Source organism: Adiantum capillus-veneris, chromosome 1 (assembly GCF_014529385.1).
Source record: "Adiantum capillus-veneris isolate H3 chromosome 1, ASM1452938v2, whole genome shotgun sequence".
NCBI classification, from domain to species: Eukaryota; Viridiplantae; Streptophyta; class Polypodiopsida; order Polypodiales; family Pteridaceae; genus Adiantum; species Adiantum capillus-veneris.
In genome coordinates, this window is record NC_140931.1 from 21812878 (window position 1) to 21884966 (window position 72089).

At 41.7% G+C, this 72089-nt stretch overlaps 2 pseudogenes; one reads left to right on the forward strand and one right to left on the reverse strand.

Annotated features, from left to right (window-relative positions):
* The first annotated feature begins 6742 nt into the window (after positions 1–6742).
* LOC147464403 (uncharacterized) lies at positions 6743–32924 on the forward strand (annotated as a pseudogene).
* Positions 32925–36757: 3833 nt separating this feature from the next.
* Positions 36758–37280, reverse strand: LOC147464404 (uncharacterized; annotated as a pseudogene).
* Positions 37281–72089: the final 34809 nt, after the last annotated feature.

Genomic DNA, 72089 nt, shown 5'->3' on the forward strand with positions numbered 1-72089 from the left:
ACGTGAGCCAAGCATATACGTTGAAGCCGTGCAATTGCACGCTTACATCGCGTACATAGACATGGTAATCGCTCGCTCAACCATCGAGTTCGTTCCGCACCAACCGGCGGACCTACGTCATCCCAATCGTCCTGCACACACGACCACACACTAAATAAGAAAAAATTAAATAAGAAAAAGAAAAATCAAGAATGTTGGTACTGACATGACTGACACTCATTAAAGATAGAGGGGAGTGGGTACAAGAGGTCATGCAGTCGGCGTAACCTCAATGTCTCATCAGAGATATTTTCGCGGTAATAATGGCGGTAATACCGGCGGTAACTGGCGCGGTAATATTTCAAGCAAATGTTTTTATATAAAGGGGGCACTTGCGTACCCCCACGAAATTGAATGCCAAAAATTCAAAATCGACCTCCTCTTCTGCGCGGGCCTGTTTCCCTCTCCATCTCCAAGCTCTCTCTCCTTCTGCCTCTTCATCTCCAACCTCTATTACTCTCTTCATCTCCATCCCCACCATATCCAAGCGACCGAGGTCACGAATGTAAGTGCTCAACCTCTCTCTCTTTCTTCTCGTTCTTCTACACACACACACAAACACATACACACACACACACACAATGCATACACACACATGCACACACACACACACACACACACACACACACACACAATTTTGTGCACAATCACACACTAATGCTTGCATTAGTGTGTGCATGCATTATACACACACTAATGCCCGCATTAGTGCGTGCATGCGTTACAAGCACACACTAATGCTTGCATTAGGGTGTGCTTGTGTATGCATTAGTGTGTTTAGCATTAGGGTGTGCTTGTGCATGAATTAGTGTGTAAACACACTAATGCATGCACAAGCACACACTAATGCAAGCATTAGTGTGTGCATGCATTAGTTAGTTTTTACACACTATTTTGTGCACAAATTACACACTAATGCCGCACTAGTTAGTTTTTACACATTATTTTGTGGACAAATGACACACTAACGCTGCACTACTTAGTTTTTACACACTAATGCCCGTATTAGTGTGTGCATGCATTATACACACACGCATTAGTTAGTTTCTACACACTAATGCCCGTATTAGTGTGCGCATGCATTATACACACACGCATTAGTTAGTTTCTACACACTAATGTTCGTATTAGTGTGTGCATGCATTATACACACACGCATTAGTTAGTTTCTACACACTAATTTTTGTCCAAGCACACACTAATGCAAGCATTAGTGTGTGCATGCATTATACACACACTAATGCTTGCATTAGTGTGTGATTGTGCACAAATTAGTGTGTTTTCACACACTATTTTGTGCACTAATTAGTGTGTTTGCACACACTATTTTGTGCACAATCACACACTAATGCAAGCATTAGTGTGTGTGTGCATTAGTGTGTTTCCACACACAAATTTGTGCCCAAGCACACACTAATGCAAGCGTTAGTGTGTGCATACCTCTCTAGCACACACTAATGCTTGCATTAGTGTGTGCTTGTGCACTAATTAGTGTGTTTGAGCACGCTATTTTAGGCACAATGCATGCATTATACACACACACACACACACACTAATGCTTGCATTAGTGTGTGCATGCATTAGTGTATCTCCAAGAACACACTAATGCAAGTGTTAGTGTGTGCATACCTCTCTAGCACACACTAATGCTGGCATTAGTGTGTGCTTGTGCACTAATTAGTGTGTTTTCACACACTATTTTAGGCACAATGCATGCATTATACACACACACACACACGTACTAATGCTTGCATTAGTGTGTTTCCACACACTAATTTGTGCCCAAGCACACACTAATGCAAGCGTTAGTGTGTGCATACCTCTCTAGCACACACTAATGCAAGCATTAGTGTGTGCTTGTGCACTAATTAGTGTGTTTTCACACACTATTTTAGGCACAATGCATGCATTATACACACACACACACTAATGCTTGCATTAGTGTGTGCATACCTCTCTAGCACACACCAATGCTCACAATAGTGTGTGCTTGTGCACAAATTAGTGTGTCTACACACTAATGCATGCACAAGCACACACTATTGTGAGCATTGGTGTGTGAAAAAATTGCACACATTAATGCTTGCATTAGTGTGTGCTTGTGCACTAATTAGTGTGTGAAAACACACCAATGCATCCATGCATTGGTGTGTTTTCACACACTAATTAGTGCACAAGCACACACTAATGCAAGCATTAGTGTGTGCATGCGTTACAAGCACACATTAACGCTTGCATTAGTGTGTGCTTGGGCATGCATTAGTATACCAAAGCATATCTCCATTAGCATTAACATACCAAAACATACCTCCATGTCGGTGTGCGATGAAGTTGATTGAGCACCAATGGTCACCGAGAAGCCCAACGGTAGATTAAGGTCCAACACACACACACTAGATTAATTTCTTTTCCACACACTAACGCACACACACAATAGATTAATTAGAATCACACACACACACACTCTAAATGGATGCAAAAAAAATAAGCACATAAACCATTTCTTAAATAGGAGATAAAAGGAATCTTATGCAGGGAGGAATCCTAATCCTATGCAAGGAAGAATCTCACTTTGACTAGAATACAATGTTAATTAGGGTCCCTTTTTTTTTGTGAAATTGTAGGATATGGCATCCTCTTCCACGCCCGGCTATCGATCCATAGAGGACTTTCTCGCCAAGGGCCTCTCTTACGAGGACGCTTGTGATGCTTACTGCTCGCAGTCTTCCTCCCACCAGTCACAATCCACCTTCGGCTTTTGATGGTTCCGAGATGCAGTACACGACCCCGACCTCGAGAGGGCATACCGCGCCCAGGCAGAGTGGCTATCCTCGCAGCAGAGTCTTCGAGGGCGGTACACACCAGCACAGTTGGCTGCCTATGGGCTCTCACCGCTTGCGACACCGGGCGCCGGCACTCCGATCGTGCAGAGTGTGCCTCCCAGTGGGCCTCCCTCAACCTTACCCTCGACTTTCCTGTCACCCGTAGCTCCCTCCACCTTGCATTCGCAATGATCCACGCCCGCACCGTTGAGTTATCCGTCGCCTACACCAGCCAGCGGTTCGGGCTCGGGCCAGTGCTCTTCCCGTAGTGGTGGCTCACGCTCTCGTCGAGGTAGTGGCTCGTGCTGCTTTGGTGGTGGAGGGGGCAGTGCTACAGATTCACCTCCTCTTACACCCCGACCTCCTCGCTCACCCCTTGGAGCTCCACATGAGGATGAGGACCGCGATGCGCCCGCCCCGGACACTCGTGGTTACTACTATTATATACATCGTGGGGGGGAGGTGGATCTAGGTTCCTCTTTGGGGAGGACATTTCGAGGGCACCTTAACCAGCTGATCCACTCGACATACCAAGATTGCTTTAAATCTTTCAAAGATCAGGACCCAGCCGACGTGACGTACATTCACACGATATTGCTCATGCGGTTCCCTAATCCACAAGTGGAAGAGTTCTCCAGGCAGTGGCTCGAGGAATACATCAAGAATTTCTTGAAAAATAAGAAGTCCAGTGTGCGAAGGGCGGCAAAGTGAACATTTGAATCTGAGGGTCACAACTATCACCCTGGAAATGTTCACGATGAGGAGTGGGAGAAACCCCAGGGCGAGCTGGAGGATGAGAGAGCGACAGGTGCTAGGGCGCACACTCGGCAGGTGGAGGCGAGGGCACAGCAAACGCCCACGCATTACGGCTCGGGCGGAAAAGTAGCATGGAAAGATAAATTTGTGAGTGTGCGTATTTTCATTTGAATTGATTTAATTTGTGGTAATAAGGTTAGGTTTGTGATATTTTTTAATTGATATACAACAAAATATTACTATGACCCGTCCAAGCCGAGAGATCCAGAGATACAGAGAGAGCCACTCCGAATATGAGACATGATGCTGGCTGTATGAAAATGACAAAATCAATCGTGAAGAATTTGGAAATGCATGTCGTACACTACAGCCTGTAAGTGTGAACTTTTTAAAAAAATTCATTGCATGCAGCTTTATGTATCCATTTGTATTAATTAAAGGTTTTGTTGTTTTTTTCTTTTCCAGAGTCAAGGAGTCCCTCGAGAGGTCCCAGGATCCGAGTAGCTCAATCCTCCAAGTGTTTTTGGGCCCGCGCGCGCGCCTTCTTTTCGCCACAGTTGTATAGCCCCCATGTATCGCCTATTTGGGCAATTTTGTAATATCCAATATAATTAAACACTTGATTTTGGCCCAAAGTCTTCTTTTGGCCACAGTTGTATAGCCGCCACGCATCGCCTATTTGGGCAATTTTGTAATGAACAGTTTCTCCAATATAATTAAACATTTTGTTTTGGTCCAAAGTTTTGGTGCAATGAAATTGTTGTTTTTGAACAGTTTCTCCAATATAATTAAACATTTGATTTTGGTCCAAAGTTTTGGTGCAATAAAATTGTTGTTTTTTTATTTATTAAATGTATAAGAAAAAAAAGGCAAATGACCATTTGGATGGGTCCTACCAACCAAGGACCATCCAAATGGTCATTTGCTTTTTTTTAAAAATACTCCCGGTTGCGGTAATCATCACGGTAATACTGGCGGTAAGAAGTGCGGAAATACACGCGGAAATTTAGCCGGGCCAATTACCGCGAGATTTGCTGAAGGACCATTATCGCGAGTATTGACTCCCGAGATTTTTTGCCTTAAACTTTTCCTTTGTTTTTCTGCGTCTATCTGAGCGGTAATGTGCTCCAAATGTCATAGTGTTCAAGATCACGATCAATGATTGCAGCAATGGACAAAAAATTCTTCTTGATTTGAGGCACGTACAACACATTAGAGAGCTCTTTAGTTTAACCTATATAGCTGCTAAAAAAGAAATTGTCGTAGACCCTTCGGCTGGACATTTGGCATTATTCACCACTATCTAGAATCCAAGAACCGTCAACAAGCGGAGTTTGTACTGATGAGCATACCTCTTCTGTGTGACGGCCCATAGCTCAAGTTTTATTTCAGCATTGTTGGCGGATTCTCTTTCCTTCCAAGAAGCTTTCATGGTGCCGTTCTTCTCGTCTGCTTTCTTCTTTCTGCAGTCTTTAACAGCATGACCCTTCTTGTCACAGTAAAAATAACTACCTGAAAATTTCCTCTTCTTGGGCTTCTTCTTAGAAGCATTTGACGTAGTCCCCTTGCCTTTTGCATTGGCTGTGAAGGTAGCATCACCTCCACCATCCCTGGTTCTAAGTCGCAGCTCCTCTTCAAGCAACATTGCACTCATTTCTTCAAACATAAGAGGGGTTGGACGAACCTGAGTGTTGAGTGCCGTAACGAGACCATCATATCTCGTCGGAAGTATGTGAATGCAGCGCTGAGCTAAATCTTCTGGAGAAATAGCCACACCAACGGAAGCTAATTGATCTTGATAAATGCCTCCACATTCTCTCCATCAGCAAGTTTCTTAGCAGCAAGCAGATTTTCTAGATTTTGAATTCTGGTGTGATTGTGCACCTCATATTGGTGAGCCAATATGTTCCAAGCTTCATGTGCTTTAGTGGTATGCTAAATCAAAGTGAGGACAAAATCACTTACACACATGACAATGGCGCATAATGCATCTGCATTCCTTCTTTTCCAAGCACATAGAAGAGTAGCATCCGAGGGAATTACAACGCTTGGATTTTCCGCATCATTTGTTGTAGTGGGCTCCGGGTCTGCACCATTTGGTCCCAAGACTGCAAAATTTTTTAATTTCCACAATGTGTAGTTGGTGCCATCTAGCTTTCCTTTGGTGAATGCTAGTGGACAAATGCGAAGCGGAGTAGCACCGGCTACAACACTTGAAGACGCCGACATAATTGATTTTACAAAGTAATACAAGTACTTCTCGTACTTTTTTAGCTACGAGCACCTAGTGCTCTGATACCATATAAGAAATGCGGAATACAATAAGGATCTAGTAGCAGGGAGAGTAGAGAGAGATACGATGCAAAGTAGATTAGTGGCAAATCAAAAACTTTCGATTAGCACACTATTACAAGGTGATGGAGTCATCACCCATGCACTCTCAAGGTAGAGCTTAGATGGCGATTTAGACAACTAGAGCAAGTAGGAATACCTCCTTATATAGATGTAAGGGAGCCTCTAAATGCCCATGTGCAGTTGCCCTTAGATAGCCAAGTCCAAGTAGGACTCTCCCATGTGCCCATATATAGCCGCTTTTGGGTAGACAAGTCCTCCTAGAAATCGGCCACCGGCCAAGGAAATCCGGCCACCAGCCGAAGACCACTGGCCGCCGACCACCGGGTGGCCATTTTTCGATTGTCTTCCAGCCGTCGTCCGGCTAAGATATTTCAGCGAAAGGGAATATTCTGGCGAAGGGAAAAAAAAAAGTCTGGGAGGCCCCCAAAGTTGCCCCTGAATTTGCTCTGTACCATCCATGATCCCAAATAGAGATCTCATCAGCGTCGTGCAAAGCTGGAATCCACCAAATATATGTGCACCATGGGCTTCTCCTCATATGGGGGCCTTACAAAATGTGCAGCATATATTGTGGTGGAAAAACTGAGAGAGGTGGGCATTGCAAGTATACCGTGCTCATCACTGAAATGTATTTTTGATTACTGTAGGTGTTGAGAAGGAGAAATAAACAAAGGTCCAAGTATTGCATGAGGCCACTTCCAAGAAAATGCAAGTTGTTCGGGTTTACACCTGATCATGGCCATTGGGGTGCGATGTAATTGTTGCTCTTTATGTAGTGTATTGAGAAGGGTAATAAGATAGCCATACCTTCGCACGGGGATGGGTCACAAATGCTGCATGAGGATCTCGCCATTGTGGAGTTGGTGACAAAGAGAGGGATGCAGGTATTTTCACCTTCTCCAACTGGGGCTCACCTGGGTTTACATGTTGGGCCCATGTTTGCACATGGGGCTTGCCAAGGTTTTCATGCCGTGCCGGGATTGTCCAGGTTTATCTGTCAAGTCCGTGGTGCTAAAAGATAGCATTTCATGGCTTCTCTTTTTATAATGTGGGTTGAGATCCCAAGGTTTTGTTTGGGGGTAGAGGTTAAACCCGAAGCTTGATGAAGGCCCGGATGGAAAAGCTAGACAAGATCAAGCCAATAGTGCAGATGGAAAGAGGTTGCTTGTGAAGCCCAAAGAGAAGGTCGAAACGAAGGGTTCCGATGCGAAGAGGCCCCTTGTGAAGCCCAAGGAGAAGGTCACAATGAAGAGATCTAAAGCAAAGAAGTCTCTGGTGAATCCGAAGGAGAAAGGTATAGATGTGGTTCAAAAGCCCTCAACTGTCCATTGGAAGGGTCGTGAGGTAGAGAAACAACCCAAGGTGGCTAGTAAAGGGGAAGGGAAAGCTTCAATAGAGCAGGAGACACCCAAGCCAAATGCTACAATTGCCACCACAAAAGAAGCCAAAGGAAATAAGAGAAAGCTTCTTGAAATATAAGGGGCCAGTTCAGGATCTACACTCAAGCAAACAAAGGCCAGAACCTCTCAAGCATTGAACGTCGGTCCTGTGATTTGTCCCTCCCTGACCTGGGTCTACATTTAGTCTCGAGCATGCCCATGTTTATATTTGGGTTAACAAGTCTTGCCTACCATTTCTAAAGCTATGCAGGTATGCTCTTTTATACAAGTACAGAGAGCCGACTCATTGAAATCATCCCGACCATGTGCAGAGCTTTATGTTGATGGGAAGCTCATCCGGATGTGCTGAGTAGATCCGGCTTGCCCAAGTAGAAACATGCGGATTGACAAGCGGCAACATATGGTGGACCACCTTCGTAAGGAACATGGGCTGAGGGTAGAGATTCCATATAGAGTGGGAGGGAGGGTGACTCATGCTTCTTTAAACCCCATTCCAAAGTCTACACAAAGAGATAGGTTATGTGCGACAGAGCGATTTGAAGGCGTGGACCACAAGAACGAGTTGAGTCGCAAGCCTATTCAAGCAAGGGCCCTCATTAGGTGCTTGGAAGCCTAGGATTGTATCAACAAGAAGAAAGTACGATGCACCAAAGATTACTTTCTCCTTGACTTTGTGGCGGCTCGTACGCGAAAGGTTGATGTTGTGCAAGAGATGAAGAAAGATGCTATAATGAAGAAGATACGGCAAGGCTACAAAAACCATGTGAGTCTCTCTCTCTCTCTCTCTCTCTCTCTCTCTCTCTCTCTCTCTCTCTCTCTCTCTCTCTCTCTCTCTCTCTCTCTCTCTCTCTCTCTCTCTCTCTCTATCTATCTATCTATCTATCTATCTATCTATCTATCTAATGCCAGAAGATACTCTTGCCCTAAATTTTTTGGGTTTACACTATACTAAACAATGCCTTGGAGCACACTTGCACATGGTATACAAGCTCTCTCTCTCTCTCTCTCTCTCTCTCTCTCTCTCTCTCTCTCTCTCTCTCTCTCTCTCTCTCTCTCTCTCTCTCTCTCTCTCTCTCATAACATGTCTTGAGTTCAACACTCCTCACATGGTTGGGATAGTGTCCTATGACATTAAAACCCTCTTTTTCTTCTTCTTCTTCTTCTTCTTCTTCTTCTTCTCTTTCTCTCTCTCTCTCTCTCTCTCTCTCTCTCTCTCTCTCTAAGATTGATAGGCAATATTCTATTAATTTCAAGCTTAAATACTTCATAGTTATGTTTGACAAGAGTGACAAGATGTGTATTGCCCACCTTTGTTTTATTTGTGCCCCCTTCTTCAAGACGGCATATAGCTAGCTTTTATATGAAAACTCGACAATGTTTGTAGCAATGCCATCCTTCCCGATGTCCCAATGCTACCAAACATAGCTACTAGCTCTCCGCCTGACATCTTCCTTTTCTTGCCCATCTATGAACACTCGAGATGATATTTTTTCTAAGAACCTGGAAATGTACACATGGGTGGTAAATGAGAGGTAAATTGACCATATTTGAATGCTTTGGCTGAGTTTTGCCACCATTTTAGTAGCTCCAAACAAATTCAATCGAATCAAGCGCCTCCAAGCAACCTTGACTGGGTCATGGAAGAGAACGCGACCTCAAAGCTCGCCTTTGCAAGCTCGAGGCACGATTTGACTCCATGGTCAATCTCACCACCAACAAAGTGAAAGAAGTCGAAGCGAAGACCATCGAAACCCACTCGGCAACAATTGCAAAGGTGAAGACATGTGTGGTAGTAGAGCTTTGAGAACAACGACTCCAAGAAGAAAATGCCCTCAAGGTGCACATTGGTGGACTACGTCAAGCATGGGATACGACCGAGAAAGACTTCTCGGAGCGCATCAATTTTCTCAACGGAACTCTCCAACCGATCCAACTTGAGTACAACGTAATAGAGTGTATCACTTTGGGAGGCCCTAACAAGTGCATACCAAGTGGACATGCCATCCTTGAATTCGAAATTCGAGAGGGTCAGCTCAAGCTTCTTCAACAATCACGTCTTCTCGAAGATACCAAGCTTTGGATTGCAGAAGAACTCACTCCGTTACAAAAACACAAAAGTGAAGAGCTCAAGAAGGTACGTGAAGCACGCAAAGAAGGAAAATGGGCAATCTATCAAGGCGGTAAATCCATCATCCAGGAGTTTTGAAATCCCAAACCGGCCCTCCCCACAGTTGACTCCCCCTAGGTTTCTATTTTCTTCTCTCATCACCTTAACGGACCCTCAGTCCCTAACTGATATGTATCGTCATCTTTCGCTTAATGTGCAACCGTTGCAATGTCTGTTTTTGGTCCCATAGGTCATATCTGACCTCCGTGGACAATAATTCAATCTATCTATCTATCTCCACCACTAATGCATGGGTTTACCATTGCCCTTAACTGCCTGGGTTTACACTAGGCTGTCTATGCCTTGGTTTACACTTGCATATGGTATACAAACTCTCTCTCTCTCTCTCTCTCTCTCTCTCTCTCTCTCTCTCTCTCTCTCTCTCTCTCTCTCTCTCTCTCTCTCTCTCTCTCTCTCTCTCTCTCTCTCTCTCTCTCTCTCGCAGCACATGTAGAAATGCCTTCACGGAAGGGAAAGTTCCATCAGAAACATTGGTTCATGTAAACTTGAAGAAACTTTACAAGTCTCAATTTTAGAAAATTGGGAGTTGTTCGACAAAAAAAAAAACCTAATTCTTAGAGAGAAGCATAGAGTAAAACTTGGGCTGATTTACATAGACTTGTCCTCCTTGTCGTGAAGGTAGTGGCAATAGTGCTTGGTACGTTTGGCACAAGTCCACACTCTTGGTCCACCAACAATACATTGCCCCTTTGATGCTTCTTCCTAAGCATGCCCATTTTTGTCGAGGGTTAAGGCCTTCCAATAGCAATGAATATGATGAATCCAATGAAGTATAAACCTAGGCCTAGGCACGCTAGACATAAACCTAGGTATGATCAAACCATTTCACATTTCAATACAAAAGATATAAACCCAGGGACACAAAGCCTCATTAGGATAAACTATCTCTCTCTCTCTCTCTCTCTCTCTCTCTCTCTCTCTCTCTCTCTCTCTCTCTCTCTCTCTCTCTCGGCATATGTACAATTGTCCACACAAAAGGGAAAGATAAGAAAAAAACACAAGTTTTTGGAAACACGGGTAACATTGAATCTTTTGGTTTCAAAAATTTACAATGTTTGTTTAAAACTTTATAAAAAAAATTTAAAATCCCAATATTTAGATAAAAGCACAGAGTCAGACTCGAGAAAGTTAAGAGTTTTTCACCTTAATGCCCACACTCTTGGAATTAGGGTTGCAAGGAAACACACACATCTTGGAGAAGACAAAGGAAGCTCAAGGCACACAATAGAGAGTGTATTACTAAGTGTGCAATGGAAAGATGGATAGCCCTAGAGTGATGGGCGTATATACAATGCACAGGGGGGAAAACCTCTTAAAGAGGGAAAAAATTCCACGGCGGTCCTAGTGTGTTCACACACATCACTACCACATGTATATGGTAACAAATACCCCCTGGAGAGATGCGGTGAACGAGAGCTAGTGAGGCAGTCTGGGCCAGGCAACAAGAGAGGCGACCTCTAAACACCCCTCAAGGCTCCCGTGCTGCTCAATTAGGGCTGGGGCAACCACAAGCACAACACAACAACACACCCACAACCAAATCCAAACAAGATAGGGGCACCACCTAGTTATGGTATGCGAACTAAGACGCAAGAGAGATTTTGTCACAACCGAGAAGATGCGCCACAAAACACACATAAGCAACCTCACACCAAGACGCACACAAAATGGACCAGAGAGAGAAAGAGAAAAGGGAAAACAGAGAGGAATGGATCTTGTGTAATACCTTATTTGTGACTTGCAAATGGAGATGGCTCCTTATGATGCTATCGTAGAGCTTGTACAAAACTAACTCAATGCTTAGTGAAATGCTAAACACTGCCAACACACACACATTGTCTTAGGGTGTGGGAGACCTCTCACCACAATACCCTCTTACAATCGACACAAAATTGGCAATGAAAACACACTAAAACGCTTTCTAAAACAAGATCAAACGATAGAAACTTAAAATACACAAGCCACCTTGAATTCACCAAACCGTATTGCACAAATGGAAGGACGAAGATTTGAATGTCGAATCACGCCTTTGATGCACCAAACCTCAATTTATTGATGATGGAGGGGCATATACAATAGTGGTTTTGAGATTTTTTGAACTCGCGCTCTCTCACTTGCAATGTGTAGCTTGAAAGCTTCTCTCACACCAAAAGTGAAGCTCACAAAGTGGTTGCTACGCCTAAGTCTCTCCTCACGCATAGAGTGTTGGGGTGCTATGTGAGATATTGAAGATTGTTTTACAAGAAGGAGAGGGGCCTATTTATAGGTTGGAAACCCCTCATTAAGATTATTAGAAATCCTAATTTACAAGCAAACAAATCTGGATAATGATTTTTTAATGAATATCAAAACATTGCGGGCCTTCTTTGTCTGCTTGAGTCATGGATGTGGGCTCAAAAGAGAGCATTATTGATGGTACATAAGGTGAAAGTAGAGTTTTAAGAAATGAGAGAGAGAGAGAGAGAGAGAGAGAGAGAGAGAGAGTTACTATGCACATGTCTTGAGGTGAGGTGTCTTTTATGGTTAGGTCAATGGCTATTTTGTGTTAGTATGTTAGTGGTTGGTGTTAGTAATCACTAGAAAGTTAATGTTATATTTACAATGGGTAGAATGAGGTGGATGGTTGAAGTAAGATGGTTTAATGAAGTGAGGAAATCCTTGTGATGGTGAAGCTTGAAGAAGGACTTACTTGTGTAGGTTCTCAAAATGATTATCAATCCTCTTCGTCTTCTTCTCTCCTTTATGCCACCATTGTCAAGGTTGATTATCGCGCTGAAAATGTCAATTCGGTTGATGAAATTTCTCAATTTGCAGAGGTTAAACATGTTTTACACGCTGAATTTATGTATATAGAGAGGGGTAAGATGGAATTGTATTTTGGAAGTAATAGAGAGAGGCATAGAGATGGTGTATGTACATGTAGAGCTCATATGAGAGTTGTGGAAGTAAGAGGGGAGGTTAATGGTGAAGAAGGTGAGAGAAACCATGGAAGGTGCAGGTTTGAGTGAGGGATTGAGAGGAATGAATGTGTGTGTGTGTGTGGAAGTGGGAAAGGAGGTGAGCGAAGACTATGGGTTACTTTGTGAGAAAAGTCGGCAGACTGGGGTCCACTCAGCATATGGGCTACATTTTGTCTGTTGATTACATCTTCAAATTCCGAGCGGAGATAGGCGCCAGAAATATCCCAAAACAACCCGTTTTTTATGTTGCAAAAGTCTTTTAGTGGCCCCCTCCTTTGTTGAATTTGCACAATTCATCCAAGAGTGAGCCCCTCTTTTGTCATATCACGATAGAAAGCATCCAAGTTACCTTTACACATGCATGGAGGAGGATTATTGATGAAATAAGAAATATATACATGGTGGGACTAGTGTATGGACCATTCATGGATTTTAGCTCAATGAGCACATGGTGTTAGAATTATGAGTATATAATAAGAAAAAATATGGAAGAATTATTGATATGAAAAAAGATATTGGAATCATATGATATGGTCCCTCTTTTGTAGTATTTTGGGTGAAAGAAGAAAAGGTATGTAAATAAAAATAATAAAATAAACGTGACTAAGAAAGTAGAAATCAATTTTTTGTTTTTCCAAGGGTGAGGGTGAAAATGTGGGGGTGATTTGTATAAAAGAAAATTATGAGGTTAGAGTATGTACACATTGACAAAAAATATACGTACGGTGCAAGAGGATGAAAGAAGGAGTACATATGCTTAATAAAACACACACATACATAAAAATATTTAAATAAAATATCAAAATAATTCTAAAAATCACTATTTTTAGGCCATATACAAGGAAATATTTACACAAAAAAGGCCATAATATACATTTTTTTATTTTTTTTTATTTTTTTGGCTTAACTAGCCCAATGACTAGCTAATTGAGGGTTTTAAGGAGACATAGGAAAGTCCCCTAACTCACACACACCTATGTACAGTGAAAAGGTGAAGATAACCACAGTTTTTGAGTGATTTGATAGGGTGAGGTAACTCACTATGACAATTTCAAATAGCCAAAAAACGGCTATCATTAGCCCTCCCCCAGGATGATGGTATATTCATGTACCATCATAGAGCATCTTTTCCAAAGAGTGTGCTTCAGAGTCCTTGACGAGATCTTCATTGTTTGGCCCCTTAGCATTTTGGCTGGAGTTACACTCATGCTTCGTGGAACAATTCTTACATGAGATAGCCGCCTTTGACAGTGGGTAGTAGGGTGTGCTATGATGATGTAGAATGTGAAGCTCTTCACTAACTTCTGTGAGTAAACCCTTCTTGAACCCTAGACCATTATCAGACACAATCTCCAGAGGTGTGTCAAATCTACAAAAAATATTAGTGTGGACAAACTTGCTCACTGTTTTCCCATTTACCCTTGCCACACTTTGAGCCTCTATCCTAGTCATGTAATCTACAGCCACTAGGATGTAGAGTTTACCATTTTTTGTTCTAGGAAGAGGACCCATATCATCAATGCCCCACTTTTCAAAGGGTCCATTTGCAAGCACTATTTGCCTCGGACCATGCACCAACCTTCTATTTCTATTTACCTAACAATTGTGACAACTTTTACACCAATGTTGGACATCTACATGCAAGCTTGGCCAAACATACCCCGCAAGTAAAATCTTCCTCACAGTTAACTCTTGGGCAAAATGACCACCACATATCTCTTCATTAAAACCTTTTAGAATGGCTGAAATTTCCTTGATAGTTGGTACTCTTCAGCACACTTGATCCCTCCCTCTTTGGTAGAGGGATCCTTCTAGGAAGAGATAAAAACTTGCCTTCTTCATGAGTCTCCTCTTCTGAGCTTTTGTGAAGTCTTGTGGAAACTCGCCCTCCAAAATGTAACCAATAATGGGAGCCAATGACTCCAATCCCTAGTATCTTGGTTGCTTGACAGCTTCTGCCACCATGACGACCTGCACTTCTTTCTCAACACATGTAACTGCTTGTTGTGCAAGTAGATCGGCATCTTCATTTTGTTTCCTAGGAATATGATATAGTTATACTTCTTCAAATTGATTAAACAACCTACGGATGACATGAACCTTTGTCCTTAGGCTTTCATTCTTGCATGCCCAAATGCCTAAAATCTGCTTCACAATGAGAAGTGTATCCCCCTTTACCATGAGACGTTGTATACCTTGGCCAATGCATACCTTTAAACCATGAGGTAGTGTCTCATATTCTGCTTCATTGTTGCTAGTTGAACCTCGTAGATTGACCTTTTCTTTCATGACCACCTGGAGGGGAAAGTGGTCTCTTTTTGTTGCCTCATTCAGTGGACGGTAATCCACACACACTCTCCACTTGCAGTTTTTCTTGGGAGTGACAACAATGGGAGAGACCCACTCTGAATTCTCCACTGGATAAATGAAACCTGCTACTAGAAGCTTTCTTACCTCCTTGAGTAAAGCCTGCTCCTTGATGACTCCTAACCTTCCTAGCTTTTGAGTCTTAGGTGTGGCCTCTGGCTTCAACTCAATCTTGTGTTGAATAGCATCTACTCCACACACATCAGTGTAGTCTTTAGCAAAAATCCTAGGAAATTTCATTAACACACATTTGAACTCCTCTCTTTCGTCCTTTGTAAGTGTTGTAGACAACATACCTTCTAACATTCCTTCATCTTCCACATTTTGGTTCTCTTGAGTACCTACCTCTTCCAAACCTTGACAAGAGGTCTCTTGGCTGGTTGGATTAAACCTTACCCCCATGACTTCAATGGAAGACTCCTCCTTAATAATGCTACCGCTACTTTCTTCTTCTGAAGTGTTATCGGTCCATTCTTCTTCAATCTCACTTTGAGATGATTCTTCATGGAGTTCCTCTTGGCGTTTCTCCTTCATGTCAAACACAACCTTCTTATGATTGTCATTCCTGAAAATTAATCTTCCACTCTCTCAATCCTGCAAAGCTCGCATTTTCATTATCCATGGTCTTCCTAGGATAAATGGGTAACCATTTCCTTTGGTAGACATAACATAGAAATCCACTGCCTTCTTAATGCCAAAGGCCTCCACAAAAACATTTTTGCAAATGCCTACGCAACTACCCTTGCTATTGTTTTCCATTTTCACTTTAATTTCAGGTGTTTCATGGATGTGCATGCCTAGTCTTTGCGTGAGTCCCTCTGTCATGATGCAAATTTGTGCACCCCCATCCACTAAACCTTTCCTGACCAACCTTCCTTTGATGTAACAATCTAGCATAGGTGTAATATCCTTTTTCATTTCAGCATGTGCAATTTTTACAACAGGCACACTCTCTTTTATCTTTCTCCTAGTGCTAACCACTTTCGTTAAATCTCTCCTAACTTGTGAGCATAATGCAAGAAACTGAGGCCATGAGATATCAGGACCCTTACCTCTCATGTCTTCCAACAAGTTGTATGGATCCATACCATGTACAAGAGGGAAGTCTTGGATATTGATACGACGTCGATTCCTCTTAGCTTCCTTGGTCTCCTTTGCCTTCTTGCCTCGTCCATGGTCACTCTCTGATGTGACTCCTTCTTTCTCTATACCTTTTCCTTGGCCACGCTTAATTCCATTTGCTTCCATGCCAACCTCATGTGAATTTGTCACCTCTACCACATGCACATTTAGATCTGGCAAAGGTGGAACTCCTTCTACCCCTTGTGGAGGTGGTCTTGGTCCATTTGGCCTTTGTAGAAGCCTTGGTTGTTGACCAGTTCCTTCACTTGCATTCATCAATGGGTAATTCAAGTTAGGTCTCCCTGGCTTCCACGGGGCCAAGGACAATTATACATCCCATGTCCAGACTCTCCGCAATTCTAACATTGCAAGACTCTCCTAGGTCGTGGCTCTCTCTCTCTTATGGTTTCTTTGCTTGTCCCTTTGGACCTACATCTTGTGCAAGGTGAATTGACAGGCTGCTTAAAGATTCATTTAACTTCTCAATCATTTCAGTCGTTACCTCAGGAAGCTCCCTAGATGTTGATGCTTGTGACTTACCTTTGGGTCTAGGCCTTCTATTGGAACCTCTCCCCTTAAGCACTTGAGTTTCCTATACTTCTCAGTAGCCCTAGTTTTTGCTGCATCAAAGGTAGCAAGGGTACCCGCCTCAACTCTTACCTTAAGGTCAGGAAAGAGTATGACTATGAACCTCTCCTTCTTTAGAAATTTTGCACCATCACCAGGACTAGAAACATTTCGTATCCATAGAGCCCAAAGACGTAGAAACCCTTGCTTGTATAAGTAGTACTTTTTGCTTATGAGAAACAATATCTTGCCATAATTTTTTAGTGTTTTGGGGATCAAAGAAGTATTTCTTGAAACGATTCAAAAATTCCGTGTAATTCCCCTTAACTTTCTCAGGCAAAGAGTCAAACCAAGTGCTAGCATCTTTCCTAAGGACCACTTTAAACATTTCTAACGTTCTTGATGAGTTACTATCCTCTTGATACGGCAAGACATCTTGAAATTTGCTAAAAATAATTCTGCAGCCTCTCTAGGCTCTCCAAAGAAAAGAGGACATCCAGACATTTGGCATTGGCTTTCCATTGAATTGATTTCAAAGTGAGCACGTTTTTTTTTCTTTAAAAATGTACACAATAATGTTTTCTAAATGGCAAGCTGTTCTACAACAAAATAAAAATATGCATATCAAATGATCTATAATAATCAACAAGAGGCAGGATGACAGGGTTTGGTGATGCAAGAATTTCTCCTACTCTTTGGGCACCAAACATGCACATCATCCGTTGTTGAAAATGGATCTTTCTACTAATTGCAACATTTATTCTAATGTGTGGAGTCAAATGGAAGGAGAAAACCTCTATTTTTGGGCCATTATCCATTGTCTATGCATGGCCTAATGCTTAAAACAAAACAAATGTTGGGGTATAAAGCCCAATGTGGTCGCCTAGGTAAGTGGGCGGGCCGCCAGGTATGTACACATATTCTTTTGTAAAAACCTAATAAGAACTCACTATGCTATACACATTACAGTAGAGCGAGTTCACCATATCCTCGTGCTCTTCTTCTCGCACTCTCTCTCGCGTCGCACTTCCGCTCGTACTCCTTCAACTGGTATCAGAGCTCAGATCGAGGCTCGAGGCAGCACTGCAAGAGGCTAGAGTCACCAACTCAGATTGGAGGGAAATTTGCTACGCGAAGACACGGCCCCAAATCCTGTGGGAGAACCCGCAGGCCTCTGTGTTGTCAGAATTTCATTCTGAGGTCATCTCGGCCACTGTTCGGCTTCGACAAAGGTCTACGCAGGCCATTTTCGACTACGTGGTCTCGGCGGGTGCAGATCTGACTCTGCAAATTTGGGGTTTTCGGCCTACGACTGTAGGTGCTGAGGACATCAACACTCCCAGAGTGTTGATTTGTGGCTGTCTACACATCGAAGGACGGCTCACAGTTCTTGGAGGCGTGTCACATACGACACGAGCGCATCTACACACAGACTATAGGCGACATCAACTAGTTCATCAGGTAGCTTGTGTTTGCTGCTTGATATTCCTGATTTCATCCTGACATTGCAGATACTTCCACATGGGATGTATTTTCAGAGATGATGTATGTTTGTTGAGGGTTTGTTGGCTGTGAGTCACGCAGCAAACAACCGCTGCAGCGGTTACAACATATAGTGGGAAATTTGTGGATGTATGACTTTGTGGGAAGTCTATGTACTGTCAGATTTACTGCAGCCTTTGTTGAGGGTCGAGTGAGGTTTTATTGAGCTGGGGGATTCTCGAATGTTGAGATCCTTTCGGTGATACAGGTCTTGGAGCGATCCCTCGAGCACCCTTAGATAGGCAGCTAGGATGTATTGACTGTGAGTTAGACAGTTGGGATTGCATCTTTGCTTTACTGCCGTTGAGGGATTGTTGCAGTCTATGCTTACAGGAGAGTCAGAGACAGTACAGGTGCAGGACAGGTTTACCCAGAGCTTACAGTGTCAGAGAGACAATGTTTTTTGAGCTGTTTTTTGGTCTGTTTTTTAGTACACCATAGCCATTTTACAAAGGAGACTCTGCCAAAATTTATGCAGAATCTGAAGCTTTCTTGGTTCATTTGACAGGTTGACATTGGTTCAAAGGTCAGTTTACAGGGGAAACTCTGCCGAATTTTTCCCAGGAAAGTAAACCACTGTGAAGCGTAGCTATGGCTGGATCACAGGACGCTGCTCTTTACAATATCAAGAAGCTGGATGGAACCAATTTCCCATTGTGGAAGCAGCAGATTTGGCACGTGTTGGTACAAAAGAAGCAGATAAAACCTATAAAGCTCAAGGGGATAAAACCAGAAGATATGGATGAAGATGAATGGAGCGAAATGGATGAGTTGGCACTTTCTATGATTATGCTGACTTTGGCAGAAAGCGTTTACTTCAATGTAACAGACGAGATGTCGGCTTATGAAGCATGGACAAAGCTGAGTGATCTTTATGAGAAGCAGAGTGCAGCTTCACAGGTATACTGGCTTAAGAAGCTTGTTGACTTGAAGATGAAAGAAGGGACACCTATGTCCAATCATCTGAATGAATTCAACACCATCTACAGTCAGTTGTCAGCTCAAGGTGTCAAGTTTGATGAACCTGTTAGAGCTATGTTCCTGTTGATCACATTGCCGGAATGTTGGGACACTTTTCGCACAGCTTTGAGTAATTCTGCACCTCCAGATGTTTTGAACATAGCAGGTGTAGAAGGAAGTCTGCTTACTGAAGAAACCAATAGAAAGAAAATGGACAAAGGCAAAGGAACAGCCTTAGTTTTCATGGGAAGGAATAAAGAAAAGTACAAAGGTGGAAAGAGGAATCAGTCTCGTAGCAAGTCCCGCAGTGCTAAAGGCAAGAGTGACATAGAATGCTACCATTGTGGCAAGAAGGGTCACATGAAAAGAGACTACAGAGAATGGAAAGCAGAAAAAGGCAAAGAGAAAGCTGAAGACCATGGTGAGAAGAACAAGTCCTCAGTGAAGATTCAAGAAATAAATGTGACAAACACTGTTGCAGAGGATGACAGTCTAGTGTCAGGAGACATCTACTTCTTGAAGAATACAATGGACTCAGCTCTTCTTACAGCATCTGATGCAAATGCACTGAGTGACTGGATTATAGACTCAGGGGCATCACTTCATGTGTCTCTAAACAAGGAGTGGTTTATCTCTTATGTGACCACTAAAGATCATGTTCGGCTAGGCAATGGGCAGACATGTGAGATCTTAGGTGTTGGAGATGTTCAATTGAAGTTTCAGAATGGCTCTTCTTTCACGCTGAAGAATGTGAGACATGTTCCCACAATTACAAAGAGCTTGATTAGCACAGGTTTACTTGATGATGCTGGCTACGTCACCACTTTTGGAGAGAACATGTGGAAGATATCCAAGGGTTCTATGACAGTAGCACATGGAGTAAAGTCTGGAGGACTTTACATGATTTATGTATCAAATGTCTCTAAAAATGTAATCAATGTAACCGAGCAGCCGAACGTTTCTTTGTGGCATAGCCGGTTAGGACATATGTCCAAGAAGGGAATGGAAATCTTGTCTCGTTCTGGTTATTTGCCTGGCTTTTCATTTAATGATTTTGAATTCTGTGAACATTTTCTGTATGGTAAGCAAACACAGCAGCCACATAAGCATAGAAGCAGTAGAAGAGATACACAGTTGGCACTTGTTCATAGTGATTTGTGTGGACCTATGCCTAACCTATCTCTAGGGGGAGCTTCTTACTTTATGACATTTATAGATGATTACTCGAGGAAAGTATGGGTTTACTTTCTCAAGCACAAGGATGAAGCGTTTAGTGTTTTCAAAACGTTTGTGACACTTGTGGAGAATCACAGTGGCAAGAAGCCTAAATGCTTACGCACTGACAATGGTGGAGAGTATGTTTCAAAGGCCTTTCAGGACTTTTGTGAGTCAAAAGGTATAAAACGTGAACTTACTTCTCCTTAGAATCCTCCTCAAAATGGTGTTGCTGAGAGGATGAATAGGACCATACAAGAGAAGGTCAGAAGTATGTTGTCTAATGCATAGCTGCCAAATGGGTTTTGGGCTGAAGCTGTATCAACAGCTGTTCATCTTGTAAATAGATCTCCTAGCAAGGTTTTGCAGAAGGATTCAGTGCTAGAGATGGTATGGTCAGGCAAAATGCCCTCATACAAGCATCTCAGAGTCTTTGGTTGTAAGGCATATACTCACGTTCCAAAGGAATTTAGGAACAAACTTGAGCCAAAGAGTAGAAAGTGCATCTTTCTAGGCTATGGTAATTCTAGTGAGATGGGGTACAGACTTTGGGATCCCGAATCCAGAAAGGTTGTCCGCAGCAATGATGTTCACTTTAATGAAGCCAAATATCATTCTAAACCAGAGAGGGTTGAGGAGATTAGAAGAGTTGTCTTCCAAGAAGATGAACCTGCACGTGCAAGACAAAATGTCAGGGCTCAAGAGGAGCAAGGACAGGATAGAGTGGAACCACAGGTTGAGGCTGAGCCTGAGCCACCTATTGTGCGTAGATCTGGACGTGTCACGCGACCTCCTGATAGGTTTGTTCCATCTATGAACTATGTCATGTTGACTGATTGCAATGAGCCTTCATGTTACAAGGAAGCAGTGCAAATGAAGGACTCCGGGAATTGGCAATTGGCCATGCAGTCAGAGATGACAGCTCTGCATAAAAACAGGACATGGAAGCTAGTTAAATTACCATAGGGAAAAACCGCTCTACCTTGTAAATGGGTTTACAGGTATAAGATCACCGCTCATGATAGTCAGCCAAAGTACAAAGCAAGGCTTGTTGCCAAGGGCTTTAAGCAAGAACAAGGCATTGACTTTGATGAAGTCTTCTCTCTGGTGGTCAAGATGACTACATTGAGATGCTTTCTTGCATTGGTTGCCATATTAGATTTTGTGTTGCACCAAATGGATGTCAAGACAGTGTTCTTGCATGGTGATTTAGATGTGGAAATTTACATGCAGTAGCCAGAAGGGTTTGTTGAGAAAGGCAAGGAAGATTGGGTATGCCAGTTGTTAAAGAGTCTTTATGGCTTAAAACAATCACCGAGAGCATGGTACCATAAATTCCACAAGTTTATGCTTTCTCAAGGCTACAAACGTAGTGAGTTCGATCACTGTCTATATACAAAGAAGGCTAAGGATGGTAGTTGGCTGATCCTTATTTTGTATGTGGATGACATGTTCATTGCTGGCAAGCACTTGGAAGAAATTTCAGCTTTGAAGGCAAAGATGGCAAAATCGTTTGATATGAAAGACATGGGTGAGGCAAGTCATATACTTGGTATGCGCATTGAGAGAGACAGATCAAAGAAGTTGATTTGGTTATCTCAAAAAGAGTATATTGACAAGGTTTTGCAACGTTTCAATATGGAGAAGGGAAAGGCATTGAGTGTTGCATTGCCACCATATGTGAAACTTAGCAAACAAGATTGTCGGGTGTCTGAGGAAGAACAGACTGAAATGGATAAGATTCCATATGCGTCTGTAGTGGGTAGTTTGATGTATGCAATGATTGTTACTCTCCCAGACATTGCATTTGTAGTGGGAGTAGTAAGTCGATACATGTCAAACCCAGGCAAGAAACATTGGGAGGCAGTGAAAGGAATATTGAGATACCTAAAAGCTACAAAGAGTATGCGTATACGCTATGGGAGTTAGGAGCTAAGTGTAAAGGGTTTTACAGACTCAGATTATGCAGGTGACTTAGACAACCGAAGGTCTACGTCAGGGTATGTCTTTACATTGGCTGGTGGAGCAGTATCATGGCGTTCTAGATTACAAGATTGTGTTACTCAGTCTACTACAGAGGGTGAATATGTTGCAGCATCAGAGGCATGCAAAGAATCAATCTGGCTTAATCGACTAGTAACAGATTTGGGAATCAAAGAAGAGATGCCTATGTTATATTGTGATAGTCAAAGTGCTATACAATTGGCTCGCAATCCAGTTTATCACTCAAAGACAAAGCATGTGGATGTGAAGTATCATTTCATCAGGGAAATGCTCGAGGATAAGCAACTTCAGCTTGTCAAAGTTCACACCATAGAAAATCCTGCTGATCTACTTACAAAAGGACTTCCCTCAGAGAGCTTTGCGCATTTTTGCAAGCAGTTAGGTGTAGGGTAGTACATCACTTCTCTACATCTCTTGTATATTAGCTTGTATAGTAGCTTCTCTCACACTTAAAGTACCACATTGGACTTTAAGTGGGAGGTTGTTGGGGTATAAATCCCAATGTGGTCGCCCAGGTAAGTGGGCGGGCCACCAGGTATGTACACATATTCTTTTGTAAAAACCTAATAAGAACTCACTATGCTCTACACATTACAGTAGAGCGAGTTCACCATATCGTCGTGCTCTTCTTCTCGCACTCTCTCTCGCGTCGCACTTTCGCTCGTACTTCTTCAACAAAAATATAGACATCCAAATTAAGGTTGTACCTAATGAGAAGCAAAATAAAAGGATTTACTGAAGCGTTTATCTCGGCCAACCTAAGAGGACCTAAAATTCTACAAATTACACGTTGAAATTGCAAATTAGTACTAAAAAATTATGTGTGCCTTTTGCCTTGCAATGGGAATGAAAGGATCATACAAATTCTTGTGATTCATGCAAACTACTCGACTATGCTAAAGGTTGAACCTACACAAAAAGATACACAAGCCCTCCTCTTTGGGGGCACCAAAATTGAGGCGTTCCGGGACGAGCAACAAGAGAGGCGACCTCTAAACACCCCTCAAGGCTCTCGTGCTGCTCAATTGGGGCTGGGGCGACCACAAGCACAACACAACAACACATCCACAACCAAATCCAAACAAGATAGGGGCACCACCTAGTTATCATATGCGAACTAAGATGCAAGAGAGATTTGTCACAACCGAGAAGATGCGCCACAAAACATACACAAGCAACCTCACACCAAGACACACACAAAATGGACTTGAGAGAGCAAAAGCAAAGAGAAGAGAGAGAGGAATGGATCTTGCCTAATACCTTATTTGTGACTTGCAAAAGGAGATGGCTCGTTATGATGCTATCATAGAGCTTGTACAAAACTAACTCAATGCTTAGTGAATGCTAAACATTGCCAACACACACACATTGTCTTAGGGTGCGGGAGACCTCTCACCACAATACCCTCTTACAATGGACACAAAATTGGCAATGAATACACACTAAAAAACTTTCTAAAACAAGATCAACTGATAAAAACTCAAAATACACAAGTCACCTTGAATTCACCAAACCGTATTGCACAAATGGAAGGACGAAGATTTGAATGTCGAACCACGCCTTTGATGCACCAAACCTCAATTTATTGATGATGGAGGGGCATATATAATAGTGGTTTTGAGATTTTTTGAACTCACGCTCTCTCACTTGCAATGTGTAGCTTGAAAGCTTCTCTCACACCAAAAGTGAAGCTCACAAAGTGGTTGCTACGCCTAAGTCTCTCCTCACGCATAGAGTGTTGGGGTGCTATGTGAGATATTGGAGCTTGTTTTACAAGAAGTAGAGGGGCCTATTTATAGGTCGGAGACCTTTCAGTAAGATTATTGGAAATCCTAATTTACAAGCTAACAAATCAGGATGATGATTTTTTAATGAATATCAAAACATTGCGGGACTTCTTTGTCTGCTTGAGTCATGGATGTGGGCTCAAAGAGAACATTATTGATGGTAGATAAGGTGAAAGTAGAGTTTTAAGGAATGAGAGAGAGAGAGAGAGATTTACTATGCACATGTCTTGAGGTGAGGTGTGTTTTATGGTTAGGTCAATGGCTATTTTGTGTTAGTATGTTAGTGGTTAGTGTTAGTAATCACTAGAAAGTTAATGTTATATTTACAATGGGTAGAATGGGGTGGATGGTTGAATGAAGTGAGGAAATCCTTGTGATGGTGAAGCTTGAAGAAGGACTTACTTGTCTAGGTTCTCAAAATGACTATCGATCCTCTTCGTCTTATTCTCTCCTTTATGCCACCGTCGTCAAGGTTGATTATTGCGATGAAAATGAAAATTCGGTTGATGAAATCTTTCAATTTGCAGAGGTTAAACATGGTTTACATGCTGAATTTTATGTATATAGACAGGGGTAAGATGGAATTGTACTTTGGAAGTAATAGAGAGAGGCATAGAGATGGTGTATGTACATGTAGAGCTCATATGAGAGCTGTGGAAGTAAGAGGGGAGGTTAATGGTGAAGAAGGTGAGAGAAACCATGGAAGGTGCAGGTTTGAATGAGGGATTGAGAGGAATGAGTGTGTGTGTGTGTGTGTGTGTGTGTGGAAGTGGGAAAGGAGGTGAGAGAAGACTATGGGTTACTTTGTGAGAAAAATGGGCAGATTAGGGTCCACTCAAAAAATGCTATCTCACCGGTGGTAGCTTTAAAAATCATGAAAAAATTTGAGGTGATTATTCAGCATATGGGCTACATTTTCTTTGTTGACAATATCTTCAAACTCTGAGCGGAGATAGGCGTCAAAAATCTCACGAAAAAACCTGTTTTTTATGCTGCAAAATTCTTTTAGGGACTCACTCCTTTGTTGAATTTGCACAATGCATCCAAGAGGGAGCCCCTCCTTTGTCATATCATGATACAAAGCATCCAAGTTATCTTTACACATGCATGGAGGAGGATTATTGATGAAATAAGAAATATATACATGGTGGGACTAGTGTATGGACCATTCATGGATTTTAGCTCAATGAGCACATAATGTTAGAATTATGAGTATATAATAAGAAAAATACGAAAGAATTATGGATATGAGAAAAGATATTGAAATCAACGTGATTAAGAAAGTAGAAATCAATTTTTTGTTTTCCCGAGGGTGAGGGTGAAAATGTGGGGGTGATTTGTATAAAAGAAAATTATGAGGTTAGAGTATGTACACATTGACAAAAAATATACTTATGGTGCAAGAGGATGAAAGAAGGTGTACATACACTTAATAAAACACACACCTAGGTATAAATATTTAAATAAAATATCAAAAAAATTCTAGAAATCCCTATATTTAGGCCATATACAATGAAATATTTACACACAAAAAAGACCATAATATGCTTTTTTTTATTTTTTGGCTTAACTAGCCCAATGACTAGCTAATTGAGGGTTTCTAAGGAGACATGGAGAATGTCCCCTAACTCACACACACCTATGTACAGTGAAAGGGTGAAGATAACCACAATGTTTGAGTGATTTGATAGGGTGAGGTAGCTCACTATAACAATTTTGAATAGCCGACAAACGGCTATCACTGGCACATGAGTAAAGGGAAGTGCCATGCCTTGAGGGCATGATCAGTCGAAAAAGGGGAGTAAGCCCAAAGCTTTGTGGAAAGCTTCAAGCTTCTCACGAGACAATGCCTTTGTGAAAAGATCTGCAAGGTTATCCTGTGTTGGCACATAAGCCAAGCTGATCTCTCCTACTGAGAACCTCTCCCTGACATAGTGGTAATGCACCTCAATGTGCTTTGTGCGAGCATGAAAAACTGGGTTCCTTGCAACTGCCAATGCACTCTGACTGTCAGTGTAGATAGTGTTGGCAGTGTTCTATCCAACACCCAAATCATCCATAAGGCATCTGAGCCATACACACTCAACCGTAGTTGTGAAGACTGCCTTATACTCAGCCTCACAACTCGAAGTGGCCACAGTAGGTTGCCTCTTGCTCAACCATGATATACATGAACTGCCAAGCATGAAACAGAAACTGTGTGTCAAAACAACCAGCCCAATCTGAGTCCGAAAAATCATGTATGTCAGGCGGCAATGACCCCCCGTTGGGATAAAACAAGCCAAGATGTAAAGTGCCACTAAGGTAGTGAAAAATCCTCTTGACAGCCTGTCAATGCTTAGACCCTGGGCTATGCATAAATCTCTAACCTGTGAGATTGAAAACTAAATATCCGGCCTCGTGTTGCATACATAAATGAGGCAGCCAATAGCATTTTGGTAAAGAGTGACATCAGCAGGATCACCAGCATCATGTAGACTCAACTTCAAACCTGTTTCCATGGGAGTGGCAATAGGTTTGAAATACTCAAGTCCAAACTTACATAGCAATGTCTCTATGTAACTTTTCTGACACAATCCAATACCACCATCACATTGCTTAAACTGTATACCCAGATAATGATGCAATAGCCCCAAATCTTTCATCTTGAAAGTAGCATTCAAATCAGCCTTAAACTCAGTAATATGTCTCTCATTTGCTCCAATGATCAACAAATCATCTACATAAAGAACCACAATGAGAAGTACATCCCCCTCACGCTTTGCATACAATGTGCTTTCTGTTGGACTGTTACGAAAGCTTTGTTTGACCAAATAAGTGTCAGCTTTCTCATACCAAGCACGAGGAGATTGCTTCAACCCACACAAACACTTCTTACATCTGCACACTCTATCCTCTTGTCCTTTCTTGACAAAACCGCAAGGCTGCATTACATAAACTTCCTCAAACATGTCAGCATTCAAGAAAGCGGTAACAATGTCTGATTGATGTACATCCCAACCAAAATGAGTTGCCAATGCACATAGAAAATGCACAGTAGTCATATGACAAGTGGGAGAAAAAGTCTCTTCATAATCTATGCCTTTTTGTTGTGCATAACCCTTTGCAACAAGTCGAGCCTTATGGCGATCGATCTCACCATCCGGCTTGCGTTTCAACTTGTAAACCCACTTCATACCAATGGCCTTTTTTCCAGGAGGCAAATCACATAAAGTCCATGTGTCATTTTCCATAAGTGCATCATATTCTGATTGCATGGCAACCATCCAATTTTTTGAATTTTGTGCTTCATCAAAAGAAAGAGGTTCCTCAACATCATGTAAGCTAGACACAGCCAAAGCGTAACAATCTGATGCATAAGATGCATGGTGAGAGCCTAAACGAGTACGACTAGACAAAGGTGCATCCAATTTACTGTCACGCAATGTATACATCAGCCATTTTGGCATACCTCTAGCCTGCTCATTTTCAGCCTTTTCCTCATCAAGTACATCTTGTACATCTGCATCAGTAATAGGCTCATCTATAACATTTTCTAAAACCCCCATAGGCTGTACATTTTCCTCATTTGAATTTACATTTGAACTTCCACCACTGAAAAGAGGCAACAAAGTGTCATAAATGTCCTGTGAGGTTACATTATTGTCTCTAGTACATGCACCAAGGGTTGAACAGAATCTTCCACAAACACTACATCCCATGAAACCAAAATACGCTTTGTTTGCGGATAATACAACCTGTAACCTTTGCTTTCAGCACTATAACCAACAAAAATACATTTGACACCCTTATCATTCAATTTTTTGCGCTATGTTTGTGGCACCAAAGCATATGCCAAACAACCAAAAACACGCATGTGCTCAATAGAAGGTTTTCTATCATGCCATGCTTCATATGGAGTGTTAGACTGCAGAGATTTTGTAGAACACCTGTTAAGTACATAAGTGGCAAACATGATGGCCTCAAGCCAAAAAGAATGCGGCAAAGCTTGACTTTTGACCATACATCGTGCCATTTCCATAAGTGACGTTCTTTTCCTCTCAGCTACACCATTTTGCTGAGCCATGTAAGGCACTGTACATTGGTGTTTTATCCCATGACTAGCCAGAAATGCATTAAATTCATGAGACATATACTTCCCCCCTCGATCGGAATGGAGGGTGCCCATAGTACATTTCGAGACATTTTCAGCCATAGCCAAAAAAAAATTTGAAGCACATAAAAACTTTGGACTTTGCTTTAAGCGGAAATACCCATGCATGCCTGGAGTAATCATCAATGAAAGTCACAACGTATAGGTAATTGCCCAAGGACGGGGTTTGCATGGGCCCATAAACATCACTATACACAAGCTGCAACCTGCATGTGGCCCTAACTGAACCATCCTTTGGAAACTTAGAACGTTGCATTTTACCCAAAAGACAACCTTCACAAACATGTTTGACAGGTGCTTCAGGAGGTGGCAAAGAAGCAACCATATCAGATTTCTGCAAACGCAGCAAACTGGCAAAATTTATATGATCAAAGTGTGCATGCCAAAGTTTTGCATCTGAAATAGCCCTTGAATCTGCAACTGCATTTCCAAAATTTTGTTCACACTTGTCATACAAAGTGAGCTTATACAGCCCACGGCACAAAAGCCCAGATGCAACAATTTCATCACCAAAACTGAGATCTTTATTGTACACCTGTGATCCACAAATTTGACTACAAGTCCAAGTCTAGCAAGTGCAGATACAGACAAAAGATTCTTCTTGATCCTAGGTACATAAAGTGCATCAACAAGTATAAAAGACTGTCATTTGTAGCAGTAAGCACTATCTTTCCAACTCCTTGAACCGGATAAGAGGCATTGTTGGCACAAGTGACTGAATTCCCATGAGGGACAGACTCGAGAGAGGGGAATAATTCACGATGTGAGGTAATGTGATTTGTAGAACCAATGTCAAAATACCACACATGTGAATCTGCAGCAACTGACATGCATGCATCATGGACAACAAGATTGTAAGTGCACTCTGCACTAAAAGCCCATTCTACATCAACATCAGCATCACAGTCTCCTTTCATAGAAGACTCAATAATGGCTGATTGATAGTGGAACCACCCTCTTTCTTCTTAGCCTCTTTGGCCTTCAACTTAGGACACTGCTTGATCAAGTGGTCATTAGCTTTACAATAATGGCATTTTTGTTCCTTATCACCAAAATTGCCAGACAAAGTACTGCCAGCAGAAGCATTCGGAACAGAAGTTTTGCCACTCGCAGCAAAACCATAAGAAGTGGCTACATTGCTTACCACCCTTTCTTTGAGAAGCAATAAAAGCCTGTTCAACTGCACGCTGTCTATCTTGTTTTTTCTGGAAAGTGACTCTTGCAATAGCAATGTGCATAATGCATCAAACTTGACAACTTCAAGATTTCCTTGGGTCATAAGTCTCCAAGTACTAGCAAAAGTCTGGTAAGAATCTGGTAAGGCATCAAGAACAGTCTGCACAAGGAAACTGTCTAAAATGACTTCACCTGCAGAAATAAGTTGCTCATTGATATCCTTGACACCAGCAAGGAAATTGTCCATATCATCTTCCTCATGCATAATCTTCTACTCCAGCTCTTTACACAACAAAGCAATTTTAGTCTCATTGCGACTTGCATAAAGACCAGCCAAAATATCCCAAGCCTGTTTTGCATATTTTGCTAAACGAATGTGCGGAACAATGGTGTGCTTCACAGACAATGCAATCAATGCATGAGCCTACGCATCCTTTACATCCCAACAAGATTGTTCTTTTGTAGGCAAAACAACTCTAATAGCAGCAATCCTTGCAACAAGACCTGCCACATCCTCAACATCGCCTGCATCCTCAAAACCAGGATGTACATCAATGCCTTGCACAATAGTCCAGATGCCCTTTGACAGAAGAACATGCTGCATCATGTAGCCCACATAGGGTAATTGTCCCCATCCAATCTGTTCTCAGCAGCAAACATCTTGAACACATCTGTGTTGTTGTCAGCCATGGTAAATGTTGCACCTGATTTGAAAACTGTCCAAAAAGGGGAGAAGCAAAGCGGGAACAACACGTGCTATATAGCACAAACCGTAGACGACTGTAAGGCACCTGCTATGTAGAAAATAGCACTGACAAAAATTCTGCACAAAATGATGAAATAGCATGTTCAGTACTGCCTGTAGTGGAGACGGAGGCCAAAATGAGCCCGGATCAAAAACTCAGCAAACTAAGCTCTAATACCTTTCCCAAAATTTTGTCAACTTGCGAATGCTCGCCAAACCACACTAAAATCAAAGAAAGTGAGGAGGCATGTGCTGGAGCAGCTGGCGACTGAGCCTGGAAGGATGCAACCTGCTCTAATATCGATTGTTGGAATTAGGGTTGCAAGGAAACGCACACAACTTGGAGAACATGAAGGAAGCTTAAGGAACACAATAGAGAGTGTATTACTTAGTGTGCAGTGGAAAGATGGATATCCCTAGAGTGATGGGCATATATACAATGGACGAGGAAAAAAACCTCCTAAAGAGGGAAAAAATGCCCCGGTGGTCCTAGTGTGTTCACACACATCACTACCACATGTATATGATAACACTCGTTTGAGCCACACGACACTGATGCAATGAGGCATTCATGAGAGTTGGAGTCCTCATACAAGATTACTCTCCGACCAATTAAAGCATCATGTCACAGGTGTAATTTATGCCCCATGTCCGAAGTGAGTGGCAATATTGATTGGCATGTTTGGCATTACTCCACACTTTGATCCACCAAGAAGGTCTTGGTGCAACAATGATGGCAATACACTCAATTTCTCTTTGCAAAGCGCACTCGCTTTTGGCCCCTTTGATGTTTCTTCCTAAATGTAACAGGACTTGGTTTGAAGTGTTTTAGCAATAAATTTTGTTTTTCTAGGAAGTTTTGGCCGTTTTAAAGTTGGTCCACTGTGTAGAAGGATGTGTGGATTGTTTTTGTCCAATAAAATTTTTTGATCTGGAAGGCACTTTCTGGGTCATTTTTGAAGGTGTTAACGTGGGATTTTGGAAAAGTGATGTATGAAGCGATTGAAGCCTGTGTTATAAGGAACAACTTTGGTTCTCTGAGTCTTTAGAGATTCTGATGTTTTGATGCTCGTTGAGGAACAAAGATTAAGAAAAAAGTGAGATTTGCTGTTTTTGCATCATTTTTGTAGAAAATGCTGTTTTGCAGATTGATTTTTAGCAAATCAGAGCAGGCTATGGAAATTTTCCATCACATAGCCATCGAAGAGCGCAATGAGAGCAACAAGATTGTGTGAAACAGACTTGGGCTGTTTTGGCTCCGTTTGGGAGTTATGTTCAGTTAAAGACAGCTAAAAAAAAGTTTCAAAAATCTAACCTTTACGGATCGCTTCGCAATCACGTTCTTATTTTATTCTCACAGGTATACTTGGTGCGAAAGTCGAGTCGACCAAACGCCAAAAATAGAAAAGCGGTTATTTTGAGAGGTCGCATGCTTTTCGAGGAAAAGAAGGAAAAGAAAGACGGGTGGTGCGTTTGGGGATCATTCACAGATCTCCTCTTCTGCGAGTGCGAGTTCGAGTGAAACGCTGCATGCAAGCGGACTGAAGCTCAGGGGTGGTCGGGAGGTTCGAGCTCCGTACAACGGAGTGCACCCATATATTTTATTGCTCCTCTGTTGTATCAAACTCTGCAAAAATCCATCAATACAAAGATCTCTTTCTCTATCTTTTGATGTCTATCTCTATTATTCTGTTCCTGTGACAATTGGTATCAGAGCAAGCGATTGATTCTGGACATGGACGGATACGAGAAGAAGATAAAGGAGTAAGAAGACCTGATTCGGCGACTACGAGAAGATCTGGAAATTTCAAATCGGGAGCGTGTTGAGGCTCTGCGGGGCAAAGCAGCACCAGAGCCTGATATCTACGTGGAGCTTCATGGCGAACATGAAGACGAAAATCATGCTATTCCACCAGGAAACAATAATCATTGTGTCGGTGCTGGGGCACCTGGCGGTGGTGATGGTGGTGATGATGGAGATGGTGATGGTGGGAACGGTGGTGATGGACGTCGAGGTCATCAACACGAAAGAGAGCGGGATGACGGCGAAGCGGGAACTAATGAAAGGAGAGGACGAAGAAGGAGACGTGATGAAGAAGATGCAGATGAAGATTCTGAAAGGGCAGCTTTGTAGCAAGTCTTCAAGAAGGCAAAGATTAACGAGTTTAATGGCATCGAGAAAACTGGCGAAGATCTCGAAGCATGGATTGAAGAGTTAGAAGATTATTTTGCATTGAAGAAGTTCTCTGAAGAAGCAAAGGCAAAGGTTGTAGTTGTTCATCTTCGACAAACCGCAAAGCTTTGGTGGAAAGCATACATTAAACAGGGAACAAAGGTTACTCCAATCACTTGGGAGGAATTTAAAACGCAAACGTATAAAAGATACTGTTCTCCACACTATGAAATGGATAAAAGATGGAGTTTTACAAGTTTCAGCAGCAACCTGAGGACGAACCAAGTCTTACTGTACATGAGTATAAGGAGAAGTTTATGCGACTTCACAAGTATGCACCTGAAGTAGAAGGAGAGGCGTTGACAAACAAATTTATCGAAGGGCTGCGTAAAGATCTGTATTATCAAGTAAAGGGTGCGGGAGCTATCGATTTTTTGGATGCTATTGTGAAGGCCGAAAATTATGAGAAGAAGGTGAAGTATGAGAGCCGCAACCCTACTCCAAGCAGAATTATATCTACCGGGCATAGAATGGAGAATAGGCCTTTTGAGACAAACACTGAATTTCCCCGAAGGAATTTTACAAATAATTAGAGAAGACAACCTAATAATTTTTCAAATCAGAATCAGAATTTCAATCGAAATCAGAGTACAAATCAGAATGCTGTAAACAACCGCAATCAAAATTTGGGTCAGAATGATGCAAATCAGAATCAAAGAAGACGACAACCGCTGCGGTGGCAACATGATCCTCTTTTCTAGAACGAGCAAGGAAATTTCGGTTATGTTTTCGTTGCGGTGAGCAAGGTCACAAGACGTTAGAATATCCAAATAAGGAGATCGATCAGGTGGTTCTTGCACGAATGGAAGCCAATATGAAGCGGCAATGGACACCACGATTGAGGAAGCGAACGAGGAAGGTAAGTGCTCTGAAATTCCTATGAAATGTATGATAACGTCTGTTCATTGTTTAAGGGCATCCGTTATAAGAATTCGGGGTAAGATAGGAACTGAAATTGTGAATTTTCTCATTGAGTCGGGTAGTATGCATTGTTTTATGTCTAACAAGCTTACGCAGACTTTGAAATTGAATTCTGATTCCCACGTTAGGAGACTTGTAGAATTGGCTAATGGGAAGAAACATTATACACAGGGTCATATTCAAAACTTACCTTTTTTGTTGAACAAAGAGAAACATTCGGGAGATTTTTATGTTATTGGCATGGGTGAACGGGATGTAATTTTGGAATGGATTGGTTGGCTGCGAATCATGCATTGATTGATTGTGAGAGGGGTGAATTGGTTTTTAAAAACAGAGATGGTCATGCGATTAAAGCTGAGGAGAGAAATACTAAATCACTTCTGATTTTTTCCATGAAACTTTTGAGAGGGGTGAGACAAGGGTGTGAGACGTTTCTTGTGTTTGCTAACGAGATTAAAGAAGAATCTGGGAATAAACAGAAAGAGACAAATCCAGAATTGTAGAGGATATCTTACATGAATTTAAGGATGTGTTTCCGGACGATCTTCCTCGTATGCCTCCGCCTAGAGCGGTAGACCACGCCATAGATCTATATCCAGGGGCAACACCTTATTCAAGGGCTCCATACAGGTTCAATATTGATGAGCTTAAAGAGCTCAAGATACAACTTGATGATCTTTTGAAAAAGGGTTTCATTAAACCTAGTGTATCTCCTTGGGGTAGTCATGTGTTATTCCAAAAGAAAAAGGATGGTACATATAGGTTATGCATTGACTATAGGGGATTAAACAAATAGACCATTAAGAACAAATATCCCCTTCCTCACATAGATGAATTGCTTAGCCATTTGAGTGGGCCCACAATATTTTCAAAGGTCGACCTTCGTTCTGGCTACCATCAAATCCGCATTAAGGCCGAGGATATTCCAAAGACTGCTTTTCGTACACATTATGGGCATTATGAATTTACAGTTCTTGCTTTTGGTTTGACTAATGCACCAACAACTTTCATGTGCTTAATGAATAATATTTTTCACCCGCATCTTGATGACTTCATTCTGGTATTCTTGGATGATATTTTTGTATATTCTAAGAATGAAGAAGATCATGCATTGCATTTAAAGAAAACATTTGAGGTTTTGCGTGAACATAAATTGTATGCCAAAGCAAGTAAGTGTTCTTTTGCAAAGGATCAGATCGTGTATTTGTGAAGAGTGATTTCTAAAGAAGGGATTCACATTGATCTTGACAAAGTTAAGACTATTGTGGAGTGGCCAACACCTAAGTCATTAAGGGATGTGAGAAGCTTTATGGATCTAGCACAATATGAGAGAGCACACATTAAAGATTTCTCTAAGATAGCAAGTCCTTTGACCGAATTGACCAAGAAAGACAAGGGTTTTGTGTGGACTTCTAGCTGTGAGACTGCTTTTGAGACATTAAAGGCTAAAATAGCAAAAAATTATGTTTTAAAAGTTCCTGAGATGGGCAAACCATTTGTTGTGTCCTGTGACGCTAGTGGTGAACAATTAGGTTGTGTTTTGACACAAGAAGGAAGAGTGGTTGCATATGAGTCTAGGAAATTAAGACGACATGAATTGAACTATGCAACACATGATCTAGAATTGCTTGCTGTTGTTCATGCATTGAAACATTGGCGTCATCTTTTGCTTGGTGTCAAATTTGAATTGCGTACTGATCATCAAAGCCTGAAGTATATTTTCACTCAGCCATTGTTAAACAACAAACAACTAATGGCTGAAGTATATTTTCACTCAGCCATTGTTTGGGAGTTATGTTCAGTTAAAGACAACTGAAAAAAAGTTTCAAAAATCTAACCTTTACGGATCGCTTCGTGATCACGTTCTTATCTTATTCTCGCAGGTATACTTGGTGCGAAAGTCGAGTCGATCAAACGCCAAAAATAGAAAAGCGGCTATTTTGAGAGGTCGCATGCTTTTCGAGGAAAAGAAGGAAAAGAAAGACGGGTGGTGCGTTTGGGGATCATTCACAGATCTCCTCTTCTCGAGTGCGATTGCGATTGTGATTGCGAGTGCGAGTGCGAGTGCGAGTGCGAGTGCGAGTGAGATGCTGCATGCAAGCGGACTGAAGGTCGGGGGTGGTCGGGAGGTTCGATCTCCGTACAACGGAGTGTGCCCATATGTTTTATTGCTCCTCTGTTGTATCAAACTCTGCAAAAATCCATCAATACAAAGATCTCTTTCTCTATCTTTTGTTGTCTATCTCTATTATTCTGTTCCTGTGACACTAAACTCAGTTGTTTGTTACTATTGAGGGTTGAATAGGCACCATTGTGATTGTCTCATCATTTACAAATCTAGTTGTCCATGCCCGAGTCAGGTGGCTATCACATGTCCCTGAATTTGTGAAATGCTTCCCTTTGTGGCAATTCGATCTCCTTGGGAGCCCTTTCATATGAAAGACATGAATAAGCCGATCGTACCTACCCTATCAATGATTGTACTTGCAGCTCATCACAAGATGGGATACGTTTCTCAATATCATTTAACACGCTCTTTAAATCTTCAATTCATTGGTTGAGGATATGCGACGAAAGGGACTGTTGCATGACCATGTCATCGGGCCCTTCAACTATGGAGCCAATGTCCTCTTGTGTATTCTCCATTGCCATTTGTCAACAATTGGGAGAATATGGCACAAATTACAAAAGAAGTCTCTTACTACTAGTCGCATGCCATTTCGGGGGAGTCACTTAGTAATTATGTGACTATCACGTGAGTGCAGCAGAAAGGGTTGTAAAATTTTATTTTTTCATACATAATGGTACCATAAAATGGAATTGGAAAAACTATTTATAGATTGAATAGAAAAAGGGTATATTTTATTGGTCAAAATTTCACAAATAAGGAGTTTTAGAAAAAGTCCTTGAACGCACACGATATACGTAACTTATACATATTGAACTCCCCAAGCATGCCATATAGGTTCTTGCACATGGTTGCACAATCACAATAAAAGGATTGCAAGCTGACATCATACTAGATCTTGTTGCATGACATACTCAACACCTTAAAAAGGACGGTCGCTTTCTCAATCACTTCAATGGTTGATGGTTCACTTACATATCTGCAAAGCATTTGTTCTCCACCCGACAAGCATTTCGTTTGCCCCTTGTCATTCCCATACATGTTGTGTTCACCGGAGTCAACTACAAAAGGAAAGGTAGTATAAAGACTTAGTTACTCAGACTGTAAACCCAGGCAAGGACATAACCCAAAGACACAGCTACCTAGAATGCAGAATAAAATACAGTTACTCAGAGTGTTAACCTAGTCAAGGAACTAAACCAAGGTCATAGTTACTCAGAATGCAGTATAAAGATACAGTTACTCAAATTGTAAACCCAAGCAAGGACGTAAACCAAAGACACAGATACTCAAAATGCAGTATAAAGACACAGTTACTCAAGATGTAAACCCAGGCAATGGCAAGTACATAAAAAGGACACAATTTCTCAGATTGTAGTATAAAGCCACTATTACTCCAAATGTAAACCCAGGCAATGGCAAAAGATAAACCCTGGTATACAAAAAATAGAGGGGCATTACCGATCTCCTATTTTTGTATGAAAAACTCCACAGCAGTACCACCCATCCGCATCCCTATGATTGAATCACCAATAAGGCCATGCAACAAGTCCAAGGCTAATTGATTAATCCGTGCATCCAACAATGTGTACTTTATGTACTGCCAAAGTCTCTCCACCAATTTCGTGGTGTCAACATGCCCATGGGGGAAGAGCCGGCCAAACTTTGGCCACAATTGATGCCAAGTGCATGTCTTTGCAGCCCATCCATGGGTAATGTATCTTAGAATGTTATCATGCTCCGAGCATTCCCGAAGGAGTTCTCTGTACTTCGAGTCGAACTCTTCCTCCATCGGGAATTGCATCATACTCTCCATCGCACCATACACATGGTTCTTCATTTCTTTGGGGACCTGCAAGAACATGTGAGGAGGAGGAGGCAATCATAAGCATGGAAAATGGAGAGGCAAAGAAACATAAGCAAGCCTTTATGGAAGTAAATGCTCCATCCAAGCCTTCTTTGTGTGGAACCAACATACTAGCACAATGCATACAACTTGGGTGATACTACCATTTTCACCCACTTCCCAGCAAAATGGATCGGCATCAACCACTTTCTTGATGGCTTGTAGTGAAGTGATGCACTTATCAATCACCAATGCCTTTGGGCGGATGTTATTCATCCTTTGAAGGAGTAGTTTCAAAGTAACCTTCAAGGTGACTTTTTCTTGGCTATTTCCTACATTACATGTGCATAACATGAACCACACATGTAAGCCAACACCATGTTGATTTGGTACCACTGTTGCATACAGGGGCATGTGAAGTACATTTGTCTTGAAGGTTGAGTCTATTGCCCAGGAACTATTGCTTGAGAAACACATACACATGCAAAGCATCCAATTGTCTTGGATAACTAGAATGAAGGGTCGGTATGTCTCCTCATGTGCATCAGGGTTGTAGGGCTGATAGTGTAGCACCTTGTTCCTCTTTTTCAACTTAAGAGCCTCCCTGTACATTGATGACCAGTCATCACTTCCAAGCCTTCCTACAGTAATGAATATGGCTAACATAGAAAAGTATAAACCCTGGCCGGCAACATATAAACCCGGTCAAGTGTAAACCTAGCTGCGTTTCAGTTCACAAAAAGTAAAACCACAGAAAGGTCACTAGTGACCCTGACCTTTGACGTGCAATTTGTAGGACATCATCTGGATTTCCTTTGGAATCATGAAGAATCTATAGGATACTTTCTCTACAAGAGATTCCATGTTGATGTGAACGGCTTCTTTAGATACACTCATCCTTGCAACATGGCGACGTATACCGACATCAAACAATCCTCCATGCATCACTTCTTCAACACATTAGAAAATTTCGGAGGTCATTTGGAGGGCCTTGTAACAAATTGTATTTCTCTCTCTAGAAACTTTTTTAAAAATGCACTTGCACCTTGTGAGTACGTCCAAAAGGACAACCAGACACTCTAAAAAGTAGATTTATATTCTCAATCGTCCTTGAAAACGGTCACTTTTTTATTTAATGCGAGCGTCTTTTTCAGGAGGCAGGTGCGGCGCATTCAATGCAGCTTACGTCATCACTGGAACTTGAAATGTCACAAACTGTCAAATAGTGATAGATTTTGAGGCTTTTGACACCACCAATGTGTCCGGAACACCAAAATAGCCTAAAAATGAATGTCTACTTGTCTCGTTCCGACATCCGGAGAGGCAAAAAATGTCAAAAAACCCCAAAAAAAGGGCTTTTTACTTAAGGCGCGCGAGGAGGCATTCTAAAATTCTAGAATGCCCCCCTGCGCGCCGTTAGTACAAAGATTATATCACCTTCATGTGCATCCTAATGTTGGTGTACTATGTTTCTGCGATTGTTGTCCTGGTTGCGATCCAATCAAGATGTTCACTTGTGTGGCATGAAAACACAATCCTTTCCCAATCTTCTATGCATGGAATCCTCTTTCCAGTGCTATTGACAAGATACATATCACCTCTTCATTGGTGACCATGTGTAATGATGCTTGGATTGGAATTAGAGACGATCTCTTTAGATAGCTGATTCCAGTGCTAGAATTTAGAGCTACTGGTAAGTTGTTAGTTCAGTCAGTGAAACTGGAATAGAGACTAGAGACTGGACTGAAATAGTATATTGAAATGAGAGACAGACTGGACAACTGGAAAAGTGTTTGTAGTTTCAGATTCATAGTTTAGGAACAACCAATACAAGGTATAACAGATTGAAGCTCAAATGATTACAACAGCAGTAATGATTACAAGGTGAAGTTACAAGCGAAGAGATTATAGCTCAATAAATACTTGGAAGGCTAAAACCAAGAGAACTAATAAGTAAGAAGCAAGAAGCCCGATTACAATGTAATGGGTCCTATTTGTAGCCTTCTAGAAGTTATTGTAACTATCATGGTAATTACTGATGTGTGACTGATCCACTATTCGGCTTTCCAGGAGACAGTTCCCGCCTGTTGGGACTGTCTTCGCCTTCTACATTCTTCCCTCCTTTCTTGAATTTTGGTATAAATCCAAATTTTTTGAAACATCCACCGCCTGATTCTGAAATGGTGTTGAGGAACCCGTCTGGGTTACTGGTTGAGGCCCAAACCCTAAACCCTAAACCCATTTGTCTGTTTGCTGAGTTGGCTGATGTTCCTCATGAGTTAGCCTATGTTCCTCATGATAGTACTCCTCTGGAGTCTCTAGCTCTTTTGGTATTGCTAGCTTTATGTCATATTTCATGCTTGTTGAGTGCTTGACACCGATATAATTGTAATTCCAAGGGTGCCCAGCCAAAGAAATTCCAGCACCTCACTGGGAAAATCCTTCATCTGATTTTGAGATGGAACTACCTAGTATCCTTCCACTTAACCCGCTTCCTCTTTCCCTTCTTCTGTACTGGTGCTTTAGAAGTTCCAGTGCCAGCATTGTCCTTTTGGATAAGTCGATAAATGGACTCCTACTCAAGCTGACCCCGCCTTGCTGTGGACATCTCCAATTCATAAGGCATAAGAGGATTATATGTTTTGGTGTCGGTATCATACAACGTGCGTTTACCCTTTGTCAGACGTCATCTGGCCAATTTATGACAATGTGAAGCCGTGTGGATCCATCCTTCTGGAAGAGGCTGGTTTCTTTTAATCCTAGCTTCAAAGAGTATCTCAGCCATTTCTTTGTACTGTGGCCCCAAACCTGGTTTAGCCGTAATATTCTTTTCAAGAATCTTAGAGGACTCCACAGTAAGTTGAAGCAGCTAATTTGTGATCTTGGTGAGACCTTTGAGCTGGATTTTCCATTGTCCCATACTGAGCTTAATCTTATGCATTTCTCCTTGCAATTCCAAAACATCATTTAATTGGAGAGCATCATTGATAAGTGTTTGCCAGGTTTTCCATTCTACAATGGCTCGCTCATACCAACCCTGAAGATCATCAATGATGTTATAGTATGTGAGCCAATCCACTGGTTCTAGATGTTGAGGATACAAAGCTGAGAAAAACCCAAGCAGCTCAGTCTCTCTAGCAGGCTATGCATACAGGAGAACTGGGGAATCAGGTACAAACTCTAAAAAGTTGAGAACGGCCTGGTTCTCCTGCTACATCATCTTTTTGGTGACTCGAACCAACTGAAACAGTCTTCGGAGAGCAGTTTCCTGTTCCCCTAGTGTCATTTGAGTTTGCGGTCCTTTACTACTGGAAGTCTAATCTTCAATAATAGCTTGTACCCTCTGGTCCAAAACTCCTCTAGAAATTTACATTTGCAGTAGGACTTCTTTCAGTTGATTTTTGACCTCTTTCATACATTTATATGTAGGCCTGTTCCCAAGCAGGAGCTCTAATTCAATGGCTAGGGAATGACAGTCTGCAGTAGACTACCGTTGCCGGTGTGGATTGACCAGCTTATCATCAGAGCTTAGTGTCCATTCAGATATTCTCTCTAGCAGCTGAATTCTGCTAGGATGCTCAGGTAATTGGCACAACTCTTGATCATGGAAAGCGACTGATTTCCAATGCTAGATCATTTCTCTGGCACCGACATATACTTTGAAAACGTTCCAGATCAGAAAGAAGAAGTGTTTGTTGAGCCTAAATCTACTAGCTCGCAAGCATCGAGCCATGAGCCAATTCCATACAGCCTATTGCTAAAGAGCCAAAGATATATGAGATGACTTTAGCAGATCTCACCAAGGCCATTCAAGAGAGTCTTAGAGACAATCATGATCCACAAAACAACCAAATGTATCCAAGAAGGGAGCAGCAATGGTGCTCAATTTGCTATGGTCCACATAGTACCAGTAAATGTCCTACGTTCAGAGTGAAGTTTAATGGGCATTGTTATGCATGTGGGAGGTATGGTCATCAAGCCAAGGATTCCATAGTATTTAAACATGTGATGGCCAATAGACCAACCTTAGCATGGATGGATACACCTCGAGTGCGTGCATTGATGTCGGTCCCACCTCTTGAACAACCATCACAACACATGGTCCCTAGGAACTAAAATGTTAATGTTATTCAAACAACACCCTTACCACCTCCCGTGCTAGAACCGCAACCCCCACATCCGAGAACCACTTCCATGAATCAAGTGGGTTGTGAGTCATCTATTTCTTGTTTGGAAGGTTGTGAGGAAGATATAGACCCTAATATTTCCTATGGGATTGATGCACTTGAAGAAAGTCCACAATACTACATGGAAGACTATTGGGGACAAGTCTGTCTATCAAGTAGCTGCTCTTACTGCAAGAGGCCAAAATATCAATTACACTGCCAAGAGACCACCTCTTCAATTCTATGAGTGTGGAGGTCCAGATCGTGTAGCCGAATGTCCTATTAGACTACAAAAGAATGCCACACTAATGAAAACCAATCAAGCGAGCACATCTACAATGCCAATACTCATGTGTAATTGATGTGGCATAGATCATTTGGTTGCCCAATGTCCTAATAATCCAAATGCGCCAAAGATCACGCCATTGAATTTAATTGAGGTTATCGAGGAGCCATCACAAAGTACGCATGTGGTACTAATATAAATACTCACACGATCGATGCTCCAAAACGAAAATCATATTCTTGAAGAAAGAGACACGACATCAATTGCCCAATCTCAGAAGAAGAAGAAAACACGAAGGAAGAGATCGCAAAAAGCAGCGAAGCCAGACCCCAGTTCAAAGACCAATATAGGGACTGGTGACGACTTCGTTGTATATATGAACGATGCTGAAGAGGATTCTGATTTAGGTGAGACCATGGAGACTAAAATGACCATTAGAAAAGAAAAAAACAAGGAAGATCATCATGGGCCATAATGGCCAGGACCCAAGGATCCCAAGAAGAAGATACAAACTTACCCAAACCCTACAAAGTAGGTTGAGCGAGTCAAGCAATTAATGAGTTTGGTGGAAGAGACCCAAAGGGATCTAGAGCTAACACCTAGGCAAATCCAAATTACCGACACAGTGTTCCCTACGCGAAATCAACCTCACAAAGACCATAGACCGCTAGCCATACCTAGTGTCATCCAACAAGAAAGTGACTTCAAGTCATTGGGAAGTGGGCGTACTCCGTGCTTGTTGGAGAGAATGTTCACATAGGGATTACCTAACCCTATTGAAAAAATGGAGATCCCATCTTGCCCACGTCAAGGGACTGAAGCCCAAAAAGTGTTGTTAAATATTACCAAATTGATGGATTTCATGGCTTCAGAAGTTAGAACCACCATCATGTCGAAACTATATGGAGACCTTGAGCTATTTTGTTAGCTCTTTGAGCTTTCCTCAATGGAAAACTGCAAGTCGGGCTACCACAACTTTCATAGATGAATGGAGCTAGGGAGGTGCCAATAGAGGAGGAACACTTAGATGCACAACCCAACCTAGATGAGAACTCTGTTGTTAAAATACCTGTTAACAAGCTGGTACAATACTTTGAAGGCAGTGAATCCAATGCAACCATACCAATCACTACCAAGGGATTATTTGTGAAGCGAATCCTTGATGGTGGCATGGGGTTTAGCATTGTGACTAAAAAATGCTGGGAAACCATGGGAAGACCTCACCTTGGAACTACAAACATAGTGGTAAAGATGGCCAATGGGACTATTGTTAAGCCTATTGGGATGTTAGAAGATTTCAAGATCAAGGTCTTTGGACACGAAATAAGGCATACCTTCATTGTTATGGATTTTTCCAAGCACACTATGTCACCTAAGATGATCTTAGGACGTCCTTTCATGAGGGAAGGAAAAATGGTGCATGACTAGTATAAAAATCATGTCTACTTGAAGCTCCAAGATTCTGTCATTCGAGCTGATCTGGTAATGGGTCGAGCACATCCTCTAGGAAACAAATTTGTAATTGATCATAGATCTAACACCACAATTCACTTGGCCCATTGCAGTATTGTTACATGTGTAAAATTGACACTGATGTTGGAGAAGATTCTCCTTATATGGATGTTCTACCTGGGATGGTTGAGTCTGACAATGTGGATTGGCTCCACCTAGCAGCAACCACATACACTTGGGGAAATAGGGGGACGACCTGGGTAACACTTAAGGGGGATGAAACGCCACCACTCGTACCTTTAAATATGATAGGAGCAATGCATGTAGATTCTAATGACTACCAGATGAAGGCTTGACTGACAATGGAACCAATAGCGTCTCAAAAACTATAGCCCACCCGATTCGGAGTCACAATCATCAATTGAGATTGACTCTAAGGATGAATAATTTGAGTTAAATCTTGGTGCAAATGTGGGGACAAACCATGCAAGACCCAGTGATACCCTAGATGACAATGTATCTGAGAGAGAAGAAGACACGAGTATCAATTCATCTAGTGACTCTTGGCTAGAGGAAGGTCGTAATCAAAAACTAGACAAGAAGAGTAAGAGATATAAGAGGTGATGATATCGAGAAAATGTGCATGCTAGAATAAATGAAAAGAAATCTACCACAGAATGGCTTAATTATATAGGAGCATGTGATGCTCATCGGAAGTTGGTAGATAAATGGGGTGAATACCTTCAAAGCTTCATGTGTAGTCCACAACCCATTTATATCACACATCTAGAGGCTACAGAGAAGCCAAAGTTGAGTCGTACTGTAAGGAGACGACAAAATCAAGAGCTAGCTCAAGAACAAAAGGAAGCGGATGAGAAATCACATTCCACAGAACAACAAGATCCCACTGACTTACACCTTGTGCCCAAGAATTTCAAATCCTACACCACAGAGGAGCGTAAGGTTGTGTATACAAAGGCCCAAAGAACAGCTATCAATGGAAGTAATGGAGTCTATGATGGTCCAGTGATAGTTAAGGAAATAGAGTTAGTAGACCCAGGTGAGGAGTGCAAACCTGTTTTCATTGCCCAAGATCTGACATAGATTCAAGAGTATGTACTTAAAGAGCTTCTCGAGGAATTCAAGGATATATTTTCTTGAACATATCATGATATGAAAAATGTTCCACCTTCCATGGTGCAACACAGGATCCCCATGAATAGCATGGCTAAACCGTTCAACAACGATCCTACCCAATGAGTCCAAAGTATTCAAAAATTGTTCAAGAAGAGATTGAAAAGCTTGTCAAATGCGGATTCATATACCCTATTGAGCACTCAAAATGGGTGTCTCCAATAGTTATTGTGCCAAAAAATAATGGGAAACTCAGAGCGTGTGGATCTCAAGAAGGTCAATGCCACCACTAGGAGAGACCATTACCCCTTGCCATATTCAAAACATGTTCTTGAAAGAGTTACAGGAAGGGAAGCTTATAGCTTTTTATATGGGTACTTTGTGTTGGGGTATAAAGCCCAATATGGTCGCCTAGGTAAGTGGGCGGGCCGCCAGGTATGTACACATATTCTTTTGCTAAAACCTAATAAGAACTCACTACGCTCTACACATTACAGTAGAGCGAGTTCACCATATCGTCGTGCTCTTCTTCTCGCACTCTCTCTCGCGTCGCACTTCCGCTCGTACTCCTTCAACTGGTATCAAAGCTCAGATCGAGGCTCGGGGCAGCATTTTCAGGTAGCTAGAGTCACCTGCTTAGATTGGAGTGAGATTTCATTCTGAGGTCATCTCGACCACCGTTCAGCTTCGACAAAGTTCTACGCAGGCCATTTTCGACTACGTGGTCTCGGCGGCTGTAGATCCGACTCTGCAAATTTGGGGTTTCGGCCTACGACTGCAAGTGCTTAGGATATCTGCACTTCCAGAGTGTTGATTTGTGGCTGTCTACACAACAAAGGACGGCTCGCAGTTCTTGAAGGCGTGTCACATACGACACGGGCGCACCTACACACAGACTGTAGGCGACATCCACTAGTTCATCAGGTAGCTTGTGTTTGCTGCTTGATATTCCAGATTTCATCTTGACATTGTAGGTACTTCCACATGGGATGTATTGTCAGAGATGATGTATGTTTGTTGAGGGTTTGTTGACTGTGAGTCACGCAGCAAACAACCGCCGCAGCGGTTACAGCATACAGTGGGAAATTTGTGGATGTATGACTTTGTGGAAAGTCTATGTACTGTCAGATTTACTGCAGCCTTTGTTGAGGGTCGAGTGAGGTTTTATTGAGCTAGGGGATTCTCGAATGTTGAGATCCTTTCGGTAATACAGGTCTTGGAGCGATCCCTCGAGCACCCTTAGATAGGCAGCTAGGATGTATTGACTGTGAGTTAGATAGTTGGGATTGCATCTTTGCTTTACTGCCGTTGAGGCATTGTCGCAGTCTATGCTTACAGGACAGTGACAGGACAGTGAGAGATAGTACAGGTGCAGGACAGGTTTACCCACAGCTTACAGTGTTAGAGAGAGTTGTTATTTGAATTGTTTTTGGTCTGTTTTTTGAGTACACCAGAGCCAATTTACAAAGGAGACTCTGCCGAAATTTTTGCAGAATCTGAAGCTTTCTTGGTTCATTTGACAGGTTGATATTGGTTTAGAGGTCAGTTTACAGGGGAAACTCTGCCAAATTTTTCCCAGGAAAGTAAACTATTGTGAAGCGTAGCTATGGCTGGATCACAAGACACTGCTCTTTACAATATCAAGAAGTTGGATGGAACCAATTTCCCATTGTGGAAGAAGCAGATTTGGCACGTGTTGGTACAAAAGAAGCAGATAAAACCTATAAAGCAGACAAAAGAAGCAGAGACGAAAGAAGATTGGACTGAAAACACTTCAGAAGAAGAAAGTAGCGGCAGCATTACTGAAGAGGAGTCCTCCATTGAAGTCATGGGGGTAAGGTTTAAGCCAAGAAACCAAGAGACCTCTTGTCAAGGCTTGGAGGAGGTAGGTCCTCAAGAGAACGAAGGTGTTCAAGATGAAGGGATGCTGGAAGGTATTCTATCAACAACACTTACAAAGGATGAAAGAGAGGAGTTCAAATGTGTGCTAAGGAAATTTCCTAGGATTTTAGCTAAAGACTACACCGATGTGCGTGGAGTAGATGCTGTTCAACACAAAATTGAGTTGAAGCCAGAGGCCACACCTAAGGCTCAGAAGCTACGAAGGCTAGGAGTCATCAAGGAGCAGGCTTTACTCAAGGAGGTAAAAAAGCTTCTAGCAGCAGGTTTCATTTATCTAGTGGAGAATTCGGAGTGGGTCTCTCCCATTGTTGTCACTCCTAAGAAAAACGGAAAGTGGAGGGTGTGTGTGGATTACCGTCCACTCAATGAGGCAACAAAAAGAGATCACTTTCCCCTCCCATTTCAGGATGAGATACTAAATGAGGTAGCTGGTCATGAGAAGTACACTGTGTGTGATGGCTACTCAGGCTACTTTCAAATAGGTATCGCATTGGAAGATCAATTGAAAACAACCTTTATCACTCCTTGGGGTTGTTATGCTTTTAGAGTCATGCCATTTGGTCTGACAAATGCTCCCGCAACATTCCAACGTTTCATGAACATGGTGTTTCAAGCATTCTTTGGAAACTCAATTAGGGTGTTCATTGATGATTTCTGCATTTATAGCTCAAAATCATTGCATCTACAAAGGGTAGAAGAAGGTTTAAAGAAGCTCTACGACATGGGAGGTCAACTCAACCCCGACAAGTGCCACATAGGTGAGGATGAAGTGATCTTGCTCGGTCACAAGGTTTCCTATAAAGGCATTGAGGTGGATCCTTCAAAGGCAAAGGCTCTTATTGAGCTCCCCTCACCCAAGAATCTCAAAGAGGTCATATCATTCATTCAAAAAGTGAAGTATATGTCACGCTTTATTCACTTAGCTTCGGAGTTGCTTCATCCTTTGCAAAAGTTGACACAACAAGTAGAATTTGCATGGTCTGATGAGCTTGAAGAGTATTTTTGTAACATTAAAGTCATTTTGTCAGAGCTACCAACACTCATGCCTCCTTGTTGGGAGTACACATTCTTTGTTAGCTCTAGTGTTGGAAGGGAAACAATTGGTGCTGTGTTGCTACAACAAGATCCCCACAGTACAAGGATGCGACCCATCTACTTTGCTAGTAGGGTCATGAATGCTTTGGAGAGAGACTACACAGAAGCAGAACTCATGATGCTTTCTCTCATGTTTGCGGTGAGAAAGTTTAGATCCTACCTACTACCAAAACCTTTTGTAATTCTCACTGCAGAAAATTTGTTCCCTTGGGTGTCATCTCAAATGAATCTTAGTACTAGGATCTCAAAGTGGATTATGGAGTTGCAAGAGTTTCAATACTCTTTCAAGGTAGAAGATAGTGTGCGTGCACAATTGGCAGGGATTCTCACTTATAGGGTACATGAGAAAGAAATTAAGGTGCCTCAAGTAAAGACCCTACCATTGGCACCACCAAAAAGTATTCCCAATGCTTTTACCTTATTCTTTGATGGAGCTTTTCGACGAGCCACAGGGAAAGCAGGGGGAGGGCTAGTGTTGCTCAACCCAAGTGGAGAGGTGGTCATGAAAGAGAAGGTCAATCTACCAGGTTCAACTAGCAACAATGAAGCAGAATACGACACACTACTTCATGGTTTGAAGATGTGCATTGGCCAAGGGATAAAACGTCTCATGGTAAAGGGAGATGCACTTCTCATTGTTAAAGAGATTTTAGGCATTTGGGCATGCAAGAATGAAAGCTTAAGGACAAAAGTTCATGCCATTCGTAAGCTGTTTAATCAGTTTGAAGAAGTGCAACTATATCATATTCCGAGGAAACAAAATGAAGATGCTGATTTACTTGCACAACAAGCCGTTGCATGTGTAAATAAAGAAGTGCAGGTCATCATGGTGGCGGCTGTTGTGAAGCAACCGAGGTACCAGGGATTGGAGTCATTGGCTCCCATCATTGGCTACATTTTGGAGGGTGAGTTTCCACCAGACTTCACAAAAGCTCAGAAGAGGAGACTCATGAAGAAGGCAAGCGCATATCTCTTCCTAGAAGGCTCCCTCTATCAAAGAGGGAGGGATCAAGTATGCAGAAGAGTACCAACTATTGAGGAAATTCCAGCCATTCTAAAAGGTTTGCATGAAGAAGCATGTGGTGGTCATTTTGCCCAAGAATTAACTGTGAAGAAGATTTTGCTTGCGGGGTATGTTTGGCCAAGTCTGCATGTGGATGTCCAACATTGGTGTAAAAGTTGTCACAATTGTCAGATAAATGGAAATAGAAGGTTGGTGCATGGCCCGAGGCAAATAGTGATTGCAAATGGACCCTTTGAAAAGTGGGGCATTGATGCCATGGGTCCTCTGCTTAGGACAAAAAATGGTAAACTCTACATTCTAGTGGCTGTAGGCTATATGACTAGGTGGGTGGAAGCTCAAAGTGTGGCAAGAGTGAATGAGAGGACAGTTAGCAAGTTTGTGTACAATCACATTTGTTGTAGATTTGGCACACCTTTGGAGATTGTTTCTGATAATGGTCCAGGGTTTAGGAAGGGCTTGCTCACAGAAGTCTGTGAAGTACTTCACATTCTACATCGTCACAGTACACCCTACTATCCCCAATCAAATGGTTTGGTAGAAAAAGCTAATGGTGTCATTGCAGGCATCATTAGAAAGATGGTGAAAAACAAGACAAAGTTGTGGGATGACTTCTTGGATGGTGCCTTGTGGGCGTATCGAACCACATATAGGGAAGCCACGGAGTTCACACCATTTCACTTGGTTTATGGTCGAGGCTTTACAGCCAATTGAACTAAACATTCCAACAATGCGACTTCATGGCAAATCAGCACAAGATGATCAAGAAGCATGGATGGATCGACTTCTTACCTTAGCTGAGCTTGAGTGGAAAAGAGAAGCAGCATACGAGTGCTACAAGAGGAAAGCTACGCAGGCGAAGGAGAAGCTTGACAAGAAACTAAAGGACAAAGGCATCAATGAAGGAGATCTCGTGCTAAGGGATGACAATCGACTCGATAATCGTTTTGATGCCAAGTTTGAAACTAGATGGCAAGGGCCATACATAGTCAAGAAGGCTTTCAATTCAAGTTACTATCAGCTTATGGACTTGAATGGTAAAGAGCACTCCAGGAAAGTAAACGGGTATCGCTTGAAGCCCTATTTGAGTCGCCTTCTACCAAAGGATCTACCAAAGATCTGTCAAAAGGCCACTGTCTCATGTAAGTATTGTTACATGAAGCATGAGTGTAACTCTAGCCAAAATTCCGAGGGGCCAAACAATGAAGATCTTGTCAAGGACTCTGAAGCACTCTCTTTGGAAAAGATGCTCTATGATGGTACATGAATATACCATCATCCTGGGGGAGGGCTAATGATAGCCGTTTTTTTGGCTCTCTGTAATTGCCATAGTGAGTTACCTCACCCTACCAAAATCACCCAAACACTGTGGCTATCCCTACCATTTCACTGTACATAGGCGTGCGTGAGTCACGGGACTTTTCCCATATCTTCTTAAAAAACCCTCAATTAGCTGGTCATTGGGCTAGTTGAGCCAATATATATATATATATATATATATATATATATATATATATATATAAGTATATTATGGCCCATGCGTATGTAAATATTTCTTTATATATAGGGCCTAAATAAAAGATTTTTTCATAATTATTTTAGTATTTATTTAAATATTTCTACCTAGGTGTGTGTTATTTATGCTCTGTACATTGCCTCACCATTACCACAATTTTTTCTTACCATTTTTCATACTCTTTATTCCATATAGAAATATTTTCATGTAAGCTTCTCTTATATTTGGTGTAACTCCACCCCAGCAAAAATCCAAAAAAACTAGTTTTATTTATGTGTATATTTTTTCACTATTTTGATTTTTCCCTTCCTACATCTATTTTGTTTTTTTCTAAAAAATTGGAACACCAAAAATATTTATCTTTTTATGGTAGCCTCATAATGAAAGAGATTTCTTTTGACCCCTTTATATTTTTTCCACTTATATTATTTATATTTGACATGTACATATTTTTTAGACCCCCCAATATTTGATTTTCTTAGTTGTACTATTCACTTATATCCTAATCTCAATAATATCTTCAATTATAGACCTACCAAATAAGGTCAAGGGTAGGTGGCATGCATACATGCACTATGGAGGGCTCACTCTTGGAGGTATTCAAAAGAATCATCCAAAGAAGGACCCCACAAGGACCTTGTGCAGTGGAAAAAAACGATCGGTTTTGCTGAATTTTTAAAGTTCACTTGCTCTCCGAATTTGAAAAGGTGATACAAACAAATGTTGTAGCTCGTGGGCTGAACTTTTGCCTCAAATTTTTTCATATTTTTTTGAGCTACGAGCTGTGAGCTATGATTTTTTTAGTGGACCCCAGTTTTCCCATGCTATGCAGCCACACTCTCTCTTCCACTTTATCATTTTCCTCTTTCACACACACTTCTCCACTCATCATCCCCATCTCTCTCACCACTCCTCTCTGCACACTACTCACCTTCTCCTCAACCTTGAAGAATAAGAGAAACCATGGTGAACTCATACCTCCCACACACAATTCCATTCCAAAATTGACCACCTAGTCTCATTTTTCCTCCTCCAAATTACCCATATCTCAAAAAACCACAAAATTCAGCCTCTTCTCTTAAAAGACAGCATCATGGTGGTTGATTACTCAGCTTCAATTACCTTGTCTCTCAAGGAAGGTCAAGAGTGGAGAAAAAATGTACCGTCAAAGCTAGTGGACCGTCAACAAGCATCAAAATTGACCCTACTCAAGACACTTGGAGCATCAACCTTGTAAGAAATCCACCTTTTCTTACCTCTTAAGAGTTTTTCTTCCTTATTTGTATCCTACATGGATACTCCCATTGTAAATATCCAATTCCATTTGTAAATTAATACTAACTCTACTAACACTAACCCACTATGAAAAGTCCTATCACCTCCATTTCTCTCCTCTCTCTTTCCCCACCAACTTCTTGATAATTCCAAGCAAAAGAAATTAGATAAATTGCTGAAAATCTAACTCAACCATGGTTAGAGGAGTAACCCTAGCCTTCAAAATTGCTATAAAAGGAGGGTGTAGCTAGCACAAAAGGAGGAGCCATAAGCAAGAGCACTATGCTATAGCTTCAGAAGCCAAGCTCAACCTCTCTAGAAGGAGCTCTTGAGTGGAAGCTCATTGTCTTATGCATGTGCATGTGTTGTAATAGGGGATTAGCAAGGGAACTCTATGCCATTGTAAGAGAGAGTGTGATCATTCAATTGAGAGTAGGAAATCTATCATTTCTCCTACTAGTGTAAGCCCAACACTTCCTGAATCAAGGAGGGTGGATTTGGACCAAGCTTGGATACTTTGTCTCCCTTCCACCGTGAAGTAATGGACAACAATGATGCGTAAGTGTCTTGGTGTTTTTTGTTAAGTTCTTGATAGCTTGTCTCTGGTGTTGTCATCAATCTAGCCATAAATCCCACATACTGTAAGAGGGCGACAGGGTGGAGAGGACTCCCCTGGCTTTAAGACAGTGATTGGGGTGGTTTTTTCTGTGATGTGTTGTGGTGAAATTTACGCAAGCTATGTTGAACAAATACTAATCTCACTTTGATTTGTCATGACAAATTTGTAAGGAGGTATCAATGCAACAAGCACCCCCTCCCCCTTTCTCTCTCTCTCTTAAATATATAGTTGTGTTTGCTTGATCATTGCCGATACGTTTCAAAACAGCCCGAGCACTATCTCTCTCTCTCTCTCTCTCTCTCTCTCTCTCTCTCTCTCTCTCTCTCTCTCTCTCTCTCTCTCTCTCTCTCTCTCTCTCTCTCTCTCGTGTTTAAGTGTGTGAGAGTGTTCCATTGGTGTTAGGGTTAGTGTAAATTCCTTGCTTGTTTGTGGGTTGCTCTAACGATTCTCCTCTTTTGCGTCCTAGTTCGCTCTTAAACTAGGTGGTGCCCCTCATGTAGTTGGGATTTGGCTGTGGGTTTGTTATTTTGGTTTGTGTTGTGCTGTGCCCCAGCCCCATTGAGCAGCACGGGAGCCTTGAAGGGTGTCTAGAGGTTGCTCTTCTTGTTGCCCGCCCCGGACCGCCTCATTGTCTAATGCACAACTGCCAAATGGGTTTTGGGCTGAAGCTGTATCAACATCTGTTCATCTTATAAATAGATCTCCTAGCAAGGTTTTGCATAAGGATTCAGTGGCAGAGATGGTATGGTCAGGCAAAATCCCCTCATACAAGCATCTCAGAGTCTTTGGTTGTGAGGCATATACTCATGTTCCAAAGGAATTTAGGAACAAACTTGAGCCAAAGAGTAGAAAGTGCGTCTTTCGCAGCAATGATGTTCACTTTAATGAAGCCAAATTTCATTATAAAGCAGAGAGGGTTGAGGAGATTAGAAGAGTTGTCTTCCAAGAAGATGAACCTGCACGTGCAAGACAAAATGCCAGGGCTCAACAGGAGCAAGGAGAGGATAGAGTGGAACCACAGGTTGTGGCTGAGCCTGAGCCACCTATTTTTTGTAAATCGGGACGGATCTCACGACCTCCTGATCAGTTTGTTCCATCTATGAACTATGTCATGTTGACTGATTGCAATGAGCCTTCATGTTACAAGGAAGTAGTGCAAATGAAGGACTCCGGGAATGGGCAATTGGCCATGCAATCAGAGATGACAGCTCTGCATAAAAACCAAACATGGAAGCTAGTTAAATTACCACAGGGCAAAAAGGCTCTACCTTGTAAATGGGTTTACAGGTATAAGATCACCGCTCATGATAGTCAGCCAAAGTACAAAGCGAGGCTTGTTTCCAAGGGCTTTAAGCAACAAGGCATTGACTTTGATGAAGTCTTCTCTCCGGTGGTCAAGATGACTACATTGAGATGCTTTCTTGCATTGGTTGCCATATTAGATTTGGTGTTGCACCAAATGGATGTCAAGACAGCGTTCTTGCATGGTGATTTAGATGTGGAAATTTACATGCAGCAGCCAGAAGGGTTTGTTGAGAAAGGCAAGGAAGATTGGGTATGCCAGTTGTTAAAGAGTCTTTATGGCTTAAAACAATCACCGAGAGCATGGTACCATAAATTCCACAAGTTTATGCTTTCTCAAGGCTACAAACGTAGTGAGTTCGATCACTGTCTATATACAAAGAAGGCTAAGGATGGTAGTTGGTTGATCCTTATTTTGTATGTGGATGACATGTTCATTGCTGGCAAGCACTTGGAAGAAATTTCAGCTTTGAAGGCAAAGATGGCAAAATCATTTGATATGAAAGACATGGGTGAGGCAAGTCATATACTTGGTATGCGCATTGAGAGAGACAGATCAAAGAAGTTGATTTGGTTATCTCAAACAGAGTATATTGACAAGGTTTTGCAACGTTTCAATATGGAGAAGGGAAAGGCATTGAGTGTTCCATTGCCACCATATGTGAAACTTAGCAAACAAGATTGTCATGTGTCTGAGGAAGAACAGGCTGAAATGGATAAGATTCCATATGCGTCTACAATGGGTAGTTTGATGTATGCAATGATTGATACTCCCCCAGACATTGCATTTGTAGTGGGAGTAGTAAGTCGATACATGTCAAACCCAGGCAAGAAACATTGGGAGGCAGTGAAAGGAATATTGAGATACCTAAAAGCTACAAAGAGTATGCGTATATGCTATGGGAGTCAGGAGCTAAGTGTAAAGGGTTTTACAGACTTAGATTATGCAGGTGATTTAGACAACCGAAGGTCTACGTCAGGGTATGTCTTTACATTGGCTGGTGGAGCAGTATCATGGCGTTCTAGATTACAAGATTGTCTTACTCAGTCTACTACAAAGGCTGAATATGTTGCAGCATCAGAGGCATGCAAAGAATCAATCTGGCTTAATCGACTAGTAACAGATTTGGGAATCAAAGAAGAGATGCATGTGTTATATTGTGATAGTCAAAGTGCTATACAATTGGCTCGCAATCCAGTTTATCACTCAAAGACAAAGCATGTGGATGTGAAGTATCATTTCATCAAGGAAATGCTCGAGGATACTAGCAACTTCAGCTTGTCAAAGTTCACACCACAGAAAATCGTGCTGATCTACATACAAAAGGACTTCCCTCAGAGAGCTTTGTGCATTTTCGCAAGCAGTTAGGTGTAGGGTAGTACATCACTTCTCTACATCTCTTGTATATTAGCTTGTATAGTAGCTTCTCTCACACTTAAAGTACCACATTGGACTTTAAGTGGGAGGTTGTTGGGGTATAAAGCCCAATGTGGTCGCCCAGGTAAGTGGGCGGGCCGCCAGGTATGTACACATATTCTTTTGTTAAAACCTAATAAGAACTCACTATGCTCTACACATTACAGTAGAGCGAGTCCACCATATCGTCGTGCTCTTCTTCTCGCACTCTCTCTCGCGTCGCACTTCCGCTCGTACTCCTTCACTTTGGATACAATCTATAACATTTAATGCACTAGTAACTTGTGTGTAGCAAAAATTGATAATATAGTGAGCATTTCATTAAGAACAAGTTCCTAATGATCATAGAGAGAGTACTTACTTTGAGAAAGCAACATAGAAATTTACACCTAGCTAATCTGGAATTGACAATACTTGAAAAGAGAGAGAAATAGAACCACTGACGACGGTTAAGGATTGGATTTACATGGAGCCGGTCCCCCTCCATAAAAGCTTTGTATTATAGCTTCTCCCATCAAAGGAGACTTTTTTACAATACAATCTTTGTGTTCCTTGACAAAACTAGTTGGTACAATGAAGATAGAAGCTTCATACACCGATTTTTGCTTGAAAAACACACCTAGTGTCCCTAGCCTTAGTCCCAAGACCTCACACACCTTCAAAAATGGTGAGAGCTAGCAAAGAATGAGGATAGATTGAGAGGAAGAAGATGTATCTTAGGAGAAATAAGTATTCTCCTTGCATAATCACTGTAATAGCATAGCTTAGCTTAGTAATTAGCAGGGTAGAGGAGATGAGCATGCCATTGAAGCTCTGGTAGGATTTGCATTCCATAGCCAAGAGTTGTTGGTGTAGGCCTCTACTTCTCAATGCTTGGAGAAGGAGATGGATTTCTTCTTACACACGTGTGTGTGTGTGTGTGTGTGTGTGTGTGTGTGTGTGTGTGTGTGTGTGTGTGTGTGTGTGTGTGTGTGTGTGTGTGTGTGTGTGTGTGTGTGTGTGTGTGTGTGTGTGTGTGTGTGTGTGTGTGTGTGTGTGTAGCATTGTGTTAGAGTAAAATGCAGCCCTCTTCCTCATCTTGGTTGACCCCTCTTGCTATTTGCGCATGCAGGTCTCCTATTGGCTCCTGTAAAGCTTAGCCAATCACAAATTAGAAGCATAATTGATAGCCTTTTGACAAGTGTCCCCCTTTCCCCTTTTGTGAGAGCTTTAGGTAATTAAATAGCTCAATTAAACTCTCATTGGACCTCTTAGTCTTCTGGCCAATAGGAATCAGGCAAGCCATTGGGCTACTGGATGCTCATTGGACCCCTTGGTAGATTGTCCAATAGTCTTCTAGTGAGCTTAATTTCTATTGGTTCTTTTATCAATAATTTTTAAATTGATTCGGCTAAATTCACTGTAACCTAATTCTCATTGGTCCGCCTCTATGGCCATCCAATAGGATTTGAGGGGAGATTGGGAGCAACTGGGCTAGGAGCCTGACATGTGTCCAATATTCCCTTTGTGTAAAGGGGGAGATTTGGAGTGTGTGTGTGTGTGTTTCTCTCTCATCCCCAGGCTACAATAAGGCCTCGCCAACCTCCTTCCTAGGGATGTGGGAAAACTTTTTAGTCTTCCCATGACCATCCAATATTTCCCCTACTTTGGCCTTTGGACAATACAATTAAAATTAGGAACTTTAGCCTATGGAATTGTAAATGGGGTTGGACCTTGGGTCTTTTAAGCCCCATTGAAGCACATTTCTCTTTTGCAGATTGTTCCCCTTTGGATCCCTATTTTCCCTCCTTTGGATCCCTATCAGAGATCGGTCTGGCAGCCTAACCAATATTCTAGCTTTTACTCCCCTGGTACTTCCCCATATTAAATGATCATTTTAACATGAGAAAATCATTTGGGAATATTAGATATTAGTTTTTATGACATTACTTCTCTCTTGAAATCATAGTCGTTCTCGACTATGGGGTAGAGAAGATAAATTTTGGTCATTAGTCCATTTGCTAGCGGGTAGAGGATCCCTATTTTACCCTACAGCACCGTTCCAGAATGGATGACTAGTCCATTTGGTGCTTGGGAGCGTTAGCTGCCGCAAGCATGTATGCACATTAGTTCGTATCAATGTTCCACAGTAGAGTGACAAGCTCTACTTGGTGTTCGGGAGACGTCATCTACAGAAACATGATCCCTAGCATGCATACTCATTGACATTTGTGCACAATAAAGAAAAAGGGAGTCCTATAAGACAAAAACTTTGTTCATTTAAACATATTTACATTTGCTTACTTTAGGGAATCATTGTAAGCATTGACAAGGTTTAGGTTATCCTTTAATTGTATGCCTTGCATCCATCTAGCATCTTCAAAAGGATAAATGTTAAACTTGATAAGATATCGTCGGATAGCCTTACCGCCTTGTATTACCTTGTTTTTGTGTTGGAGAATGGACTCGGGCTACAACACCTCTTCTCGGTCTTCGATCTTCGGTGGGTCTTCCATTACGAAGAGAATACAGTCTAGGATGGCCTCTTTATTTGGCAGTTTAAGGGAGTCAAACCTTTAGTATTAAGAAAGCAATCAAAGGACAACTTTTGAATTCAAATAGGTAAAACGGCTAGTTTATTTGAATTCAAATTTTTCCCCCAAACTAAAATTTAAAATCTAGTGGGCAAAAGTATATCATGTAACATATCTATGGAAAGAGCTCTGTGTGTAGATTCTAGATCTATAAACTCCACTCACATCGGAGATCATGTGAAAGAGTTATGGAAGCCCAAAAATCATAAATTTCTCCTCCCCCTTTTTGGGGAGAAAAGTGCATCCTTTGACCACTCTTACACCTCTCTTACACACCCAACATTCTTGCACACATGGCATGTATCTATTCGTCTAAATGTTAATCACCTCCATAATCTCATGGAAAATAAAGAGGCCCTCCTAGACCCCATCCCCTTCCTAATGCAATATTTTCTTCTTGAGGTGGCTCTCCTTTGTAAGGCTTTAGTAGGCTCACGTGGAAAGCAATGTGTATGAGCCAATGGCTGGGCAACTTGAGTTGATAGGCCATCTCATTGATTGGCTTAAGAATCTGAAAGTGGCCATAGTACCTTTTTGCTAACTTAGCATAGTACTTTTGGTGTCCCGTAGGATTCTTGCCCGTCGTGTGCCTTAATCGAGCCTTGGGAAACTGAAGCAAGACCCAATCATTTTGTTTAAAGGCTAGGGCTCTTTTGTGCTTATCAGCAATAGCCTTTTGCCTTTGCTGGGAGATGGATATAGCATCCTTAATCTTTTGAAAAGATTCTTTCAGGTCTTGGCTATATTCATTTGCAGCGAAGATCTTCCCATGTACCTTAAGTAGCAGGGGACCTTTTTATCTTCCCTCTATCACCTCAAAAGGTGCTTTTCCCATGGAAGTATGTATAATGTTATTGTAAGCATACTCCACTAAGGGTAAGTACTTCTTCCATTGGGACTTTTGATCTACTTCTGTAACATAAGCTTTTAGTGGATCAAGGATTGTTAGGCTAGCTATTTCACTTTGGCCATCCGTTTGGGGATGATAGGCTGTAGAGAAGTTTAGCCTTGTACCTAAATTCTCAAAGAGACCCTTCCAAAAATTATTGGTCATTCTCGGATCTCTATACGACACTATAGACATTGGCAAGCCATGGTTTTTGAAGATTTGTGATATAAAGAAGGTTGCTATTTGATGGGCTTTGATAGTCTTTTTGATAGGTATGAAATGTGCTTGATTGTTAAACCTGTCTACTATCGTCCATATTTCTATATTCCCATGAAAAGACTCGGGAAATCCAAAGATAAAATCCATGGATATGCTCTCCCATGGTGAATTAGGGATTGGTAAAGGTTGAATCAATCCAGGTTGCTTCCCTCTATCAAACTTCGTCTTTTGGCATACCACACATTTTGAAACATACTCTTGTATGTTTGCTTTCATGGCCAGCCAATACAAATATGTTTCTCTCCCTTTTAGGGTAGATTGAATCCCTCTATGCCCCGCATAAGGAGGAGCGTGAGATTCATACATTACTTTCTTATGTAGTGAGTTAGTAATGCATAGTCTATTGCCATAGAGAAGATAACCATCTTGTAGGGTAAATGGTTCTTCCTTCTTCCCTAGTGCAAGGGCTGAAATCACATCTCTAAAATTGGGATCGATAGCGTACTCATCTATCATAGAAGATATATACTATGAGTTGCTACCGCATTCACTCTCGGTTGTCTTGAGAGTGCACCAGCTACTTGATTATGCTTGCCAACAATGTGAGCAATATGAAAATTAAATTGCAAAAGGAAATTTGTCCACCTCATTTGTTTGTCAGAGAGCTTGGTTTGAGTCATGAAGTACTTAAGGCTTTGGTGATCCGTCGCAGAATAAAAGGAGTCCTCAATAAATAGTGTTTCCATAAGTCAGAGCATGTAGAACTGCTAAGAGTTCCTTCTCATATATGCCTAGAGCTTGCTCAACAAGGTCGATCCTTTGACTTTCATAGGCTATGGAATGCCCTTCTTGGAGCAAAACAGCTCCAAGGCAATGACCACAAGAGTCACATTGGACCTCCAACGGCTTTGAGAGATCAGACACAGGTAAGCACAGACAGTCCAATTGGCCCTTTTTCCCATAAAAATTGATACTGGCTCTGCCACTTTACTGATTCTTCTACTGACATGGTTTTGTCGTGCTGAGATTTTTCTGACCCTTTGACTGGCTCTGGTACTGGTTCTACATGAAAAAGGCTTAAAACAATTGATTTTGAATTTTCCTGGCCTTTAGTTTCCAAAATACCAGTATCATTAGCCTTGGAAGTCTCTTTGTCATTTGAATAATATAGTTGGATCTTGGCCCCATTATACACACCTGGCAGCAATAATCCAGATAAATCTTTCAGCCTTACTGTGCCATTGGAAAACACCCCGTCGACTTCATATGGACCAGCCCAAGCTATCTTTAAGTTTGGTTTCTTCGGACCCACTTTAGATTGATAGAGCAGAACCAAATCTCCTTTTTGAAACTCCCTAACTTTGATATGTTTATCATGCCAGTGTTTCCTTCTTTGCTGAACAATTTCTTGTTCCAGCATAGCCCTGTGTCTTAACTCATCCAACTGTGTTAACTCCTCCAGTCTCCCTTTAAGATTGTATTTAAAATCCAATCCATATTCTACTACCATCCTGAGACTAGGAATTACAAATTCCATAGGCACGACAGCTTCAATGCCATACACCATTCTGAATGGTGTTAGTTCAATGGTGACCTTGTAAGCTGTCATATGTGCCCATAGAGCAGTCTGGAGCTTCAAATCCCATTGGTGTAGCTCCTTCTGCACAATCTTAGTGAGAATGGTCTTGACAGTTTTGTTACTTCTCTCTGCTTGCCCATTGCATCTGTGATAATATGGTGTTGATTTTTATGCTTTACTAAGAGAATTTCCATTAGAATGTCCATAGTATCATTTATAAAGTGTGTTCCCTAATCGGACACAATCTCCACAGGACATCCATAACGGCATATAATATTTTCAAATAAGAATACAGCAGTGGACTTCGTGGTGTTGTCGGGAAGAGCCTTAGCTTCCACCCATTTGGTGACATAACAAGTGGCCATCAATATATACCTATTCTTCCTTGGAGTAATTTTCTCGAATGGACCCATGAAATCTAGACCCCATTTCATAAACACTCCCAGTGGGGCTGGACTGGAGTTAGAGGAGTCATATCTGCTATTGTGGGTCTACCCATCCTCTGGTATACATCACATGTCTTACAAAAGCTTCTGACATCGGATATTAAAGTTTTCCACCATAATCCAGCCTACAAACTCTTCTTGTAAGTAATATCAGTAGAGAAATGTCCTCTAGAATCCCCATCATGTGCCTCTAAAATAACTTGCATTCTCTCTTCCATAGGCACACATCTTCGAAGAACCCCATCTACTCCTAGTCTATAAAGTGATCCGCCAATGATGGTAAACTTTAGACTCTTAATAATCAGAGCCTTCTTCTGATTCTAAGTCCAATTGTCTAGGAATCCTCCCTTAGAAAGAAACTGATATACATCATACAACTGTGGATCAATTGTTTCTTCAGATGTTATTTGAAATAGTTCTGCATCCACTGGCTCATCTCTCAAGGATGCCTCAGATAGCCATCTGTACTCCTGGACAGGAAATCAGCACCACAGTGGGTTTTACCAGGGCTTATGAAAAATACGAAACTCAAATTCCATCAGGAACATCATCCATCTATCAGTCTGCCTTGAATAATGACTTTGTTAATAAAAAATAATAATGCTTAATGATCCACATAAAAATAAAATAGTTTGCCCAGCAAATAGTGTCGAAATTTTATAGCGCTGAAAACCATTCCTAAGGCTTCTCTTTCAGTAGTGGTTTATCCTTGTTCAGCCCTTGACTAAATCTCCGACTAGCAAAATACATTGGATAATCAGTCCTCCCTTCTAGCTGAGCTAAGATTGCTCCCATCACCAGTTCTGAAGCATCTACATGTACATGAAAAATGACATCCCAATTTGGTTGTTGAAGTATTGGCTTACTAATAATAGCATTCTTCAAATTTTGAAAGCTCTGCCTAGGAAGCAAACTGATACACAAATCTTCTATAGAAATTGATATATCCCAAGAAAGAGCTTAGTCTTGATGCATTGTGGGGCGCCTTGGCCTGTTGGACACGCTTAATCTTGTCATTGGCCATTTCTATACCATTTATGGACACTACATGTCCCATAAGCTATCTTTTCCAGACCAAGAAAACAAATTTGAATGGATTTAAATAGATCCACTTTTCTTGACAACGCTGAAAAACCATTTCTAGAAAAAGTAAATGCTTAGTCTCTGCTGAATATACAGTGAAGTCATCCATAAATATGGCAAGGAATCGGTGGAAAAATTCATTAAATATTTCCCCATACATCGTTGGAAAGTCGTTGGAGCATTGCAAAGACCAAACGGCATAACCAGATACATGAATGCTCCCCACTCAGTAATAAAAGTAGTTTTACTCCGGTCCTTAGAAGCAATCTGTAATACTGGTTATAACCACTATAACCATCTATAAATCTATGCATTTCATAACCTGCTATTTCTTCAAGCAGCATGTCCATAAATGGTAATGGAAAGGGATCCTTGATGGTCTGAGCATTCAGCTTTCGATAATCCACAAAGACGCTAAGCTTTCCATTCTTCTTGGACACTACCACAATAGGAAATAATCAGTCACTATTGGCTACTTCAGTAATGAACCCAGCCTTAAGAAGGTTATCAATCTCTTCCTTGACCTTCTTAGTATAATTTGGATTCATTCTGTATCTTTGCAACCTCACTGGTTTGGCATCTGGCTTCAATGGTATGCGATGTTGACATACCTACTCCCTTAAGGTCAGTATGTTTCCATGCGAACACATCTTTGTACTATTGGAACATGTGTCGGGCCTTCTCTTTCATTACTGGATTCAAATACTTGTTGACTTTGATCAATCAAGGATTTTTCTCAGAACCCAGATTCCATTCCTCTATTTCTTGATCATCTGGAAGCAATCAGTTAGGCCCTCCACCCTTTCTTTTGGTTGACGACTCCACATAATCCCAAGACGGTCCTCTAAGCTTTGAACTGCTATTTTGATTTCTAGTATCTTCTCCAGAGTGTGCTTGTTCAGTATCTTCTCCGCATAATCCCAAGACGGTCCTTTGAGCTTTGAACTGCTACTTTGATTTCTAGTATCTTCTCCAGAGTGTGCTTGTTCAGAAGCCGCTTGCGTACTGAAATCAGCTAGTTCTTCTAGCCTTCTAGTTAGCTAGACTGGTCGTTCCCCAGAATTCAGTTTAGTGAACTGATCTGGAAATTACTTCTTTTGCTTTTCAACCTGATCTTTATCCAATAATACTGCGTTGAGATTTATTTCGACTAGTGGAAAAATATTCATTGCCACCAGCATCCTCTCAATTTTCTTCACCTATACTTCTGGCAAAGCTCTTCTGGTCGCAACTCTTTTCTCCAACTCCTAGTGTTGTTTGTATGAATCTGAATTTTGCTACTGGCACCTTGTATTGTCAGAGTCTAACTGGCATAGTCGTAAACAACATGTGCTATTCACAACCGTGGGCGCCCCAGTAGCATCCCATATGCGCCTTGCACATCTAGTACTAGGAAGCTCGTCTTGAACTTTTCTTTGCCTACCCTTATCTGCATACTCTCTATCATCCCAGTTGTCTGCACAACTCAATGATCCGCCATTCGAACTTTGAAAGGTGTTGGTTTCAGATTTGTGATACCCATTCTTTGTTGAAGGTGTACCCCCAAGATATTTACTCCTGCTCCTCCATCCAGTATGACACTAGACAGTGGCTCCCACTGTTTCCTAACCTTGTATTCTACCTGGATCACCAGCACTTCATCATCTTTGATAGCAGAGCCAAGTCAAGCTCTAGCTTCCGCTTCAGTCTTCCTTCTGTAAGGACATGGGTCCTATGGGCAAGGCACCAACACGGCCGGACAGTCTGTACGCTAGGGGGAGGCTATAAGATAGCACGGTTGGGTGGAGACTAGCACACGCATTACCACCGCCCTCTCATTGATATCCGAGCTATTTTTGGGAGGAGGCTAAAAGCGGCTTGCACGTGCGTGCGATGCCATGCTTCTTCCCAATGTTCTGTAGACAGCGACGTCTCCGTTGCACAGCAAAAGAAGACAAGTGCAATTTTTTGCGCGAGCAACACGTAGAGAAACAGTGACATCCGACCGTGGTTGCCCCATCTACGTCCTCCACGATACACGACTAAGGCGGGCGACCAAGGCAAACTCGACAACATCGAGGCTCTAAAGGCTTCTGTTAGCGCCATTGGTTGCGCGCATAGGAAGGTCCGCTTAACCCTTGCATGAAGGAGGGTTGAACCCACCCCATGAGGATAAAAGGCCAACACCTTACCATCAAGCTATTGGCCCTTGTTTTGTATAACAAGGAAAGATAGTCTACTTGTGTTGAAAGGAAAACTAGAAGAAAAGGGAAAGCTTCAACTTCAAGGAAGTAGCTTTATCCTTCCTTTTCACTTCTTGGAGGAAGGCAAGTTTTCCTCCAAAAATTCTTTTTTCCTCAAAGAGGTAGCTTCAAAGTGAAGAAAAGCCTTCACAAAAACGATGAGTTTTTGTGAAGAATCATCAAAGGTGTTCTTATAAGGAACGACAAGTGAAGCGCTCAACTTCCCGCAAGGCGTGGTTCACATGCAACGCAAATCGCTGAGCATACAAAACACAAAGACTTCAATTTCTCAAGGTACGAGTTGTCATTTCTTTTTCTCTCTTTGCATTAGTGTGTGTTTACCATGGCCAGTGAGGATATCCCACCTACACACACGTTTGATTTTGAGCACGTAGATCAAAATCAGGGCACCATGGGTGCTACTGACACTAATATGCATGATGATGATGATCTAGGAGATCATGGGCTTGTAGATATGGCTTCTTTCAAGACTTTGGAACATCACCAAATCCTACTTGAAAGAAACCTCTCTGCACTCAATGCAAATGTTACCAATCTTACAAAGTTACTTGAATTCACAGACAACTCAAAGAGCCACAAGTGGCACGGTTCAAGGGAACCAAGCTCGCACGACTCAAAGAGTCCAAGAGAAAAGTGTTGCAGAAGATGCAGAAGGTAGCAATGCATTACTTAAGAATATCACCATTCCTGAGTTTCACGGGGAAGAGCGTGATCGCAACAAGGATGCGGTCAATACGTTCTTACACAAATGGAGTGATATTCATAGATTGAGACACACCCCAGATATAAAGACAGCTGTGGAAACAAGTCTATCTCTTAAAGGCAAGGCCTATAAGTGGTGTATGACATTTCCAATAGATGCTCATCCTCCGTCTTGGGCTGCGTTTCAAGCTTCTTTCTCCAAAACAATTTTGGACTCCAATGAAGAAGATAAGAATTGGTTATAATGGGATGCATGCCGCATGTCTGGCCTCTCTCTCACACAGTACCTCTCAAAGTATCGGGAAATCATATTAAAACTAGAAGGTCTAGATGAATTCCAAAAGATACGAGGTTTTAATAGGGGTCTTGACAAACACTATCGTCTTCATGTTAAGACCCAACCTCCAAAAGCTTTGGAAGAAGCCATTAGTCATGCACAAAGAGATGATGATGACCAAGAGAGGAAAGGAAATGTTCCCTACTCTAAGAATACTTTTGCTAAGAGTGGCTAAGAGCCAATGGCGAGGTAGATCTCCCACATGTTCCAAGAGGAATAAGAGACAATCTACCTCTCCATGCCCACAAAAGGCTAAGAAGCCTAAGCAATCACGAGATACTCCGGGTGGGTCTCTCAACACTGCTGATTTTGAGCGTGCAAAGAAACACAATTTGTGTTTTAGATGTCTTTCGGACCAACATAACAAGAAATATTGTCCTCTCTTGCAAGGCAAAGAAAAGGCCATGCACACGGTGCAACGCCTCACATTAGATTCATCTCCTAAATATTGTGATGTAGAGGTTCTTCATATGGAAGAAAAGCACAAGTGTTGTGTGCCTGCTTCAATGTGGCAGCCTACCTTTGGCCCCCATGATTGATTCACATGCATGGCACTATTAACGAACAACGTGTTCGTATTTTAGTGGATGATGGTGCAACTCATAACTTCTTGAACGATAAGCTAGTCAAGAAATTGAAGCTTACACAGACTCCCTGCTATCACAAGTATGTGGTGGAGCAAATGTCTGGGAATGCTAAAGAAGTATGGGACACGGTAGTTCAAGGGTTTGAGCTTATTGTTCAAGATCATACGATGACCCTTGACTTTCAAGTTATGAACATGGACCGTGCTGATGTAGTTTTAGGACGGGAGTGGCTGCATGGTTTAGGAAACACATTGCACACTAGTTATGAACACAACTCCTTATCCTTTATGGCCAATGGTAAACATGTGCTTTTGCTTGGTGAGAAAAATATACCATCTGCACCTCTTATATGTACAGCCGAGCGTTCTAATTTGCAAAAAGAAAATTTAATAGATGAAGTCTTTTCATGTTTTTACTTGTCTCCAAGTCTTGTGAATTCTCAAGAGCAAAGTGCGGTGAATTCTAGTAATGGTATGCAAAGTGCAATGAATTCTAGTAATGGTATGCAAATTGCAATGAATTCTAGTAATGGTATGCAAATTGCAATGAATTCTACTGATAAACAAAGTGTTAACAAATCTAACAAGCAAAGGGCTCTCAATTTTAATTCTATAGAGCAACGTGCAACTGTTGTAAAACAAACATTACAAGAATTACAAGATTCTCCATTCCAACATAACTCTAGTTTACTTTCTCATTTTGCACGGCAAAAGCTGACTCACTTACTCACGGAGTATAGTGATGTGTTCTCAAGTGATTTACCACCGGGTTTACCCCCTACACGTGATGTGCAGCATGGCAAAGATGTCTTGCCAGGCAATAAACCGGTGAGTAAACCACCTTATTGTATGAGTGCTAAAGAAGCCAAGGAGGTTGAGAGTCAGTTGGTTGACTACCTCGCTCATGGTTTCATTAGACCTAGCACTTCGCCTTGGGTATCACCAATTCTATTGGTAAAAAAGAAAGATGATACTATGCGCATGTGCGTAGATTATTGCGGATTAAATGTGATAACCATCAAGAACAAGTATCCTCTACCTTGCGTGGATGAGTTATACTCCACGGGGCAAGATACTATACAAAGATAGATCTTCGTTCAGGATACCACCAAGTACGTATCCTACTGCAAGATATCTTCAAAACTGCCTTTAGAACACAATTCGGGCATTTTGAATTTTTCGTTATGCCTTTTGGTCTAATCAATGCTCCAACTACATTTATGACACTCATGGATAGTGTCTTACGTCCCTATCTTGGAAAATTTGTTGTGGTTTTCCTTGATGATATTCTCATTTACAGTAAGACTGAAGATGAACACATAGAACACTTACGATTAGTGTTTAAACAGCTACGAGCTCACGCGCTGTATGCTAAGCAAAGCAAGTGTGATTTCTTTAAAATAGAGATACATTACCTCGATCATGTGATCTCTTAATCTGGCATCAAGATGGACACTGACAAGGTCGCTGCCATTCTTCGATGGCCACATCCCAACACGGTTGAGGAGCTTCAAATATTTTTAGGCATGGCTTGATTTTATTGACAGTATATCCGTGACTATGCCAAAATCATTGTTCCTATGACGGATCAACTTAAAGAAAAAGGTAAGACCTTTTCTTGGGAAGAAGCCCAAAAACGTAGTTTCGAACAGCTCAAGGTAGCTATGGCCACTGCTCCTATCCTAGCAATCGTCGAGCCACTTAAGCCGTTTGTGGTAGAGACTGATGCTAGTGTTAAAGCCATTGGTGCGGTACTTCTCTAGGAGGGAAGACCTATAGCCTTTGAAAGTAAAAAGTTAGATAGAGCTCAACATAACTATTCTGTCTATGAGAGAGAGCTCTATGCCATAATTCACGCTTTACGAAAGTGGCGACACTATTTATATGGTGCCGAGTTTGAGTTTTTTACCATGAGAGTAGCAAATGGTTTACTACTCAAACAGACTTGAAGGGCCGTAAAGCTAGATGGGCAAAAATCCTTCAAGATTATGATTGTAAGCTACTATCACAAGGGGAGATATAATGTAGTAGCGGATGCACTAAGTCGGATGCCTCATATTAATTCACTTGCTTTTACGGAACTAAAGAGTGGATTTTTGGAATCATTACATGGCAAGTGTGCACAAGATCACTCATATGCTAAAGTGTGGAGTGCAGTTTTAAAAAGGGATCCCTCACACTCACATGTCTCTGAACGGGCAAATAGAAACTCCAACACACAGAGCTCCACCCCTACTCAGGAAGAGCTTCAACGATGGAAGAATTTTTCCATTGATGATGGCTACTTACTCCACAAAGGTAGATTATGTGTGCCAAAGGACTCGGACACTAAGCACCAAATCTTATTTGAGTGTCACGATAGTCCAAGTGTTGGTCATCTAGGGATCCGTAAGACGTATGCCTTAGTTTGACGGCAATTTATTTGTCAGGCTTACATCATGATGTTCAAGAGTACGTACTAAACTACCAATAGTGACAAGTGAATAAGGCAAAGCGCCTCAAGGTAGGTGGCCTTTTACATCCTTTAGAGATTCCACAAGGTAAGTGGGAGAGTATCTCTATGGATTTTGTAGTAGGACTACCTACTACAAATCGTGGCCATGATGCCATTTGGGTAATTGTAGACCGTCTCACAAAGATGGGTTGATTCATTCCCACTAAGACTACGGTTAAGACATCGAAATTAGCACGGCTATTTGCAGAGCATATATATAGACTCTATGGTCTTCCAGCTAGTATCATTAGTGACAGAGATCGAAAGTTCGATAATCACTTCTGGAGAGCTGTGTTCCAAAAGTTGGAAACTAAACTTAATCTAAGTACGATCGATCATTCAGAAACAGATGGTCAAACAGAAAGAGTTAATCAAGTGCTAGAGGATATGCTACGAGCATACATTAGCAAGAAGCAAACCAATTGGGAAGACTACTTATCGATATTGGAATTTGCTTATAATAGTTCAAAGCATGTGACTACAGGGTTTAGTCCATTTATGCTTTTGTATGGATTTCAACCTAGATCACTCGTTACGATGGGGTTGGCTAAGGAGAAGATACAACAAGCAAAGTATTTTCTCCAAGACCATTTTGACATGCTTCGAGTTGCTCGACAGAATGTTAAGCAAGCTCAAGATCGATATAAGAAGTACGCAGATGAGCATTGACGTCTTGCTACTTTCGAAGAAGGAGACAAGGTTTTCCACAAAGTTCTGGAGCATTCAGAAAGTCTGAAGACGGGAAAAGTTGCTAAACTTTCACCACGCTATTGTGGACCGTTTACCATTCTCAAACGTATAGGTCAAGTGGCCTATAAGTTAGCTCTTCCAGAGCACTCACGAGTTCATCTTGTTTTCCATGTTAGCCATTTACGAAAACAACTAGGACAGAATGATAATGTCATTAACACAGGTGTGATGGTTGACCTTATCGAACCGCCAAGCATTCCTCCTGAGCCCGAAATGATTTTGGATTCTCATGAGCTTCGGACCAGACATCATGTCAGACGACAGGTGTTGGTAAAATGGCTAGATAGACCTGAAGAAGGTTCTACATGGGAGAATGTCTCCGCACTTAAGAAACGTTTTTCTACGTTCGTTTTCGAGGACGAAAACGATTCTCCAGGGGGGGGGGGGGTAATGTAAGGACATGGGTCCTATGGGCAAGGCCACCGGCACGGCCAGACAGTGTGTACGCTAGGGGGAGGCTATAAGATAGCACGGTTGGGTGGAGACTAGCACACGCATTACCACCGCCCTTTCACCTTCGTTGTCTGATGAATTTCGTTGCTTCAGGCAAAGCTTTTCTAATATCATCTAGTTCAATTGTGAGTTTCTGAATCCTATCACAAATTTTGACATGAATTTCTTCCCTCTCTTGATCAGATTTGTTATCAGAACTTGAAGAATCGGGAGTATCTGCACAGTACCAGTACCATTCCTCTGTTCTGGTGCCTTCAATGCCTCTTTCAATGTTTTTTGTTGCAGTTATATCTGATTCAACGCTCCCTAATTCCTCCATCAGTCCCTGAACTACAGCCAACATAGTCTCAGGAATCCCATACTCTAACTGATCTGGTTGTGCTTTCTCAAAAGACTGGGCTGATATCTTTTGAATGACCCGAGCATCAAAACTTTCTAGCTGCTTTGGCAACTTCTTGGCTAAATCTTCTGTGATCTTAGCCGCCAGTTCTCTCTGCTCCTGCCATTCATCAACTACCTTTTCTTTACCCTTTTCCTTTCACACCTCTCTCTGTTGAGCCCATTTGCTACTTTCAGGACTGACTGATTTTGCCGGCTCATCTGGAATTTCCTCAATGACCACTCCTTTGTTGTATGTAACTGCTCGTATAGAAACTGACTCTGGGGCCTTTGCCTGAGTAGCCGCAGTAGTAGGTGTTTCTAGACACTGAGCCGCAAAATGCCCATACTTGCCACAAGTATAACAATTCAGACTTCGGTTCTGGAAATTACCACGACCCCGGCCCCGGCCAGTACGCCCCTGGTACCTGTCGCGCCCAGTACCAGTACTACTAATACCTGATTTCTCTTCTTGGGGTACACTGGTAGTCTTCACTCTGACTAGTTCTGCATTGGTAAATGCCACTAAAGACAAATCTTTTCCCTTCTTGAAGTGATGAATGTGAATGCCACAATTGTTCCATAAATGACCATATGCTTTGCAATAGGTACATTGTGGACATTCATTGGAAACATGATCTTTAGATTTACACTTTGAACACCAAGTTTTCGTTCTTCTAACTGGTTGCTTGGTCTGACTGATTTCAGCAATCTGTCGGGCCATCTCATCAATCTTCCTTGACCAAGACCCCTTCTTGGCTTTGTCTTTGCTCTTGTCATCTGAGCTACTTTCAGAGCTAGTGGAGGTCTTACTGGAATCAGAATTCTCAATGGAAGAACTGCTACTACTGGACCTCCTCTTCTTGTGACTCCTCTCCTTCTTTGTCTGTTGTTCAAGCTTCACGGCACACTACACCAAATCATTGAATTTTTTTGTTGGTGTGGACACCTCCTGTTCTCTAATCTTTTTATTGTGGAACCCATTTAAAAACCATGCTCACAACCTCTTTTTTGATGGTGGCTCCTGCAGCAGCTGCCTGGTTAGCTCCTTGATTTTCTCAACATAACTTCTGACTGATAATTTTTCTTGCTTTATCTTATCCAGTTCACAGAGGATGTCATCATCTCCTCTATTTTCTGAATATTCCAGTCTGAAAGCTTTGAGAAATTTGTTGTATGATCTGAGTTGGCAAGCTGGGTAATGGTAGTACCATTTTCTTGCTGCATCCTTTAGTGTATGAGGAAAGTATTCACCCCAGTCATCTTCATTAATATTTTTTAACTGAGCATATTGTTCAAAAGCTTGGATATGAACATCTGGATCATCTTTCTTCCCACCTTTGAACACTGGGAAAGAAATTTTCAATGAAGAGGTATAATCATGCCGGTCAGCATCTTCATTGCCTCTTCTGAGCTTTGAAACTTGACTCCATCTTGAGGACTTTTTTTAATGGTCCGTATCAGCATCCCAATCAATTTCTTCGTCAGTTTCAGTTTCTATCTCTTCTCTGGCTTTTCTACTGGAATTGTGACGACTACCCTTGTTGCCTTTGGCCCCACTATCCCTATGTGTGGTCCGAGAACTCCTGACCTTGCGTTCTTCTCTCTCAGCCCTTCTCCTTCTGGACTAACTGGAGTGCTGAGAGTCCTTCGCCTCATCAACATGACTGTACTCCTCCTGAGCCTCAGTCTCAGTCACCCGGTCCTTCTTAGGATCAGAGTCTCGTTCTGATTCCTCAGGAACAGGGTCAACGCGGTGTGATGGTTTTTGACCACGATTGGTTTTGGGCGCCATCACTATAACTGAAAATTCTAACTGGGAGAAGAGTTTTTTGGTCAACGAGCAGACAGCTCTAACCACCGTGATCGCCAAATTGGAATTGGAGCTGATCTCTTCAGATAACTGATTCCAATTAGAATTTAGAGCTGTTGGTAAGTCGTCAGCTCATTCAGTGAAAATGGAATAGAGACTAGAGACTGTACTAAAATAGTTATCTGAACTGAAATAGTATAATGAAATGAGAGACAGACTCGACAACTAGAAAAGTGTTTGTAGTTTAAGATTCATAGTTCAGGAACAACCAGTACAAGGTATAACGGATTGAAGCTCAAATAATTACAGTAGCAGTAATGATTACAAGGTGAAGTTACAGGCGAAGAGATTGTAGCTCAAGAAATACTTGGAAGGCTAAAACCAAGAGAACTAAGAAGTAAGAAGCAAGAAGCCCGATTACAATGTAATGGGTTCTATTGTAGCCTTCTAGAAGTTACTGTAGTAATTGTCGTGGTAATTATTGATGTGTGACTGATCCACTGTTCGACTTTCCAAGAGATAGTTCCCGCCTGTTGGAACTATCTTCGCCTTCTACATGGATTCTTCCCCATCTTCTCAAGTCCAAGAGGCCCCGTTTGTCCACTGCTTTGAGAGAATCTATGGTTGGTCCTTGCCCTTTTTGTATGGAAGCAATCATCAAGCTGTATCCTTGTCTATCAAAGGCAAAATACCGATTAGATGTAAATGCAAAAGCATCTAGGCATGGTTGTTGAGCCATTTCAAATCAATTTGGCATTTCGTGGCTATCACTACAATCTCGCCTATCCATCTCCTTATCAGAGGTGCTATAAATTTGATACATATCAAGAGGACCTTGTCGCCCAAGCATCTGGTTTGAAGAGTCTATCCACTGTGGCTGTTTCTCAATGGCTGGGAGTTCATTCAAATCCCAATGACAAGCCATCCCTTCCATTTTTGCCCTTATTCTATGTCTTGCCCAGGTTTACACTGACTAAATTTCCACCTCTCCCCAACTATCCAATCATGAAGCCATGGCAAGAAGATCCTCTGCCCTATTGATAGCATCAAATTTCTCCCATTTTTGCATTGCA